This window comes from Hemibagrus wyckioides, linkage group LG27 (genome assembly GCF_019097595.1).
Source record: "Hemibagrus wyckioides isolate EC202008001 linkage group LG27, SWU_Hwy_1.0, whole genome shotgun sequence".
In the NCBI taxonomy this organism is placed as follows: domain Eukaryota; kingdom Metazoa; phylum Chordata; class Actinopteri; order Siluriformes; family Bagridae; genus Hemibagrus; species Hemibagrus wyckioides.
In genome coordinates this window covers 10439783-10511871 of record NC_080736.1, presented here as the reverse complement: position 1 = coordinate 10511871, position 72089 = coordinate 10439783, and the positions used below count along the sequence as shown (strand labels likewise).

The window sequence follows — 72089 nt, the reverse complement described above, 5'->3', positions numbered from 1 at the left end:
TATTAGTCTCTAAGAGAGCTATTTACTGATTAAAAAAGAAAGTATTCTCTGCAGCTGCTGGAATAAAAAAAAATTGTTATGATTGCGTGTAATGACCAATTTCAGCTTGTTTCTTTAAAAGGTGCCAATACTTCTATTTTGGTCTCTGTTGAAGCTAATGGAGGGATCTAGTACTAGTGTTTTGAGATTGTATCACAGGTGATGAGCTACAGAGGCTTTCTGCTGATGGGCTTGTCACAAACGTTTAGCCATCAGTGCAGAAAGAACTTGGTTTCATCTTGTGAAATCAACACCCTGGACGGCTTCATGAATAAATACACCTGCATAATGGGAAAACGAATCTCAAAGCAGTCGCCGTTCTCACACATCTTCAATCATATGCCGGTTAGCCTGCCAACTATCATGTCTTTGTATTTTAATATCAAGGAAATGTGTTTCTGTGGTTTCCCCCCCTTTTTTTGTGCTCTTTTCATCTCTAGATTGCTGACAAAGGAAATCTTCAGTATTGTTTGGGTAAAAGATGAGATTCTACAGGATGAGTGATAAGGGACATTATGATCAGAGGTGTCAGTACTGAACAGGAAATTAGGCAGTGAAGCTTTTCAGATCGCTATCTTTGTCTTTCCAAAAATGATAGAGCATTATCTGGAATGAGATGGGTGGTGGGAGATAGGAGCTGGTGGGAGGAGGAACTTTGGGGTACATGCTCAGCATTATTATGACACTCTATCTCAGAAAACAGCAACAGCTATAGCACAGGAGCTGCAGTGTGCAATATGTATTAATTAAACACTCAATTGCAAAGAGAATAAAACACAGGATGCTATGCAATCAAAAATCAATAACTGCATCAAAAAAGCATTTTATTCCACTTATATCTATTATTACCATAGCAAATTGCCAATGATTACATCTTTTTTTAATTTATTTATCATGGTTTCCCCCTTTTGTTTTACCTGAGTGTGGTCACCTTTACTGTGTTAGTGCTTGATTTGTCAGTCCAGTATACTGTAGACTCTTTTATGTTAATTTTTTGTTGTTTAAGCCTTTCCAAATTTCATTGTACTTCCCGATTTTGAACCTCACCTGTTACCCCTTTTGCTTGAATACGGATAAGGCTTGTGTAATGTGTTCTGAACCGGGTTATGGACAATAATTCTGATTTGCTGGAGGTGCCCTAATAAACCACATACAGCGTTTATGCACTGCATCCGGCCTCCCACAGCATGTTGTGATTTTATTTATTTATTAATTTTTTTACAGAATGATTCAGAACCTTTATATGGATATAAAAATGATAGCTTATTATGAAACTATAGTTACTTATGAACGCTACAGCGGCTTCATTTGGTTTCTTTGTGTAGAAAAAGCTAGATTTAAAATTCTAGATTTTAATTTAATTTAATTTTATTCATGCTCCCCCTGCATACAGTTAATAAGGAGTGAATAAATAAATAAATAAATAAATAAATAAATAAATAAATAAATAAATAAATATACACTGTCCATCTACTTTAATAGATTTACACCTGCTCATTTATGCAGTTATTGAATCAGCCAGTCATGTTAGAGCAACACATAGAATCTTGCAGGTCAAGAGCTTCAGTTCAAGTTCACAACGAGCATCATATTGAAGAAAAAGTGTGATCTCTGCAGTTTTAACCGTAGCATGGCTGGATTGTTTGTTTCAGAAACTGCTGATCTCATGGGATTTTCACTTACAACAGTCTCTAGAGTTTACAGAGACTGGTGTGAGAAACAAAACATTGAGTGAAGGACAGTCCTTTGGGTGGAAATGCTTTAGGTCTACAGTATAAGAGAGGTCAGAGAGAAATACTCAGATAGGTTTTAGATGCCTGGAAGGAAAGAGTAACTCAAATAATTACTCTATACTACTGTGGTGAGCAGAAAAGCATCAATTAAACCTTGATGTGAATGAGCTACAACTGGAGAAGACACATCAGGCTGCAATCCTGTCAGCAAAGAACAGGAATCTGAGGCTATCATGAAACTGGGCAGTCAGAGATAAAAAAGAAAATGATCTTTTTCCAGTCTTTAACTGTCCTGTATCATAGAGTCTATGCCCATGATAGCCTTAGATTCCTGTTCTTGGCTGACAGGAGAGCAACCTGATGTGGTCTTCTTATGCTATTAATGTGGATGGTGAGTGTAGCTTGTCATGAAGCCTGAAGACTCAGAACTGTAGTATAACACAGGTTAATTTTCATAGTGTGCTAAAATTCAAAGTTCTCCAAAAAATTACCCCTCAATCTTTAGGTTGTCATTCATTAACATTGTGAATATGATGTGCTATTTGTCTACTCAGGCCATTTACTTTTGCCTGGCACTTCTGTTCTCTCTATTACAGGAAGCAATACAGCTCTTTGTTTCCGTTGTCACATGCAGTGACCAAAATGTTCTAATGCTGTAATATGAAATGTAAATGTGACATTCTCCGTTATTGAAAATACGCAGAAGGCTCATTGTTTGGTTCTTTCCAAAGTTCTTCCTTCCCATTGCAATGGTTCAACGCCAGGGCACTCGCTCCTCTTTTTCATTAGCTTCCTTTATTATGCACCAGGTTTGCCAGTTGACACGGTATTCTGTGTGTAATGAAATCACAAGACCTCTCATGATTAGTTTCCTCACACCCCTGGGGAAGTAGCAAAACAGGAAATACATTAATCTACATGCGTAAACACTGATGAAGTACCTCTCTTTACAACTAGCAGAGCACATTTCACACTGAGGTAATCTGAGCTCTAATCACCATTGGATGGAAAAAGCGTTTGTCTGCTTAGAATTCAGTGTGACTGCGGGGGAGCTTGTCAAGCTCCATCTGAGTAAAAATGCATATGGAAATAAATACAGCGAACTCTACTATTTCTTTGTGGATGCAACATTTCTTTTCATATGAATATATACTTCACTTCAGGAAGCGTTACTCTGAACAACTTTACCTCTGAGGTTGTGAGTAGAATATTATTATTATGGGGAAATGACTGACAGAGAAAAGGTCTCACCATAGAGGTATCCTGGGTTATCCATCTTCAAATTACTGCTGTTAGGTTCAGATAATGTCATTTCACGTCTAATCAGCTAATGGAGCCCAAATCCTTTTTTTTTCTGTCTCTTTCAGTCTCAAACAAACAAACAGACACAGACACAAATCACTTACATTAACTTAATGGCAGTATAGATGATTAATAATATGACATGGTTTATCTCACCCAGCAAGTCTGAAACAAAAATCTAGGTCAAAAAGTGAAGCAGCAGAAGTTTGTAGTTTCAGCCTCAAAGACAAAGAAAAAGTGTTTGTCCGCTCTGTTTTTTGACAAGTGACGTGTTTGAAGTAAGGCATAAAGCAGGACAGGGTGCCTGAATTTTTTTTCCCTAACACAACAACCCAAAGTGTTTTATTCCTTTTATACTTCAGTGTTTTGCCAGTGATTAAAAAAAATTATTTTAGTAATGAACATGTCACTTTTTATATTAACCTTTTGTGTATGATATGTCCACAAGTTCATGTACACTTGTGCTCACTTTAATAGGAACACCTGTACACCTGCTCATTGATCCAATCAGCCTAACAAGTGGCAGCAGCACAGTGCAGAAAATCATGCAGATACAGGTCACGAGCTGCAGTTAATATTCACATCAGAATGGGGAAAATGTGATTTCTGTCACTTTAACTGTGGCATTTGTTGGTGCCAAGATAGGTTGGTTTCAGAAACTGCTGATCTCCTGGGATTTTCACACACAGCAGTCTCTAGAGTTTACACAGTCTGGTGTGAAAAACAAAAAACATCACTTGAGCAGAGGAGCGGCAGGCTGAAAGACGACTTGATAAGAGATCAGAGGAGAATGAGCAGACAGGTCTGAGCTGACAGGAAGGATATAGTAACTCAATAAGCACTCTTTACAAGCGTAGTGAGCAGAAAAGCATCTCAATGCATCAGACCTTAAAGTGAATAAGCTACTTGAGAAGACCACATTAGGTTCCTGTTAGTTAAGAACAAGAATTGGAGATTATCATTGGCACAGACTCACCCAAACTTGACAGGTGAAGACTGGAAAAAGCTCAGGTAATTTTTGAAATAATATATATATATATATATATATATTATTACTCTTCAGTCTGTGTCCATAATAGCCTCTAGTTCCTGTTCTTGGCTGACAAGAGTGGAACCCAATGTAGTGTTTAGCTGTTGTAGCTCATCCACCTTAATGTTTTGTGTATGCTTAGATGCTTTCCTACTCACCACAGTTTATATAAGAAGAATAATTATATGAGTTCCTGCATATTTCCTGGCAAGTAAAATCTGTCCGTTTTCCTCTGAATGATTTTTGTTTTTTGCACAGTTCTGTGTAAGCTCCAGAGATGCACCAACAACCATACCATGGAATAAGCCACAGAGCTCATGTTAACTGAAGCTCTTGACCTGTAGCTGCATGATTTTATGCACCGTGCTTGGCTGATTGGATAAATGCTTAAATGAGTGGGTGTACAGGGATTCTAGTTAAACTGGTATTTATCTGTCATACACAGCCATTTCCTCACCAGCCTCTCCTTCTTGAAATTATCTTTCTGTCTCTTAAAATGCACACACACACACAGACACACACACACTCTCTCTCACACACAAACAAACAAACAAACAAACAAACAAACAAATAAATAAATAAATAAACAAACAAACAAATAATCCCAGTTTGTCATGTTCCCGAGAAATTGGAAAGTGCAAGCTTCTCTGTCCATCAGACTCTCCCTTGGTGGCAAACCCATGTTAAATACCAATACATTTGTAATCTGTGTATTATTAGCCTTACACTATGTGGTGTGTCTGCCATACAAATCCCTGTGAATGTTGTTACTATAGAAATGATACCACATTAGAATAAACACATTACTACAGTATATACACCTGTCGTTTCCATGGCAGCCAGTTCTGATCTGTCAGTGCTGCTGGTATAGAAACTGAATCAACCTGACCGAGATTCAAGAATTTAACAACATTGAGGTATTATAATAATCATTCAGTGAAAGAAAAGGACAAACTGTTTCTTGATTTAAATCGGATTACCTTATAGGATCACATGGAATATGTTTATCTTCACTGTAGATCGTTCCCAGATGCAGGGGATTCAGCCGATGGAACACTGCATGCTGTTATAGAACATGCAGAACACAGTGACAGTTCTTGCCACAAGCCTGTAAAGCGTAATTAACCTTATCAATGTTAACAAAAATGAAGATCCAAGAATAGGCTGGTGACTAAAGTGCTTAATAATAGCAGGAATGCAGGCGAATGGCAGCACAGGGAAGCTTTTGTGAGTCCAGATGCTTAATTCCCACTGGTTTTCCCTCCTGTCACATAGGGTTAGAGAAGGAGAAAAATACGCAACCAGTAAGCCTATTAAAATGATATCTTTCATACAGTTGTTTTCAAAATATCCTAAGATACTTCTGCTTTCCTAAGATTTCATGCCGTTTGATCAGATCAACCAGTGTGACTGGATATGACACACTTTGGCTAAGGTTGCATTTGCATGTTCCACATGAACAGGAATATGACAGGAGGCTAATAAACAAAGCTAAAAGTCACTTTTGGCACCCAATTGTTCATGATGAAGCTGCTCCCTTCAGATAGCACTAATCATGCCCTTTAGGTGAAAATATCTCTTCCGGTATGTTCCTGCAGTTTGGCTGATTTGAATTGTAAATTGACGATCGCTGCTGCTTTGGGCAGCTCGAGTTTGAACTGCTTGGTAATTTCTGCTTTCTGTTTTGTTGGATATGTGAGAAAATGTTGGTCATTTCAGCCCTGAACACTTCATTGAACACACGGTGCATTATTTTGTATTTTTTGAAATAAAATGCAAAGCGTGTAGTTTCACTTGTGTATGCAAAGCATGCTAATACACCTTGTCAACAGTTTCCCAACGACGTCTATTGAGCTACAGTGACCTTTGACTAGGCCTTATCTAACATGCAGATCCAGCAACTCCAAACACATGTAATACTTAGTGCAGTATTTGTACAGAATTTAATAATATTCCGGTAAAAAGGTGTGTGCTTGGCACAGCGTATGTGTGTTTTTTTCACCTTCCTTCTCATCCTTTCTGATAAAAAAAAAAAAAAAAACTTCAGCAATGGCTCAAGTGTTCTGTCCTGAGCTGCCTCTGCGTCTGCTGGATTCGGTCCAGGCATCTTTTTTTCTTAGTCATCTCATTTAGCAGAGCAGGTGCCAAACACTTTTAGCTAATAGCTAAGCCCTGAACTGGGTGTATCTCCTAATCCACCTCATAAGTGAGCATATCTTTACAACAGTGCTTATCTCTTCTTATCATACTATAAATTATATATTCGACAAAAATGGATTCAGAGGGAAGAATGTGTAAAAATGAATTATTAAGACACAAGTGAACCGTTAAGATTAACTTCTCTTATCTTATTCACCACTTTTGAGAGAGGGCTAAAAGAATTATACTTAGCACGGATAATCTTCTTATAAAACCTGAAGAAAAGTGACTCTGATTGTGATCAAGACATTTTATTTGCTATTGGCAAAGTGAATTTTGTAATACTGCTTTTAAGGCACAGAAGAAATGGGACAGCGCATTATTTAAAGAGCGTTTAGTTGGATTAGCAGATATTCCTCCATGCCCTCCTTGCCTGGCTTGCTCCTCAAATGAAGTGCTAGGCTGAACTCCTTTTCTGCTAAGGCGACAAGATAATCGAATGCATAGCAGGTAATTTAGTGACCAAATGACCTTTCTCTGGCCCTGATAATTAGAGTGGCAGATAAGGAAAGTGAGAGAGCGTGCAAAGCTGAATAACATTACTATGCATGAAATGGGCCACATCACAACGGCCTGTTGGAGGTTCACTTTTCGGCCTGGAGTCTCTTTGCTTCTCTGTGGGCACGTAAGGTGACAGGAACGGAGCCCAAAATGACTGACTCGGACACGGATCCTGACAGCTATTTGAAATGCACGAGCAGAACCGAGCAATAATGATGCTTTTTTTGTAGCTCCAACTTTTCACAGCCTAAACCTCCCACTTCTTTTATAGAGATATGAATCTCTAATGAATGGCCTCGTATTGTAAAAAAAAATATCACTTTCTCTCATATTTATGCAAATGAGGAGTAGCAAGTACCATTATTTGCTACGTTTGCTAGTTTATTGCTTCATTTGCCTTCACGTGTGTAGTAGTTGTTCGGAGAACGGAATATAAATATTCTAGCAGAAATTAAAATGTGGATGTCAAAAGTCTGTAGGAACGCAGGATAATTCAATCAAAAAAAGCAGGAAAAATAGATATGGAGGCTTAAAATGGCATTATGCAAGCATCAGCTCATTACACTAGCGTTATGCACCAAATTACTGTCAGTGTCAGTTATGTAATTAGGCTGTATCATGCACTCCTTAGAACGCCTCTATCTCCGCAATCATTTTAGTTTACTTTATAAGAGCACTCGTGCCAAATCAGGATTTGCCATCACTGAATATTTATTTCACACTCCCTCTCATGCATCCTGACAGCCCTGCTATTCACTGTTTATCAACTTAAAGTCACACCCCTAAGGTGAAAATCACATCTGACTCAAATTACCGAAAGCCTGACTGTGCGAGTCTTCAGCGCTTATTGATGCTGATGCTGAGCTGCTTTCAGCTTGGAAATAGGATGAGGCTCTTTTTCATGCAATCGCTATCAGTGCATGCTTTGCAGTTGTAAATTCTGTAGCTCGCTTGAAGAAATCTGCCTGTTGCAGTATTGATTCGACTTGTGTTTTAATTTAAAGCCTATTTGGCTCAGAACTAGATTGTGTTAAGGCTGTGGAGCATTACCAAGCCGAAAAAGCTTGGTGAAATGAAAAACATTAGTGTTGTTCATCCTTGAGCCATTGCACTGGTAGTCATTTTTAATCCATTTCCGTTTTGGAGTAACACAATAAGCATCTGACTGATGTTTGAGTTTAAATGAATATAAAAGGACAGCATAATGTTAATTAATTTAATGTGTCTTATTAAAAAAAAAATGCACTGAATCCCTTTTTCATGCGAATTTGCTCTATCTTAAAATGGCAGAAACCTCACCAGAGACTCGGAAATGCCCTATAACAATTTCACAGCTCTATTTTATCTGTACTACCTTGCAAACTGTAAATCCCCTGGCCTGCTACAGATTAATGGCTTGGCATAATAGACTACTGGATGCAAAACCAGACCCCAAATGGATATTCTGCAATATGTCGTTATCACCATGACAATGAATCAAGCTTTGTGTCATGTCAGATTACAACCCAAACACGCTGAATCTGTTTCTACATGTATCGTAGGCTAAAATGTTTTCATCCTATTAAGCAGCAGTAGTAAAATCCCGAGAACAAGTTAGATCTGGATGAGACGCTCAGTGTGGAGCCTATAACCATCACAGTGCTTCACAACCATGACTGCAGATCTGACTCGAGTGCTTTCTAGTTTTGTTAACACGCCAAAAGCTGGGCCCACACACACACACACACACACTCTTGAGTGGATGCCAGCTCTTCAACCACCCACCCATCTACTTTTACCCTAACATCTCGACTCCACTCTTGTTCTCAACTCCAGCCATATCTGATCTCTCTCTCTCTCTCTCTCTCTCTCTCTCTCTCTCTCTCTCTCTCTCTCTCTCTCTGTTACTCCTGATTCCTCTCTCATCCTTGACTATTAGCCAGAAATCCTTTCACTCTTTAACATCACAGTTGTAATCCTTTTATATCCATTGCTGTGAGCGTAGCATTGCTCCTGAAGCTGTATATCATTTTTTTTTTTTTTTTTTGTGCAAGCGCGTGAGAGTGCGTTTGCTTTCTCTCAGTGAAGTTACATTGTACGCCCCGCGAGCGAGATGAAAATTATGTTTCTATGGCAACAAGTGCAGGAATTTTTGGAGGTCAGAGACAAATACAAGGAGGACAGACATTAGGGTATTAAAAAAGAATGACAAAAAGGCAGGTTTGCTCATGAATAACACATGAGCCATTATGAAATCACTCAGTAGGTATTCTTTTAATTTGTTATAACTAATTTAAAATATCTGGTATGTATTTAAGCTGGGAGGCAGACACACACAAAAAACAGCAAAGCGATTTCTGGTCATCTGCAGCTCCACAGAGAGATTTTCCTGACTGTAGTGTCTGGGATGATTGATGCCATGCTGGGCCTATAATCACACATTTTGTTATCAGACATATCTCTATCTCTGTATAAGTGTGTGTGTAAAGCAGTAGCTATTAGCCCCGGTCTGCTCAGCTTTATTCCTAGACCCAATGGAGGTTGCACCAGCTACATCAATATCAATGCTGAGCAGTGGCAATAACAAAAGCTCTTTTGACACCGGCATTAGTCTTCCAAATCACCCGTCCTGCCCCTCAGCATAAGGGTGTAATGTTTGTTATTTTACGACAGCACAATTTAACACCCACAGTTCACGCAAGGCCACTGCCCACAGGACCGAACACGGCCGAGCGACCTCCCTGAGCCATTAATGTATTGAGAAAAGAAGTGAAAAATGAATTTGATTTAAAAAGAAATTAGGTAGTCCACACAGGAAAAAAAAAGAAAAGAAAACAGCGAGTCCAGGCCAGAGCCTAATAATCATCTGATGGGACTGGAATACATTTTTTAAAGCTGGTGCATAATTTATCTCATTGAAAAAGCCAAAGCTTCTGTTAGAATCAGATTTTGTCTTCATGTTATTTCGAAGAAGAGTGTTTAAGAGGCAGGATATTATCTGACTATCTGTAACCTCACAGCTGCTGATTGCTACAATTCAGCATTTGGAGGGAGCCTCCTACCACCATCTGAGATGAATCAACATGGAACGATAAATCGCTCATCTTCTGCACGTCACACCAAATGCGTTGATTTGAGCTCAGTAACACCTGTTGTATTTTCGATCAGAGGCGGAGATAGCGCAGAACCTGACGCACTGTTTGCTGTCTTCTGCTCTGCTGTAAATATATACAACCCACATATAATTACTGCAAAGTTCCTGGGCTGAGCAGCCATTTGTGCTCAGCTGATATCACGTTTCCAAATATAGCTGTAAAGTACAAGACATTTCAATCCTTCACCACAATCTATATTCATATTTTGAAATAAAATAAAACCAGTACTTTCCAGTAAAAGAACATGAATAATCTTACATTAATACCTGAATTAATACTTACTGTAATATGAACTAATGATGGCTGAAGGCATGAACTAACCATGAACATATGAAGACTAACTAAGAAGTGAGTTATGGATTTATATGTAAATAACAACCACCTTATGTACATTTTAGTGTGTGTTTGCCAGATAATGGATTAATTAACACATAGGGCTAAACTAAATCAAGCATGATATATAAGAAAGGATACGAATTAAACGCCCCATTTCAAATTGCTAATATAATTTGCCATATGCTGTACAGCTGCATCATTGCATCATTGGATGGTGCTGGATTACTTTCATAATTTACACTGATCTCCTTTTCATACATAGAAAGACTCACTAATAATAAACACAGATCATTTCATCGCAACCTGTTTTGTGTCATTCTCCATCCATTTCGCTTCATATCCCACTCAGGCCTGGGGCTCTGCTCCTTTACTCAGCAAAGTGAAATTAATACAGTAACATTTATTCATTTAGCAGACGCTATTATCTGTTAACATTTAAAACCCGTGTTATGTAAGATTTATTTCTGGTGCTGTAGTCATAGATAGAGCTTGTTTGATTGAGATGAACCCCTACATGTTAATTAATTAACCCTTTAACTCCCAAATATGTACTAACATGTCCTTAACATGGTCGTTATTCATGCATAAATTCTCACGTCGTAGTTAAGGTTATAGCTTCATGAGTTTGTGATTAGTACTGGCCTTAACTCATCATTAGTTCATAATTAAGTAAACATTAATCAGAGCATGATTACTCAAGTTCTGGTATTGTAGTGTTACCATAAATCCCCGGAATGCTGAGACAACAGCATTTTTGCTTCTCCCAGGCAGCCATAACTCCACTGTTCATAAACCTTAAAGACTACTACACTTAAAATATATCAACAATCTGTGAAAATTTGTGATTCACTCAACCCACTTGTCTGAACAAGTTCACCTCAATGAAATATTTCAAATATTACACAACAATCCATGAGTTCAACGGGAAGTTGCATCAATGAAATATTCTGAAGATCATGAGAAAAAGAACACGAACAAGAATGAACAAATAAATAAATAAATAAAAATCAGTGAGGAAACCTTGAAGAAAAAATACTGTCATCTTAGATGAGTTAAAACATGTTCAGATGGTTAAATGAATAAAAGGTTACATGGCTCCCTAATTGTAAAATGTATACCTGTATGCAGTTTAATGTATAACAAAGCTCTAATACCTCAAATTTTACCAATTTATATTGCAAATTGAAATAGTTTCTCCTCAGTGGAATCTCAATTGAACAAAATAAATAGCCAACAGCCATTATATAGGACATTGGATAAAGAGAATTCAGCAGCATACAAAAACACAAAATGCTTTATCCAGAAAGGTCTATAATTGTTAACCTCTTAAAATCCCTAAACCCATCATCAGGTCTGGACTTACATTTGTTGTTTTCATTATGTCATACCTTATGCTTTAAAATTTGCCCTTATTTCTCATCCACTCTACAGTATATCCCTAGTTGTGCGCATCAGGATGTATAACATGATGAAGCGTAAAGTGTAAAGGATTAAAACTCATGAAGCTGATAAACATTTGCTGGTTTGCTCATCTCTACAGTAAAGGGCATTTAGATGTCAGTTTGGTCAATATGTCTTTATGCCGTTGAGGGAAGCCATGAGTAACAGCTTATGGAAAGAAAAGAGAAGACATTTCAGTGCCACTGTTGGCATGATAGGAAGGAGACCCATTTTTATTCTTGGCACTGCCCATGGACTATTTTAAGTAGGGCATTAAATGCCATCATATGCTAAGTAGATATTTTATTTTTGTATATGTCTTGAGCTATATGTCTTGTGCAAAGTCACAGTCTCTAGTACTAATATAATAAATAAATATGCTTACAAGTACACTTTATATGAGTGCAGATTTTGCCATTTATTTTTTTCACAAATTACATGAGATGTCATGCTCCCTGAGACCTGTTTGGGTTCAATTTCCATGTCGGCTCTTTGCCTAGTCAGGATCAGTGCGTGTCCTCTGTGCCTGGCTTCATCACACTGGTAACAGGGTGGAGGGAGGCGGTTACTGTGATACCCCAGGGTTTGCTTTGCTCATCTCTGCTCACAATTGCTGTCCCTTCAGCATGTCACCTCACACCATTCTATTAAACTGTCACATCTTTCCAAATGACTTTCCTTCATCCACAGAAAAGAGCCTCTTTTCACCCAGAAAGGTGCCTGAGCTGGAAACAGGGTGGATTCAACAAGCCAAGGGATTAGCACAATTGGGGTAGAAATGGGGTGGAGGCCCATTACTGTAGAAGGAAAAATAAGGGGATATGCAAATGGGCTGCACTTTGTGTTCCCTTTTTTGCATCACTTGCTGTGTTATAAATGGGCTCCTGCCAGCATTGTTTCAGCCTTTTATTAGAAACGCAGGGGCGTCCTTGTTGTAGCAGGTTGGAGTGCAGTCAACCCAGAGTGTAGAGCTTCAAAACAATGGAGGAGCACTATCAGAAAGATGCCAGGGTGACGAGGCTGCAGGAATCCCATTCTTCCTTCTCTGCTTGTCCTTCAAGCCAAGAATAATTAGACCCTTTCATCATAGCACTGGGTACCGCTCGTCGCCTGCCTGAAAGCAGTTATTTTGAGAGGAACAATCAGATCATGGTCAGCTGTGTTGAACAAAGACGTTGCTCATTCCTTTGCGTGCATTTTACACCTAAAGCTGTCGCTCAAAATCCACTGGCATTTAGGAACCTCGTTGATAGTTATCACACCTGGAGATGACGAGAAAATAATCAGGTAGTGTGATGTAGCCTGAACCGAAATGGTGCTCTTACCACACTGAAGATTATTTTTCCAGTCATGAGTTCAAATTTTCGTTCTCTTATACCACTGCAATTTATTTTTAGAGTATTTTCTTGTCATTATTAACCATTTAAACTATTTATTGTTACATTTAATGCTATAAAGTGTACGCATGACAATGAGTTCCTGTTATCACTTACCTTACCGCAATGAACTCCTTTCTCTTATAAACCCCTCTTCTCTGTTCACATCACCATTTTACCACAGACTCAGTAGCCAAACTATGTTCACGTTTCCTCATTTATTATGCAGAAGATGACCACTGTCAGTGTCCTGACACCAAGCCAGCAGGGGTCACTATACCACAGAGCACACAGGGCAGAAAAAGAGCTCATGTGGTGTGTCCTGAGAACAAAGACATGCACATGAAGATTTTATGTCAGTAAAAGGTGATAGCGTTAAACACCTCCAGCTGATATGCACCAACCAGACCTGAGTCCATTTCACCTGGAGACTAAAGCCGTCCAATTGGTGAATGGGTGATTTATTATAACATGGCTGGTTTGCTAACTGATAAAAAGTATGGAATTCCATTTATGGATGTCATTACCATGCTAAATGTGCGGACTAATCTGAAATAGACCATTGACTACTCACATAAAATACCTTATTACACATTTCGGCAGGAGGCCCACAAGAATGTAAGCCACTGCGATATAATTTATGTGCACTCTCAAGGCAAGGTTATTATAAGTTTAAAAAAACTTAAAAAGTGAAATATGAAAGAGTTTTCTTAGTTATTGCGCCCTGATGGGGCATCCAATTTCTATTTATTTGTGAGTTTTCTGGTTCTGGTTCTATTTTACTCATCATACTGGTCACTGAGATTCATTTTAGATACCTGTGTCAAAAATTAGACCATTTTTCTTTCTTACAAAAAAAAGCAAAAAACAGTGGCTTAGTGGTTAGCACATTTGCTCACATCTCTGGGGTTTGATTCCCGCCTTGGTCCTGTGTGTGTGGAGCTTGCATCTTCTCCCTATGCTTCAGGAGTTTCCTCTGGGAATTCTGTCTAAAGATGTGGACTGAAGGCTGAATGGCATCTCTAGATTGTCTGTGAATGAAAAGTGTGTGAGTGATTGTGCCCATCCATGGTGTCCCCTGTCTGGGATAAGCTCCACGATCCCCATGACCCTGTGTAGGATAAGCGGATGGATGGATGGATGGATGGATGGATGGAAATTCCTCTCTAGGGGATTTCAGCCTGAGTGTATTAATATATCTTCCATAACAAGCATGCAAAATGTCTTGTGGCTGTATTAATTCATAAATAACCCCAAAGACTATTTCCTCATGGGGATTTCCCCTAATCGTTTCATTCCCCTCTGACATTTAATCTTTCCAGGATAATAAAAATTCTCAGTTTTCCATGTGCATTCCATGTGCACTGCATCAGAGGAGTGTATTCACAGAGATAGCCAAATAGTCAATTTGCCTGTGAGCTCAAATCACACAGTAATGTCATTTTATAGAGTTCAGGTCTCTTTTTGATGCTTTAAAGGGCTCCATTGAAATATTAAAGACTTTTCCTGTGGGTGGAAAAGCCTTGGCTGTGCCCTGTATACCAAAGGTTCAGATAATTGTGTTAGAAATATTTTTTTTTTCCAGCTTGAATGCTGAGAGTGTAAAGTGTAAACTAAATTCCTTTGCAGAAATATGATTTTTATTGATGACAATAGGTGACCTGGATTTTCTGCTGACACTGATAAACTAAAAAAAAAAAAAAGAAAAAAAGAAAAAGAAAAAGGGAAGCCTCTTCTACTAGGCTTCAGCTTCAACTCTAAGATAACATTATATGATGGTGCTTTACTTATTTAATATTAAGATTAAGATGAATATTTATGTTCATAGAAAGACGGATTTTTTCAAATAAACACCAATGCTTGATTAAATTTGCCCTTTAATAGAGGATCTATGAACAGAGAATTTGCAGGGAAGGAAAATAAAAGCAATCTGATGCGTGTTGTATCTGCATTCCTTGTCAGACTGGACCAGTAAGTGAATTGAACTTATGCTGCGTTATTCATAAACTGATTTTGAATCACCCAGCACCTTCTGAGCACCGTCTTCGCTTGTTCATTTATTCTGATAGTACACAGTTCATATAACCAGGGAGTGATGAGAAGGCAGAAATTCAGAATTGGGGTATCCATTTCAAATGACAATATGGGACGCTCTGCAGGACACTTTAATTTCTCCCTTGCCTCTGAAAGCTGGTGGAGAGAGAAAATGATTAACATGCTTTGCTCAGCCAGTACTTTTGCACTCGGATGCTGCACTTTTGTTTTTTGCTGTTCTATGGATGAACATTTCATTAACATTTTTTCCCCATTTTCTCTCTCCCACCTACAATTCCCAACTAGAAGCTAACTCTCCCCATTACCCAGTCATGATATCTAACATCCTGGGAGGCTGGGGCAAACACGTGCTTCCTTATAGAGGAACATTTCTGACCTAATGGGTGTTATGTAGTCATTACACATCTTATGACAGTACTGTAAGAGCTGAGGATAATACACAAATGGAGCAATGAAACACGGGATATTTTGTTGAAATGTTTATATATATGTGTGTTAATTAATTAATCCGATAATGATGTGAGTTTGACTCACATCCAGCATATGCCTATGTATTTTATTCAGGTATGAGACAGGAGAGGGGGTGTGGCCTCTTTAAAGAGGGAAGGGACATGCGTCTACTGAATTTAAGAATTTTAAAATATCTGGTATGTTTTAACGTTTTGTTTACTTTTTTAACTGAGTTTGTGTACAACCTTTGGATGGTGCAGATTGTTAGCTCAATTCCAAAGAGATGCAGAGAAAGTGTAATCTTTTGTACAAAGGAGTTAATGTCGTCAGTTTAGTCAAAATTTAGTCATTGTCAAATTTCCTGTTTATTTCTAGTCTTCCATAGAATCTGAATAAATACAGTATATTGTGCATCTAGACTGGATTTCTAAGAAATCATGAAGCTTCTAACTTCAGTCTGGTTCTTTTGTAATCTTTTTGAACCTAGGGATTTTGCAGCTAGAAAAGTCCCATTGCTAAAAAAAAAGACTTCACTGCGAGAAGAAAGACAGAAAGAATAAAAGGGCAGTTTTGAAATGTAATTGATGTCTTAGAATAGCAGATGATTCACTGCAAGCGTTAGTTATTAAGAGATTGAAAGTGCATAAATAAACAGACGTTTATTTGTACATGCTGCTCCTGGCTCTCCTGGGCCTCATCATTCAGATGAAATATTATAGACATCACATTAATATTCTGTTTTAATGATGTTTTTCTCTCCATCGCTTTTCCTTCAAATGAAAATCAAAGAATCAATGACATCTCTTGACATGTCAGGCATGACAGGCAGTGTGTGGCACAGCCAGCTACCCACTGATTTCCCCTGTGTTGATGCTACTTTCTCTAACTGTGCCACCTCCATATGTCCAACAAGCTGCCTGCTTAACAAAGCCTCAGTAACTTGGCTTTCTATGAGGATGTTTATACATCAATGGCAGAAGCTTCAGAGGCGGGCTACAGGCACTTGCTCAAAAGGTGCAAAGGTGTTGCTGTGACTGAAATGTCTCTTTATCTACATAGAGGACACCAGTTCTGAGCATTTCATCATCCCAAATACTTTCAAAGAGACGCTACTAGGACTTCATTTGGATGTCCAACCAAACCATTTACCCTTTACCGTGTGAATGATAATTACGGACAGTTTAATAAATAACAAATCAGGCGTTTCTATAGTTAATGCTCATATGATGCTAAGTTCTAACACAATTATTATTATTATTATTATTATTATTATTATTATTATTATTATTAGTAGTAGTAGTAGTAGTAGTATTGTTATTATTATTATTATTATTATTATTATTATTATTATTATTATTATTATTATTATTTTATGATTTTATTTTTTATTTAACATTTTAACATTTAACCATCTGTTGAGATAGTAGAATTAAATACTCAGGGATTTAAGTAAACATAACTAAACCTTAAGTATATATGACAGACAAGGCTTTCCTCTTCTAGGCTTTTGCTCAGGGTTATGGCACTTGTAGTTAGCTAAGCTAGCTAATGTTAGCTAATTAGCTAATGCCCCAGTCTGATCTTTAGGAAATTTTGCTGGTTTGTTCCATGTATACTAATCTGGTGTTCGGTAGTTAACCCAATATAACAGTTACTGTTAGAACCAAGTATTTTAATTCCTCCACTGAAACACTGAAGCAATCCAGAGTTTATATTCATGTTGTTGCAGCAATGTGACAAGTCTTCTTCTTTCTAAGTACTTTATGATTTCAAATTAAATGTATAATTAAATGTAATAATTTGGTCCAGAACACACACACACACACACAAAAGCATTTTATGACACTCTATAGTGTTTGCCACTTTACCTTGAAATTTACTCATTCAATTTTTTTTGTTCGCATTAATACGTGAATATCCATTTAACATCTAACACATTAAAACATCCTTTCCATAAAAAAATAAAAATACAATTTTTTTTAGTGTCTCGCAACGTTCAGTCCTGAACACAATCCCTATTAACATTTTTAGAATAAATTTCTGAGGGGAAATAAAAGAATTAAGTATATTATTAATCAAATAAATAAAATGAGTATTATTCATGTTCTCATGCCTTTAACGCGGATGCTCTTTAACCACAAATTTGCGTATTTGCTAATTCCTTGGTAACACAGTGATGTTAATCATTTAAGAGCAAAATATAATCATTGTCAGTGAGGAAATAATCACATAATAAGATATGGCAACACATTGCTGAATGGTTAAATGCATGCGGTCTTACATTCACTGTGCTTCGTTTAAATGTAAATCATTTATATCAGTGTTTACCTAAGAAATTAGATATTCATGAAAATTCCATAAACCTTTGTATCCTACTTGTACTCTCGTGTACATTCTAACACACACTATGGAAAGTAAACCTCGACCTGATTGACTTCAGATCATATAATTTGCATGGATTTTTATGTCTGGAATATACTGCCGAGGTTAAATCGTTTGTTATGTTTATAGCATCTAGCAGATGCTCTTATCTAGAGTGACTTACTGAAGTGTTTTGGAGTCTCTGTAAAAATCCCATCCTCATGCTAGTTCATTGGGTCAGGGTCTAGAAGTACTCTCAAGAACCTTTTGTGAAAACCAGGTGTTTTATGTTACTAGATAAAATAAAGGAGCGAACACAAACCCATACATTAAGACAAATAAAAATAACCAATAAATTATGACATTAAAATTGTACACATGTATTTTAAAAGTTTTTATTACTATTGGAGTGAGTCAAAATAGCTTCCACTGCCTTTCTACTTTTACTCCTTACTGTTATTTCAAGTCACAAGTCTGTCTTTCAACTTTGCACTTGACAGATCAATATATGCATGAAAGTATCAGTGTTTCCAAATATTTTGCAAATCCTACTGAAATTTTTAGTTTGGTTTGACACACAACCTAGTTGTGCCCAGTGGTGATAAAAGAATGAAAAACCTCAAGGTTTGATATGTCTTGACTTCCTGACACATTCAGCTAGTTTGGATCTTCTCCTCTGACCTCTCCAATCAACAAGGCCTTTCCCACACAGAGCTGCCTCTTAATGGATTTGTTTGGTTTGGTTTTTGCACCTTTCTTCACACCACACTAGAGATTGCTGTCTGTGAATCAAGGTTCCAGGTTCAAGGCTCTTTATTTGTCCCATACATATTACATATGTGTGGAGTATGTGGAGTTACTCATCCCACAGTGCAACAATGAAAAAAAAAAAGAATATAGTAATATATACAAGATAGAAGGTAGAAACTTCTCCTGAGTCTCTCTGTGCTGGACGTCAGGATTCAGCAGAGCTTCCTTGATGGTGAAATTCTTTGACAATTCTCCTGGTCCTGGTCCTGCATCACTGGTTGGAGATTTTGGTGAAACATGGGAGAGAAGTTCTGATGGCGTTCTCTGCAGTCCTCACCGCTCTGGACAGCAGATTTCGGTCCAAACTAGTAACTGAGATCTAATTTTCGATGTGAATATTAAATGAAGTTTGATGTGAATATGAAATAAAGCTCTTGACCTGTGTCTGCATGATGGTGCTGCTCCTACATATTGGCTGATTGGATAATTGCATTAACGAGCAATTTAATTTGTAAGTGGATCTTGGGTGTATTTCATCTAATTTATTACTTGAAGCAGTTTTGCCTGGTAAAGCTGTTTTGTTTGATATCTAACAAATATTACACAGTCATTGTGTCATACTTTAAATCTAATGCACTAAAATATTGCAGTTGTTTTTAATATAACTGGAAGAAAATTAAACTGCAAACTAATTTCAGTCTTTGCAGAAATTCTTGTTGAGATTTCTAATAAGAAACGAAAACACACATTGATGATGATTTAAATGATGATGATTATTTCTTAAATGTTCCTAATTAAATTTTTTTCCCCATGTCCCTCAGCTTAATCAGAAATTAAGACTAGCCTGAACAGCCTTAAAATAAGGGTAAAAGTAACCATTATGAACCAATTTTGGATAATTAACGCACACCAGCAGGTTGAGTTCTACAAGTGATTCAACAGTGTGTGCTCAAATTAACCCAGTATGTGTACTGTTATATAGTGACCCAGTGCTGAGTATTTAAAAAAACCCCAAAACTCAATTTGTTTTACATTTAATTGAGCCTTTTTAATTTAGATAAAGACATTTTTAATGCCATAGATATCCATTGGTGAATACAGTATATATAGTGCGCAAGAGACCATGTTAAAGGTGTAAACAGAATCAACATTTTCTGCCCTGTCTGTACTCTAACACTGGTTAGAATCCCTTTTTTCCCAATAAGTCTGTTTTCTGGAGAAAATCTGTATCAAAACGGTGTAATGAGACCTTTGAGGGAGGCAGTGCGTTCCCATTATCCCATGCTGTATCTGAGACACTGCATACCTCTAATGATCTACCAGCCCTCATTCCCCTCGATTTAATCATCACAGTTCTACTACAGAAAGAAAAAAAGCCAGCTTAAGCGATTGAGTGCAGCCCAGCAACCATGCCCAGGCTTTAAAGGTCTGATTTGATAAGTGTGTGTCCCCCATTTAGAAATGCTGCTGCACCCTAATTTGTCAGCGCACTCAGGTCGTATTTTGCTCAAGTCAAGAAGCTGGAACAAAACAAATGATTAGTGTTTAGTATCACAGGAATTAACATACAACCGGTAATAAAAAAATCTAATCGACCTATTGATGTGATCAGGATTGAAATCCATTTAATTTGATGCTTCTACTAACCCACTGTATTGCACGTGTGCCACGCATGTCATGAAACAGCTAACTGATTCAGTACAGGTGGCTAGATTTCAAGGATTAATTTTACCGTGTGTGTGTGTGTGTGCCCAGCTGGGAGCCACTGTATGCAGGTGCATTGCTGGAGCACTTGATCTACTGACTGTATGATAGAAATGAGTTTGGAAATGGTGAGAAAATGGTGTTACCTTTGCACCTATATATATATATATATATATATATATATATATATATATATATATATATATATATATATATATATATATATATATATATATGAACCACTTATAACCAGCATACTATTGTTAAAGGCTCAGGGCTGCTTATCAGAGTGTCATGGCTTCAAGCCCTGGCATAGTCAGGCTGACAAAATTGGGCTCTTGACCAAAGCTCTTATCCCTCACTGCCTCAGGGGTGCTGCATCATGGCTGACCCTACTCTCTGACCCCGGCTTCCTAACAAGCTGGGACATTTCACTCTACTGTACTAGAGATTTTTTTCTTTTTCTATCTTGCAAGGTTTCTATTATTTATAGATTGGATTTTTGTATGCATTCTGTTTTGTTTCACAGTGTTTTTGCTTCCCAGATATTCCTTTGCTGGTTTGGGATGTATTATCAGTATTAGATTGCTCAAATCATTCACTGTATTCTTTAACAGTACACTACTGGTACATCTAGTACCTGGATTCCTGTAGGAGAGAGACATCTAAAATCCAGGCGTAAGCGGTGTCCCATATATATACAGTACACTTTCAAGTAACATTTGGAATAATTGCACTTATAAGAATAGTTTTAGTTTTACTACCACATTTCATTTGGTAAGTTACATTTGTAAACATTATAAAATGCACACACACTTTGAAATAAAGACTGAATCTGAAACAAATGCTTTGTTTAGGTGTAATTAAAATCAATTTTACAGACACTGGTCACTCTTACTCTATCATAATGCTGTTTTGAGGGTTTTTTTTTTGTTATCTCAGTTTGTTTTATTTAAAGTTGTTTCATTTTAATCAAGTTATCACTCCTCAGGAGCTTCTCACAGCTTGCTCTGAAATGGAAATGAATTCTAACTGTTAGTAACATACTACTCTAATAGTTTACTTACCAGATACTGTCTCATCCTTAGTCATATTTGCATTTAGATGACTATTAAGACTTACTATTTTTTAAGTAATTGAGTAAGATAGAAGCTCTACACACAATTTGCAGAAAATAGAACTGCACACAGAAAAAAACTTCCACTGGATATATTAATATAGAATATATAAAAGAATGTAATTTATAATTAGAATTATAATAATATTATATGATTAGTTTAGAGCTCCTAATATATATCCACTTTTTTTTTTATTTTTATTAATCTGTAGTGTAGCCTTCTTGCATTTCCCTAATTTCAAAAATTGTACAGCAAATGGCCGTGAGTGATTGATTCAGTGCTTTATAAAGCTTTTTGAACATCATCTGGGTTATGAATGGGTCACTGCATCCAGTTTGGACACCTTATACTCACAATCATTGACTAATGCGGGTTAGTAAGTATTCTATGAGCTTTGAGTCCTCAGACCCTGCGGATGCGGGTGGAGTCATTCTGGTAGAGACCACTCCCAACATAATAAAAATTAAAGGTGATCAGTCAGATGAACCTTGTATCGAGTTACACAGATGCCTTCATGTAATTGGAAAAGTGAACACAGCAGCAACGTCCGTGGGCATAACAGAGCCACTGGACTCTCCGGTGCCCTTTGTGAAGCTTTGGTATAATTCAGCGCTGGTTTCCTTGGTTTCTGTTGCCATGTCATAAAACACACTGAGTGCTGCACTTTGAATTTTTCTAAAAGCTCGACACGTTGAGTGAAATAATAGCTACACCACGAGAAAAGATTTTTTGGATCAAAATGTTTTTAAATGTACGAAATTTTAGGATTTGTTTCCACATGGCATTGTCCTGTGAAAATCCATTTTCAGTCTTATGCCACAGCGCTGTTGAAATCTGATTGGTCAGAAAGTGTCGATTCATTATTTTTAATAACAGCAGTTCTGTTTCAACAGTAGTGGTCAGATATAATTAAAATCATGTTTTACACTGATGTACTTGTTCAGACATGTTCTTGTTTTTTGTAGTAACTTCTCATTCAGAGAGATACTGATGGCAGATGCTCATTTAACCCGCAATGACTGGATTCAAACGTGTTGTCATTCACCAAAGATAAACATAATCATAGATACAGTGAAGCTTCCTGTAACAGTCAGTGTTCAATATTTGATGCTTTGAGAGTCTTCAGAGGAATTTATGCTTTTTGATTCATCCCATTATCCACAAGAGAGTGAAAAAAAAGTCAGTTTTCGTTTCAGATACTTTTTAATCATGTCATCACTGATTGCTTTCCTATTACAGCATGCTTTGTCATGTTTTATTCCCTATCTAACACATGGTTTATGACTCGTCCATCGTTTCTCTACTTACTAGTTCATTCTTTTTGTTGTGATCATAGCTTTCCTTTTCATAGAAAGCTTTTGTGTTGAAATTTCCTCATGATGTTTTCAGTATTGTCTGCTTCTGACATCAGCCTGTCTTTGTAGCCCATGAGAAACTTGACCGTGATTTCTAGATAAGCCAGAATAAAGGCTGCACTTCCAGGCGTCTCTGGCTCTCATTACACGACCTTAACCCTGTTCTATTGTGCACACTCTTCTGGATTTGTGACAAACAGGAAATATAACTGACATTTCTTTCTGTTTAGCTTGGGTATGTTATTTGTATTACACAGTAGGAACCACTCTGATTATCCCACTATTTGGCAGGGGTTGGGCGATTTTTTATTTTTTATTTTTTGATGAGACCTCGGTAAGAAGTGCTTGCTGGATCCAATGCATAATTAACTTATTATCATTGCCGATTGGTGTCTGTCCACTGGGAACATGAACATTTCAGCATGCAATATTTAGTAATAGAAAGGCCCGGCCCATGTGTCTTATTTAAAAGCTACCTTGTAAAGCTGTGCAAATTGCTCTCAATTTTATCAAATTGTTCATGCTGTTTCGAAGTGCTATTTGGTTTAAAAGGCAGCAATAAATGGACATCGCTTGAACAAAAAAAGTAACATACATGTCTCGGTTGTACTGTATTCTCTATTCCTCTGGGTCCTACTATATGTGCAACAAAATATTTAATACTGGAAGCATAATTATATGATTAGGTAATCTGGACCACTGTGGATGTAAAGATGGCACATATATTTCACGAGTTCAGTTTTATCAGTGATTCATCATGACACTCAACATAAATCTAAATACCAGAAGCAGGTGCCAGTGTCTTGGTGCGGCTGAAAATGTGTGCTTTGTTGTTTTTACAGAGATTAATGACATGCAGTGTGTGATATCCTCTGCAATCTGTTAGCTTGCATACTGCATGGACAAGCACAGGTGACAAATGCTGCAGACGCAGCCCTCCATTACTCACTCCCATATCACATATCCATCTCTTGTAGCGTGGACTCTCACCCGGAGAAATGTCAGCGTGACAGCACCCTCATTGTATTCGTGTCCGACACGTCCCTTTGAACTGAGCCAGAGTGCTAAGGTGGACCTGTCCCACACGTCTGGGGCTCAAATTGGATTTTTCCCATCCCCCAACTTCTGTCCTATTAGAGCTATGTGGGTTGTCAGGCGTTAGGATTGCAAGCGAAATGATGTCTGTGCCACTGTAGGTCTTTCTGCTTGTCATCCGTGATATGGATTTATTGTGAAATTGGATGCTAATTTGGTGTCGTTGGTAGAACCGACCAGTTTCTTATCAGCCTCTGTTTCTGCTCGGCTCCTCAAAGGCTGTTGTGCCAGGCTACGGGCTGGTGGAGTATTTGATGTGGCATATTATTTCAGTCCCTTATTTGCAAAGCTCTTATGCAAAATGCATTTTAAAAGGATGAATGCATAAATAAGTGACAATAAATGAAAACAGAATTACCATGCCAAACCATCACAATGCTCACTCAGTTTTTTTTTTTGTATAAACCAATTAAAATTCAAAGCAACATCATTATGTTTTTGTTGCAGTGATGAGCTCTGGAAATATGTTACAATGGCAGTTTGGTGGGAAGGTGACTTTATAATTACGACGGACGCTCTAAACAAACATCTACGGATAAAATGACGCATTCAACACAAAATTGGCTTAATATGGATTTGTTCGAATGAATGTCAGGTCTGGTTTTAGACACTTAGGCTGAAAAGGACAAGCTTTCGTCGCCTTAGATGTAGAGGTTGGATTCAAGTGTCTCTGAAGGAGAATGTGCTAGCCTTCATCTACCCTGGCAGCTAGCTGTCGTGGGATGGAGAGAGTTATCTTGTGGGCTGTAAGTTGGGAAGAAAATGAGGGGAACAATATGACATTATATGGTCACCAATAGCCCAAGTGTGCGAGCCAGAGCCTGAGCTTTTGACAATAGCCACAGAGCCAGACAATTTCCATGGTGACGAGGATCAGCTGGATTGAGATTTTCTCTATATTTCTTTCTTTGCTCAGACAGAAAAAGACTCTGATGCACATAAATGACAATATGCTATGTAAAAAAGCATTGTGTAAATACATCTTAATAAGAGTTAAAATAGGAATTAATAGATATCTTAGCAGCAGTTGAAAGGCAATGAATATTCAGAGCCTCTATTTATACAGTACTATATCTTGGTAAGAGTATTAAGCTGCTGTAGTTTTATACTTTTATTGAAAAATATGCATCATATACTTCCCAACCTCCCGCTACCCAAACCTCCTCCCCAAAAAAATGTTTCTAATAAAATGTGTTTATTAAAGAGATCATTTCATTTCAGTAGCTTTCCAAGTGGCTCATTTTGGTATTAAAAGATTCTGTTTCAGCAGTCTGTTAGCTGTTACTGTCTTGGTGCATAGTGTAAATAGAGCAGAACTCATTAGCTAGAAAATCAATTGAAAGTTGGTTATAATTGTATTTGGATTTTATATTTAAATACCTACTAGTTCCAACAGGTTTTTAGTTAGCTATAAACAAGAGAATATACACTCTAAAATAAAAGAATAAAAGCCTCTTTTGCTTCAGTTCTGGTTATACAGATTTTTAACAGACACATTGATGAAAGCTTAGGTTGTTTCTCGTTTGTTTCTAAATACTGAAGCTAATTCATATGTAGAACCTTATTCCTGATTCAATGCATGTTTTAAAGAAATTCCAATTAAATTTTTTCCCAAATAAAAAGTTTTCATTCTGTGCTTAAGAATGAAATATTTATTTGTAATTATGTTATGTTATTGTAAGTTAGAAATACAAAATAATGGATAAGTTTAGGTAATAAGACTGCAACACTGCCTGCTTATTATTATTATTATTATTATTATTATTATTATTATTATTATTAATAATAATTATTTTTATTTTTATTTTATTTTTGTTATGTCTCTTTTCTTATTTAATAAATATACATATAGCAGCTTGATGGAAACTACACAGTCTATAGGGCTTTTCACACTGTGCTGAACCCCAGGTTATCATCATCCTAAACCCTGCATTTAAATTAGACCTCGTGTTCAGGAACATTTCACACTTGTAATTTAGAAGCAGGTTTAGCACAGATTTTTATCCGGGGTTATGAAACTTTGCCCTAAAGCAGGCTTAGCAGCAGATTTGCAGTGTTAACCCTGCTTTGTGGTGCCAAAGGTGTACAGTGTGAAACAATGTGGTGTTTAAATGTTAAGTATAGTTGCTAAGCAACAGACATCCAATCAGAATGTGCAAACCAGGATGTAGCAACTCTTAACCAAAAACTGCTTGTTAGTGTTGTTGAATATCAAAGAAGTGTGTTGTAGTGAAGGTGAAATGCGTGACACTGAAAGACGACAAACATGACATGTAAAAGGGCCAAAAAAAAGATTAGAAATCTGTGAAAGTCAACAATACATGTTTAGGTACAGAACGACAGACCTGTTCATTTGTTTCCGCTGTGATGTGAAAGCGTGAGACGAGAAAATATTTAAAGTCACGGTCATGTGCTGTATTTATCCAGTCATAGCCAGAGATATGCAAATAAGAATTTTAACTCGGGGTTCAGTAACGTGTGTGTATTCAGTAAAGTGTCAAACATTAGACCATGAATAGCCAGGATCAGTCGTTAACCCTGAGTAAATTCTATGTATATTCTGTGTGAAAAATGAAACAACATAAACCCAGGATTTCCCAGAGTTTACAATAACCCAGGATTTAATATTTTAAGTGTGAAAAGCCCTAATCTTGTCGTACATGATGTAGCAAAGCTAGTCACATTCACTGTTTTATCCCCGAGTTTTAAATAATTAATTATACTGTGTGTTTCACTGTGTTTTACAATAAAGTCTAAATAGCTATGCAGGAAATTCTGCTATATTATGACAGACATGTTGAAAAAAGTTTATGGTTGAAGCTTTTTTTTTTTTTAATTTGTTTCTAAATAGTGAAGCTAATGCATTTGCAGAACTCCTAATGTATGAAATGAATGTATGTAGAATCAATACATACAAGATGTTAAGAGAGTGAAATGCTTCATTTGGAATAATGTAAGTAATTTGAAATATATAATAGTTTTCATGCATTAAAAAGTTTTTTTTTTTTGCCATTGCTAATTCAATACATGTTATTCCACAGTGTTAATGCCTTCTTTATTTATTATATAAATAGCAGTGGTGGGCCGTGCATTTTACACCAAAGCCTTCACCGGTATCCTTCCTGAATCAATCCACCTCTCTACCATCACTATGACGCCACGGCAATAGATACTAATCAACCGTTAAATAGCAAAGTAAAAAAGAAATTAGGCGACAGTATTTCACAAGAAATAGTCAATTTTTATTACAGTCTGCCTTGAAAATGCATTTGTAAGGATGTCTGTGACCAAATCGATTTCTTCTCCCGTGTCAGCCATTGTGAGTTAAAATATATATATATTTTATTAAGTTTATCCAATAAAAGGATGGGAAATTGCTGATGTAATCGTATGCCTGCTAGATGGCCCCAGTGACGCCAATTCGAAATCTGATTGGTTAATGTAACAATTTCATTGCCATTTATTTTAAGCTACGGCGCCTGCACTATTGATTCTGAAGGCCTTAAGGCAGATTTCTTTCACCCTGGCAACACATGATATTAGCCACTGGCTGAAATATGATTGGATAAATACTCTTATCATAAATATACACTACTGGAAGCAGTGCAACCGAGAGAAAAGCTATGAAATGTAGAGAATAGACTATTGGGAATAATTTAATACACATTCATGGAAAAATATATTAAATATATCAAAATGCAAGTCAGTGATTCAGATCACTGCTGTTTAGGCCAGCAGAGAAGGCCTTGCTGGCCCTGATGGCCCACCACTGATAAATAGTAAAAAGATGTAAAGAAAAAATAAAGGAAAACTTTCTTTAGATATACAGCATGTTTCCAATTTTTTGACTGATAGTTTACTTTAATAAAATATAATCTACTGCACGTAGTAGTCACTGTAAATATTTAGACAGGTTTATATACTGCACTTATATATGATGCAGGAGATCCTTGGGGTCAGTTTGACCCCATTCAATGTTAAATTGCTTCATATTTAATGACTTTTCCTAATTAAATGGGGACAACCAGGTAAACATAAAATTATTATGATAATATGTTTTCAGTGTCCTGTACACTGTTTTGTGGCATCAGTGTTCCTTGGGGCAAGTTTGACCCCAGGCTGTTTTAGCTGTATAAAACAAACAAAAAATTCATCTGCTTTGGTTGTTTTGGATAATATTGAGGTCACTATAAGAATCAATTTTATAATCTTCAGGAACATCCCTCTGCTTTAGGGCCCTAACAGAAACGTACCTGTAGTATTGCGAGCACCATTGAGAGTTCACACGAAATGGTGGAGGGGAACATATAGTTTAGAATAGAAATAGAAATTCTGGGTGTTCAGGAGAATGCTGTGGTGGGGTGGGTTGGGGTTATATTTTATTTAAAAAGCTATTCAGGTAGTCAACAAAAAACATCAATTACCTGACAAAGAACCTTGGTAAAAATTATATTCTGGAGGTTTAAATTGCTGGCATCAAATTGACCCCAAGGGAAAAATATATTTGTAAATTTGACGATAACAGAAGGGTTAACTTTAACTTTCGCAACCATTCATTGGTTCCAGTTGTATTTGGTAGGAAAGAAATAAAATAAAGGTTTCACTGGTTTCATCTTGTTCTGAGTTTTAGTGAATGCTGTTGAGTTGATGGGTTTGACAGAGTTATTCATGAGACTAATGATCGATGGAAACTACATTAGCAACTAGTTCAAATTATAAAGTGATTCAAATAAATCAAACTAAAGCATAACTAAACGGAGAATAGTGGGGTGAGGTTTTCTGCATAATGGGCAGAAACAGAAATAATGATGTTATTCCAATGGTAGTGACTAAATTACGGCTTGTGGATTTTACAGTGTATGCCTGCAAATTCGTAGCAGTGGGCTGAATAATAGAAAAGGCTATTGTTTTTGACTATTTGAAAACGTATGATTTTATGATCGTTTAAATAAGAAAGAACACAATGTAAAAATGGAAATGCTTTCAAAAGAGGCAATTATACTTTATGTCACTGCATTCGGCAACATTAATTTTTACCTACAGCATGCCGTGTATTTCTGATTCTTCTTCATCCATAACTCTACTCATGTCAGCAGCTTGTACTCGTTATAGTGGCACAAATCAGTGCTATAAATTTTTCTTAGAATTTCTGCTATAACTTTGATTGCAGTGAATGACTGATTCATTATATTATTTTATACAGGAAGTGGTACATGCTGTACGATCCAGTTTAGCAGGGACGGCCATGAACAACTCTGGATGTGCTGCATTTTCACGGTCTGAACATTGACCACGAAGCAAGCAGAAAAAAAAAAAAGTGTTGTCTTCGGAGACTTTACAAATATACATAATGCAAAACGTCTTCTGTATTATACAGAGCAGGTGTTTCTACTCTACAGATGGCAAACACCCACCTGTTTCTCTTTCCTTGGCAAGACAAAAAAAAATAAATATAAAACACACTCCCTGAACACACCAATTTAGGTGCCAGCACATCATCAGGAAATAAAACCGCCTCTCATTGTGTGGCTTTAATTTAAAGCAACGTGGTTGCATCACCCTCATTTCAGCTAGCTACCCTGAAGTTCCAGAGCGAATTTGTTGCAAAATTATTTGCATCAATCCTACCTGACTGCTAGGTAGCCGATCTGTTCATGGGGGGATTCACACACACAAACTGAACTGTGGCTTGATGCTGTTGTTTGCCATCTGTGACAGGGGAAAAGTAATTAAAATGTGATTAGAGTAGTGAAACAAACAAGGACACAAAGGTCTGTGCAGGATGTGCAGCTGGAAAATAGCAGAACTGCCAAATCAAACATCGGCAGAGAGAGAGAACCACGTCGCTCATGTGGCATCCGTAAAATAAATACAAAAGCTCTCTTGGCTCAGATCATAGGAAAGCAGCTATGGCCATATGCAGCACCAGGATGCTTAGTTCAAATTGGGTGATCTGGCTTGGCAGGAGAGGAGATTCAAATGGAAGGAGCTTTGTGAACTGAGTTGAGGGAGGATGAATAGCACATTGGATCTGCATGAACACATTTAATGAGAAGTGCAAAGGCCTCTCTCGGTTCGGACAACTCGACAGGCTGCGCGGTGAAAACAGCATACAAGTGAAAGTTCTGTTCAAAGTCCAATCTGGAGATAGGGAAACGGGAATGTGGGCATTTTGCAGCCTTTCTTAAGTCTCTACAGTATAGGTTTGTTTCTGGATGAGCTTAATGGTTTCCTTTGACGATCGAGCGACGTTGTTGTTTTCGGGGTTGATTTTAACACACGTGTCCCTGAGGGTTTTCAGTAAATTAGCAAGCGGAGAAAGGGCAACTCTGGAGGATATCTTGCCAGGAAGCTCTAAAGGATATTACATAAGCCAGTCCAGATGTATTAGTGCTAATACTGTTGCGGGCCGACGTCCTCGTCCTGACACGACAGATTCCCGTATGGCCAAGAGGATAAATATATTTTAGTTCTGGTTCATTTCCCCAAATGGCTTAAAAGCCTTAAGATCTTCAAAATGCTTTATGAAAGTATACTGAGTGGTTCTCTTTCTACCATCTTGATGATCATTTCAGTGCTTTGACGCTTTTATGCATAAAGCAGCTCGATATGACTCTTCATTTCCATGAATAGGGGTGGTACTGCCAATTACCTCAGTTTGTACCCAAACTGGTAAACCTGAAAGGAATGTTGAATGTTTAGTAGATTTTTTTTTTATTGGGAGCTCTTGAGAACACTATAGTATCAAAACTGAACAAACTGCTCTCATCGTACTTTTTTCAGACGGCTGAGTGAGGAATGCTAATTGCTCTGAACGCCCCCTTGGAGTAATGGGACTTGTAATTACAGTTTAGCAGCAGACAGACTCCTCATGCTCGCTGTTAATTATTCTTTGCCAAAGATGAAGAGACTTAAGATAAGCATTACAATCACAGCTGCCATTTGCAGGGGGATGCGACAACTTCAGAGTGCACGGAACATCAGTTCCCCAAAATGGCTACCCCCTGGGTGGAAGAGCAATCTCTATGGATGTTTCAGGGTGACCCCTGCCTTCAAAGCACAAACACCCGAGCAGACGAACTCGGCATGGGGCCCGCACAAATTAGCCATATCAAATTGCGGTCGCAAATTGCCAGCCACTTACTCAAAGGCAGGATAAGCAGGTCTTTGATTTCACACAACCACAATGCTAAAAGCTGTTTTTTGTTGTTTCGCAGCTGATTTTTTCTGAACTGGTTAAATCACAAAATCTGCATGTTTACGTCGGAAGTAAATAGTCGTTTAAAACTGGGGCGACTAGAGCTATCAGGTTATAAGATGAGACCGTAAGGAAGAAAAATCGTGGACTCTTTTTAGACTAAGCGTCCTCTTGCAGATGTATGCAAATGAAGAAAAATGATGTAAATGGAATATATGAATATTGATCTTGACTTTGAGATGCACATATATTTTTACACTGATAATCGAATGCATTTATTTGATACTGGTAAGCAGCAGTGCAGGCTGCACTTGGCAGGCTACTCCTCTCTCAGAGGAGGACGAGGATTAATTAATTTGACACCTAAATGCTTCAGCTGGGAGTGAAGTGTACGCACTTACTGGCAGCATCGGCTCGCTGTATTTCATCTTCCCCATGCCAAAGCGTAATGTACAATTATAACTCATCGCTATTTGGAAAATAACCATGTTAATAAAACAATGAGATTCTGTCCTACAATTGATCTTTCTCACTTCCATTCATTTCGGTGACAGATAGATAGATAGACAGATAGATAGTGCTACTTCTAAATGCGTTGGTTGCCGGTGCCAGCTTGTGCCAACTGCTGATTACATTCATTATATCTGGTGAGTGTGAGTGCTGGGATAGGCAGACAATCTGATGGCACATGCCTGCAATCCCCCACCTCCTCTCGGTGCCTGGTGTGGCTAATGGCATTGTCCAGGCAAAATTAATTAACTGATGTACTTCCGTCTGTCAGCGCCCCCGCACAATTAATCACACAGGGAATGAGACAATGTGGGGTGCCTATAAATTCTATTCACAAGTGTCTGGTTTCACCGAGACTTCAGCTTAAGCCCTATGGATTAGATGTCAAGCATCTCATAACTCAACAGGAGGTGCTGTAAAATCAAGTCCATCTTAAGCCAAGATGTGTCGGCTCATGTCTAGAGGTCACTCGTCTCTCAGTTCGCTTTGGTGCGGTGGGGTGCCAAAATGAATGATGAGGGTATGTATGTGTGAGAAGAACATTTTTCCTCCATCTAGGTGAAATAAAGCCTTGTGATGACTTGTTTTTGTCATCGAAAGAGAAGCTGACTCATGGAATTGATGATGCACTTGAAGCCGCACCAATTCTTTATTACACCCAAGAAACGACTACGGCTATTCTTCCTATATTTTTCCACTAACACACCTGTGTTGCCTCTTCCTTTTTACTCAACAAATGCATTAGCTGTATGTAATAAAAGCGGGGCACATATGTCGGGTTTATAATTAATAGATGCACTTTGATGCCCTTCCCAAAGCCATTTCCGACTTGTCAAGGTCTTCTGGGGGTTTTAATTCACTCTAGCTGCCATTCTTCAAGACTCGCAGGCTAAATTGAGCCCACACGGACAATCAGGGAACAGATGCTGAATTGCTTGTATGCGTGGGATTAACTGCTTCCTGGTATTACTGCTGATTCACATAGACATGAGTCATGTTTCTATTTGCTTCATAAGGTATATAATGTGTATCTCTTTGTGAACTGTCTCTTACTCTGATTGCGCCAGCTAACTGGTTTAAATGAATCACTGAATCAGCGAGAACGATGAATAAATGGAATCAATCAGTCATGAATCAGCGATTATACATCTTGTTTTGGATAAAATATTTATAAAGTTATGCAATAATTTGTGTAGAATGATTTTTTACATAACAGATCAGTTTGTGAGAAGTTTGATTTTATTTAATATAAATCATTTAGTTGCAAGAAAATGTTTGAACATTAACCCCACCCCTAACCCTAATGTTACCCTTTATATCTTTTAATATAATTTAAATTATGCGGATTGTTAAGAATTTGAGAGTGAGAGACCGTGTTATATGTAAAAATATACTGTATGATGCTGCCACCGTCATAAACACGGCTCTCACATACAGTACAGGTAAGATGAGGTCTAACACATGCTTCATCCCAGATGTGAAACCAGTTACCACATCTGTTTAAACCCTGCGCAGGATAACACACTCTGAGGAAAGCCTTCTATCTGCCCTCTTCTGCATATAGTACATGAGCTCACAGATGCCCATGACTGGCTAGTGTTACTGTGACTGACAGGGAAGTGAGAGTATGCTATCCATCCCACCCCGAGATGATAGACTTAATGCTATGAGTGTCTTTCAACTTCAAATCCATTTACAAAACTATCCAGCAATAATAAGCTAAATAATCGAGTATTTGCACTGTTACGGCAATATTATAGAACATTTAATTTAAAAAAAAAAAAAGTTGAGTAAATGCTATGAGGTAGAAAAAATCATACATTAAAAAAAACATGAAAAAGTTCCACTTTGTATCTGAAATAAATGAATGAATTTACATGTAGTGCTCCAGCATGGTTCACCTCTTCAGGATTCCCTGAGAGACTTTATACAAAATATTACTGTGGCTCTGGAGGAGTTTATTACAGGCAGTGTACAGTTCAAGGTGGAGTGAGTTAAGCATCCAAGACCTGCTCAGATGAGCTAATAGGCAAGATTCACAGCATCTGCAGTCTTTTCTTTTTTTAAGCTGAAAGTTCTGAGCAGTTTGTACATATTTATGTCTAACCATGATATGACCCTAAGAGACATTTATCTTAATAAGTACCAAAAAGTCAGACATAGATTAATAAACAAAACAAATACTTTCTCAGGATTAATAATTCCAAGACCCAACACTTAAAAAAACATTTTATTTACATTTACAGCATGTACTGTATGAACTACAATCTCTGGTATTAATAAATGTCTGTTTTCTTTCTTTCTTTCTTTCTTTCTTTCTTTCTTTTTTTTTATATATGGTTAACCCTCAAATAAGCGTATCCCAATAATATCATCGACTGATCCGTACGTGTAATGTTGGATTTAGAGATGTTGCTGTTAATGCTTAAACAGTCCGTATAGAAATCTTCTTCTGGAGAAGCATATATTCTCTCACTCAAAAAGAGATAAAATACCAGGATTCTTCACTTCAATTCATCATAGAAATCTAAAATGAGTTACCAATAACAAACAAATCACAACAAGAAAAACAGAACGAAAAAGAATTCTGCTTAATGCCATAGATACACGGTGAGAGTCACGTATGCCAGGGAGGTTCAGACTCGATAGCTGTAGTAGCTGGTCATGTGAGCAGATTGAGGAAAGTCATTTTTTTGTCACTCAAGCACACACAGTCACTCTTTTTAATGGCCAAAGTGTAGTTCTTTTCTGTACACACTGACTGTAAGTCCTATTCAAGATTATCTGGAAAAAAAAGGTTGGACTGGAAGGTAAGCAATGGGTTCTGTTTTGTTTTCCACATATCAACATATATGAATTCTTATAAGCCCTGCAAAGAATTTAGACTCCAATGGAACTAAGAGTAAAAGCCATGAACAAACAGGTACAGTATATACTGTAAATAAGTATAGGACTCAATATATATAGTACACATGAGAAATTCAGGAAATCTTTAGCTCTTCTCTGAATCTCTGAATCTATATCTCTTTTCTGAAGCGTTTCCGAACACCAGTGGCAGTAAATGGTTTAAAACAAAGGTCAAATATTTCATACAAAACAGTACTAATAAAATAAAATCAGGAATAAAAATCGTATTACCCTCATCTGTTTATGGCCTGCTTAAATGTTTGTTATGGCAAACTCCTGAAGACCTTTAAAAAAAAAAAACTGTTTTATTATTGGATTGATTCCTTTTTTGTTAAATCGTTGATTTAACGTTTAAAAATCCTGAAAAATCCTCAAAAGCTCAAGCTGGCAAACTGAATGCTTTCTTTTTTAATCCCTAAATCAGCATTCTTAGTCACATTTTGAAATGACAATGATAATGAGGTGAATATTTAATTTCACTTCTGCATAATGTTGAGACTAACATCTCATTTTCACAATTATAAAAGATGTAAAATAGTGAAAATAAATTTCGGAACCCATGCGCACGCACACTCACACACACAAACACGCTTATATTATCACTCAGTTCAATCATTCAGGCAAAAGGAAAATGTGATGAGCAGCAGAGCATATACGAATAAGATAGTGCTTGCTAATTGAAAGTGCTGTTAATTAAATGACAATTAATATTTTTAAATGATAGTAATTACATTGCATACACACATACACGAACCACAATAAACTCCTTTCTTAGGCAATGTAACAGCACTGGTAATATAGTGTAAGATCCTTAACCAGCACTGGGCAGTAACCCAATATTCTACCTGCAAGGTAAGGAGTTTCCATAGAATTGGAAATGAGCTACATGCAAGATTAAACAAAGAATTGTGCTTTCTCTTGCAAAGTATGACACTGCTGTTTATCACAGCAGCTAAGCTTTATTCGTGGGTGAGTTTCCATTGTCATGATCTGAGCTTTCACGAGATTTATAACGACTTGACCAAGGACAAATGATGAAAAGCAAGTTTAGGGTGAGATGTAGTGGTTAAAGGCTTCAATCTGATTTCAAAATGGATTTTAAAATTAAAGCCGTACCTGTAACCCATATGAAAGGGCTATATTTAATGCACATAATTACACATCTTTATACCCTTGTCCAATTATTGCACTCGTATGTTGTATGCTCTGGGAATTCAGTAGCTCAGAAATGAACAGAGACCATCATCTGCACCATGTAATCTAGACCATTGTATTGAAGGCTTTTCTTTTCTGCTGCTGCACAATATATGACCATATTGTGGGGAATAGAAACAATTGATTTTCTTCTCTGAATTTTCTGCATCCACCAGATAGGTTTATCACATCTACTTACACTACATTATTTACAGTCTTAAGTCCTTAGTGGCCATCTTTTGCACTCATTTCACTAAAATGTGAAAAGATGAAGTGAAATGCTGCAGCATGCCCACAGATACAACAAATATGTCATTATTATGAATGTAATACCTTGTGGTTTGTTCGCAGGAGGCTGCCAAAAGCATCATTTTACCTTGAATTCGCAAGTGCATTGTTTCTCCGCAGACCATTCATCCATTAAATCCCAAATTCAAACGAAAATTAGGAGGAGGAAAATGATATGAACACTTTTTTTTGATACAGCCACTAGACATATCTTTAAATAAATAATCTTTGCTTGTAAACACATTTGTTGAAATAATACATACATCCTCAGTGACATCCCCATCTTCATCATCAGGACATGTCTGCCACCGAAGCCAATAACATTGTTAGTACAGATCAACTTTTCCTGTTCAAAGCGAGGAAATTCAAATTTGTGTCTCTTGCACATTATCTTTTGAGCTGGCTTGGATTAGTAAAGGTTCATGCACAGAGCTGTGCAGCGAGCCGAGTGTCGAAGCATGGTTGTAAGCTCTCTTGTAGGAGTTGTAGTGGTTGTAGTGCTCATGCTCCAGTGAAGGAAGAGTGAGGTGGCTCTCCATCGCAGGAACCCCATCATCGACACTGATGATCTCGACTGTGCGGGCCGGCCCATTGTGATCTTGCTGGTGGTGCTGCTTTCTCATCTTGTAGAATATGATGAGCATGACGGCAGCCATGAGTGTGATGGCCACGAAGCAGCCGATGATGATCTTGGTGGTCTTCATTACCTCCTCCAAACCATTGAGAGCTCCCTCAATGTCCGTCACAGGGATGGTGTAGGCTTTCTCTGTGGAAATCGGCGTTGCTCTTGTAGTAGATGATGCCACCCAGCCAAAGGAAGGCTGCTCAGGGGTCCTACTCAGCCCATCGATTGGGGACTCGATGGTCTCAACAGTGACTGTGGTGAAGTACGTGAAACCACTGTTGTCTATGGAGGTCACGTTGAGGATTGCAGAAGCTGAAATGTTTCCCAGCATGTTGCTGACCATGCAGGTGTAGTTCCCCGTGTCGTGCAATGTAACACTGGTGAAATTCAGTGTTCCATCATTTTGCACTATGACACGTGCCTGGGATGCCCCATGTGTCATAATGGAGCCATTTGGTGTTAGCCAACTGACTGAGGTCAGAGAATTTGTCCGACATTTAAGCTCCACTGCTATTCCCTCAGTAACATTGAGGTCTGCAGGAGGCTCAACAATGACAGGTGCATAACACTGAAAGTAGCTCTGGTCCAGCTCACCAATGTAGCGCCCCTTGAGGCTTGGAGGAGAGTTACAGCGAGCACAGCAGCTGGTGTTAGTTGGTACGGTTTCCCTTAGCCACCAGCTTAACCACAGGATGTCACAGTTGCAATTCCACGGATTATGGTGTAGGTGAACTCTCTGCAAATGGCGCAAAGGAGTGAAAAGGTCATGGGGCACAAATGTGAGGTTATTATGAGCCAGGTTGAGCTCACTTAATGACTGAAGGTCATCAAAAGAGTTCCTTTCAATTGTTTGGATCTGGGAATGCATCATCCACAGCTTCTGGAGGTGGATAAGACCTTTGAACGAACCAGGCTGGATCACCGTCAGCTGGTTCCCTGACATCTCGAGCTCGTCCAAGCGAACTAAGGGCCTAATGTTGGGGACCTCCTTGAGGTTACACATTCCCATGTTCAGGTAGCGCAAGTTGCTTAAGCCCTCAAATGCTCCATCTGAGATATAGGAGAGACGCTTGAGCTCCCCCAAGTCCAGCCTCCTTAAGGAGGGTAAACGGTTAAAAGCATAGGATGGTATGCTCTCAATTGGGTTATTCCTAAGCCACAGTTCTTTGAGCTTAGAAAGATACTCAAAAGCTCCATTTGGGATGGTTGTGAGGCGATTGTCAAAGAGCTCCAGGGTGTTAAGGCTGGTTAGCCCATTGAAGGCGCCAATCTCAATGTTGCGGATATGATTTTTGCTAAGTTGGAGGATCTCTAAATGGCGTAGATGCTTGAAACTGTCTACTTTGATGACCTGTATAAGATTGTCCTGAAGGTTCAGGTAGCGTGTGTTGGTGGAGATGCCATCAGGGACTTCCCTGAGTCCTCTGCGTGTGCAGATGACCTTGCTAAATTGGTTGCTGCAGGAACACACAGAGGGGCAAGTCTGGGCCCTCACTAATCCTGCCACTGCAAGCAACTGCAGAGCCAAGAGCAGGAGGAATAAAGGGTCGAACCAAGCCCCTTTCCATCTAGGACCTCTCATCATCTGGTGCTGATGGTAAGAGGTCATCTTGTTCAACATTCATAATTTATCGTCTGCTGGTTCCATCTCCCCAAATGAAGCAGCCTGAAAAAGAGAAAAATAATTACTTTGTTAGTGATGTCATGTCTGAGGTTCTGATGATTTGTGATGTTTTGAAACACTATACCACTTCTCGGACACCACCTCTGGGACACTGGGTTTCTCTTGGAATAAAGGGTTCAAAGCACATATTATATATTTATGAACTCTTGACGAATACCTTTTCAAAGAGTGGATCCTATATTATGATTATGAACCTTATGAACCTTATAAATCATAGTCCATGCTTGTAGATGTTAAAGTACTCCTTTAAATATGAGATTTTTCAATCTGGTTTGTGTAATTTCTAGATCTCTGTATGTGAAATATTTAGTACGATGACCACCAAAATTATTACATAAAGGATTATTATTATTTATATATTTTTTTTTTATTATTTTAGCCAATGGAAAAATATTTTAGTACAGTCTTTCAGTCTGCTTGAAATAATAATCAGCATATGGAAATCTTGAAACAACAGACTGCCAGATAAGTAGAGAAAGCATACAGGCCCCTGAGGATTGTGTTCCACTTCTGGGTTTCTCTGCACAGGATAGTACTGGCCTAAAGCATCATTCAAACCTACTAGAAATATGCCAGTAGTGGAGAACAGAAAAATGATTTTCTATGAGTGTTCTCATAAAAAAATCTGATTATTACCTGCCATGTTTATAAGTATGTGCTAACATCACTCAAAATTATATTGATCGGGTGTGTTCGAGTGTGTATATGTGTGAAAACAAGAGACAGAGACAAACGGACTGGAGGAAAATGAGAGCGAGTTGGATGAAAACATTATGAGATCTGGCACACCGGTCACTAACCCAAACTCACTTGGCAGAGTTAAACACAACCTCTGTGTGAGTAGAGTGTGCTCTTAATTACAGGTTTAGATCAAACACCAAAAATGGTGTTATTTGCACCACACGGTGCAATTCACTGAATTTACACCTTTTAAATCGAGTGGGCTTTCTCAATATTGCAACATTTCAACATTTAGATAAACCTGTGACAATGTCTATTACATTCATGTCTGTTTTATTCTAACAAATATTATTATAAATGGGTTTGCTTCACTTAGGTTCGAGACTTCATCATGCTTTCTTCCAGCTGCATTTGAGAAGCATGGCAGTAGTATATATCATTTTCAGGAACTGCAAAAATGCAGAAATGTGATTGAATTAACTGTGTGGAGACGTAGATGATTAATGTCTGCATTCAGCAGCGAGTGTTAGTTAGCAGCAGCGTAATTGACACAGCACTGTGAGATGCTGAGAGGTCTTCCAGGGGACATACTCTTAATGGGATGCACGATGTAATCAGGCCACATCCTAGCAGGCGCTCACGTATTTAAACCAAAAATAACCAATGAACATACGAGAGAACTTAAATGTTCTCAGACTGTCTGCTAAATCAGAGCCAATATCCAAAAACAACAATGATTGTACCCCGGATTCATTGTTTGTATTCGATTCTCACATTTGTTAGATGCTGAAAACAAAACTGGACTAATAGTCCATAAATAGAGATTAAGGCACACTAAGTTCCTGTCTACCCACACAAGCCTAATATAGACTGTGTGAGACATCTCCTGCTGCTCCTACTTATATGTATCTCAAGGAAAGCTAAGAAAATATTGATCTAAGAATCAACACTGCGCTGCTTATGTAACGTAAAGACTAGTATTAAAAAGAACTAGACCACATTTCTACGTGGCATGCCAACACCAGGGCTTTTAACTACACGGTTTGAGTTTACGTGCAATTTAATTCTTCAGTACAATAGAATAATTATTCCTGTAAAATCACAAGCAGTGTTTATTCCAGCTGTCAGCCTTTCTCATTCACTTCACCTCAATGGAACCAGTAGAATCTAAGCACTTAATGAAGCACACTGTTATAACTTAGAACTTTTTTAATATATTTCATGTTCAAGATAAGTTTTTTGTCATTCCTCAGCTGGTTCAAGTTACAGGTGATAAAAACAAAACATCTCCCTACAGCATCATCAGCAAAAAAAAAAAAAAAGTAATTAAAGGAAGAGAGGTGAATGGCAGTTTGAGCTGATAAACTCGGGCCAAGGGGAAAGAAATAAAGCAGAGCCTGGAGTATTTTGAAGCAATAAACTCAACCTTTTAATCAAATGCTTTTGATATAACAAAATCCATTATATATTCATTAAATAATTTCATGTGTAATTTAGTGAAATAAAATTTTGGGAATGGTACGTCAGGATGGTTGCATATGCATAACGTATATATGAATACAAATTATAATATACACTAATAATAATAATAATAATAATAATAATAATAATAACAATAATTACTACTACCATTATTATTATTATTATTATTATTATTATTATTCAGAAATTTTTAACAATTATATGATTTTTCTGTCCATTGAACAAGGCATGCCATGACTCTCCCCACGGACCTGCTGTCTGCTTCTGAAGTCAGACCGGTTCATTCATTCATTCAATTACCCAAGAATGTCTGACAGTAAAAAGCCCTATTGATCTGCAGGAGTGGCTGCAGAGGACAGCATCTCTGATAGAATGGCTATAATGCTATATCAATCATCCACCACATTTTACTTCACAATCGATGCCTGACATGGTCTTTACAATGCACTCTTGGACGTTAGAAAAAGTGTCATTTTGATCGGGAGGCAAAAAGTCCACAAGAAGACGCTGGCAGGAACCTTTACCTTACGGCCCTTTAGATTGCTATTCAATATCCGTTGTCTTATCAGGTGTTATACGGTTAACTTATAGGACTATTAATCCCTTCACAAATTTTTCTTATGGTTAAGTTGTGACCACCTGGATTGTAAAAATATATCCATCAATGGTATGTTGCATTTTTAATGGTATCCTTTCTGTCGTGGTTTATTTTCTTGTAATTTGATGCTCTATTCTTGAGCAATTTGTAATTAAACAGGTGATTTTCTTTTTCACTGGTTTCTGTAGAGGACAAAAAGACCAATTTGCAACCACTACATGCGATATAATTACAACGTGATAAGTCACAGAATTCAAGGTCATAACTAATGTCACAACGTGTGACTATATTACTCACAATTTCGAGGATAATTAGCCTTCAACAACAATCTTGTATCTAATTGAAGCTTTATTTATTTATTTATTTATTTATTTATTTATTTATTTATTACTCAAGTCAACGTTAAACAATCTACTTCTCACAATAATGTATTATTTCATGGTCAGTTATTTATCCTCCTTTCATGCAAGCTCTTCAAAATTTAATTGCTGTTCAGATGCACAGCACAAAATCTCATAAGCTGATATTACCTCAAGTTAATCACTCAGTTGCAATTTTGGAAGGCACTCAGCTTTGTTTGCCCTACAACTATAAAAGGACAAACACCACACAAAAGGAAAGTTCTCAGGAGACGCTGTGTTCGGGGGGAACCGATACACGCTTACACAGAGGTTTGGCTGACAGGCTGCATGCCAAGGTCTTTATTGAAATTGGGAGAGTGTGCAGCAGTCAAAGGAGAGGCTTTACCCAAAAGCAAGTTCTCAGTAGAATTTACAAAGACTGAACTGTAAGTGTAAGTGCATTCTGTTTGCTTTGAGTAGACGATGATGTTAATAACCGTAAAAGACGGATTTGGGCAGAAACATATACCTACGTACACATGATAGTCACTATTTCAAGTGCTTAGCCTGATTTCTTTTCCTAAAGCGTCATTATCCATAGGGAGCTTTTATTCCAATGTAAAAAAAAAAAAAAAAATGTGAATGGTGTTTAATTACAATTCGTTTCGAATCTAGTTTGATGGTCAGGTCATTCCATTCTATCCGATTGAATTTAAATAGAGAATTATGCACCAAATACATGGATGAACATTACATAACCCTGCCACTCAGCGCTGAGGACTGAGTACCTCTTTTGCTGTTGTGCTGAAACATGTAAAAATCAATACTTTACTTGCCTTTTAGAAGTGCTCTTCAAGCTGTTTATTTAGAGAAAATTGGTACAAGTCGTAGAAGTAATGCACAGTCCCAATCCTCTGGAGCCATGATCGTGCACGTCCAGTAGGACTACAGTTCTGCAGACTAGTTCAGTGTGAAGCCCAATCCCTCTGAGCCCGGAGCCAGGAATAATCCGTATAATCATCAGATTGTGCTAAACTAACTTGTGCTACCTCCATTATCATAATGACACATGAATAATCAGACAAAATGGCCACAATCAGGCTTTTTTCCCCTTCCAGGCTGTGGTCGTGTCAGGTGGCGTGGGTGGATTAGTCTGCAGGGAACGCCCGTCTCACGCTCCTAATGTTCCTACTGATTACCTCCTATTGCCTGGCCTTCTCTACATGCTGGAACCGTACAGAGTTCTGCAGAGCCTCAGGTGAGCGTGTAACCCAAACGCAGAATACAGTCATTATGCTAGGTGTCAACACAAATGGGAGACAGTCCCAGACCATGGGCTCACAGGAATCTGGCTAGGATTTGATAGCAGCAGGAACTGAAGTTGAATGTGAAGCACAAATAGATCATTTTAATATGTTGTGGTTTTTGTTCATAGATTTTGTTCACAGAGGCTTGTGAGTGTGATACAGTTCAACGCTACAGGAAATTCAGAAACACAAACGAAATTTCCTTATTGAACATCACGTGTTCGTTTCTGATAGGTAATAGTATGCATCAGTATGAAAGGGCATACATATGGTGTAGACTCAGATATGCTGTTAACGACATTAAAATAAGCCTGCGTGTGTCGAAAACTTGCCTAAAGCCTTTTCATTCAGTAGAAAGAATTACTCCTAACAACATAAGTTACTCTACATTAAACTGTTTTTACTAGACTAATGAGTGAAAACCTTGCTTGTAATATATTTATCCCGTGTCCAATCAGCAACTAACATATGAGGCTTGATAACTCTTTTTTCCAGAGGCTAAAATATGGAATTTGCACCTGTTTTGTTGTGTCCAGGTTCCGCATCGAATTTGTCAATCGCCACAATGGAGAGTAATGGCTCATATGAAAATAGACAGTTAGATCTTTAAGACCAGCGGCATGGTGGCTTAGTGGTTAGCATGTTTGCTTCACACCTCCAGCTTCCTGGGTTTGAGTCTTGCTCCTGCTCACTGTGTGTGTGTGGAGTTTGCATGTGCTCCCCGTGCTTGGTGGGTTTCCTCCCACAGTCCAAAGACATACTTCTAGGCTGATTGGAGTCTCTAAATTGCCTGTAGTGAAAGAGTGTATGGGTTGGCACTCTGTCCAGGGTGTATCCTGCCTTGATGCCCAATGATGCAAAGGCTACCCGTAACCCGAGTATAGATTGGATAAGTGGTACAGACAATGAAATGAAATCTTTAAGAATCTGTAGTTTGCCATACTAGAGACAATATATTCATAGACAAGTTCCAAAAAAAATCAACAACCCTAAAACTGATTTTTCTCTCACAAATGTTCCTTCAAAGTAAATGGTGATATCGAACCCATTTCTGCTCTCTGAGATCCCCCGAGTGCTTGTTCATAAGCGTTTCAAATTTGAAGGTGTTATCTTCAACTACTAAAATTCCGTGTAAGGTTATCCTGACAGAGGGAAAAACAAACATCTCACACTGAAAGCCATCTCCATTCACTAAATTTCACTTCTTTTTAATAACTGAAAAAGTCGATTTCACCAGTGTACCGGTTAAAAGGGTTTTTTTGCATTACTGTAATCTTGACATTTTCCTGAATTTGTTTTTTTTTTTTCTGATGTTGTTGTTGAAATTTTGTACAAATTCCACACTTTCTTTCTCTGGTTCTTGACCCATTCAAAAAACTAAATGCATCATTTTAAATTTGACATCTTAAAAACATGCCTTCATGGACATTGTCACAAAGCAGCTTTATAGAAATATATCAATTCAGGATATATATTATACATGTAAATGTATCCCTAAGGAGCATGTCAGAGGCGATGGTGAAGAGGGAAATACTTCCTGAGATGACATGAGGAAGAAATCTTGAGAGGAGCCAAACTCAAAGGGGACCTTCATCTGGGTGACACCGGGGAGTGAGATTATAAATCATATCCCTTCTATAACTGTGTGCCGTATGATCAAAAAGTACAATTCTGTAACCAGGACATTCATTGTAGCTTTAACAAGAAATCTGTTTCGTTGAAGTTGACGGATTCTTGAGTGCACCATGATAGACACCATTAGGTAAAAAAGGTGTTTTAGAAATTCTCCATTTCATGCTCATCATGTTATACCTGATCTAGTGTTTATTATTTACTGTTAGCTACCAAGACAATAATGTTTAATATTTATGTGTGCTACTGTAGTATCCACTGTAATTTAGCTCTTAATTATATTCTGACTGCATGTTTATTGAATCTCTATCTCATCTTCATTAGCTCAGCTTCTCTGCTTATTTCATCACAGAGTGGCTTTCGGGCTCGGAAATAAAACACAAAGCTTGTATATCTTTATAATGAATTGATCATTTAGTTTATTAAATTAAGCATATAAAGTTAGTAGCACTCACAGAACCTACGGCTAATGAATGAAGTCCTTTAATAATCAGGACAGAGAAGAAGCCATGGCTTCAGAACGCAATTACATTATATACATGTATTTTATGACACCACAAAATACATAAAATCGCAGCAGTGATTGACTATTTAGCTGGAGCAGTCTAGATCAACCAGAACAAATCGTCTTTGATGAAATCTTTCATGCAGATTGTGGCGGGTTTACAGACTGAGAATGGCTTTAGATATAGACATCAGTCACTGAGTCCTGACACTGTGCAACATGCAGAGATCTTCTGCAGGAGCTGCTCAGTCAAGCGCAAGTGTAGGATGTGGAGCAGGCAGCTGTGCCACTGCATTCACCATGTGCTCGTCTCAGACTCACACCGCTCACACCGCTGGGAAAAAAAACAGGAGCTATGCATGAGGATAATTTATTGCCCATGGGTTGGTGTGCCCTCATGTTTCGGAACTGTGTGAAACCCTTGTTAGTGAAAATACTGGTTCACTTTTAAACTGTCAGGATCAGTGCCAAAACTGCAGCCCACAGCACTGCAGGTGAGGATAAAAAGTGGATTAGTGAGCAATCAATCACGGGCTCGCCGCTCTGTCCTGTACATCCCGAGCTGCAGCTGTAATGCCGTTGGGAGCAAAATTAAAACGTGCGCACGTATAGCAATATGAAGCTGGTAAACACAGCCGCCGAAAGCCTCGCTCCTACAAATTAATGTCGGCCCTCTAGACGTGCATTGGAATTTCCGTCAGGTTATTCTGAGCACAGAGTTGAGCACAAGACCCCATCAGATTTGCAGCTTGTGTAATGCTATTAGTCATCTTCGCAACAATGGACCTTAACACCATTGTAGCAGATAATCTGTCCATGGGGAAGTGTTCGTGTGCTGCTCTTCTACCACATCCCACAGAGAAAATCTATAACATAATGGGGAAAGAGCTTGAGGAGGAATACAATTACTAGACAAAAGCTCTTCAGTCGCTGCTTTGGCAGCCGCTCTTCCTGCTGGAAATACACAGCTCGCAAGAAGGCAATCTTGCATGTTCTTATTGTTGACTGACGGAATTTTTAGCAAGGCATTCTCACCCTCTGTTATTTCGCTGTGCGAGCTGACACAAAAGAGCCGAAAAACATTATTCCGCACCACAACAAATCACTTCAGCCGAGCAAAGTGGCAACAACCAGGCACATATTGTAAAAACACTTTCTCTTCTTTTTCTCTGCCTTCCGGAAACAGTCACAAAGCCGAGACGCATCTAATCTATGGGAGCACCCAGGCGAGATAGGCTCTTCATCAAGATGATCTGAGTAAAGAGTGATCACGCTGGTCTAGACCCTTCAGTTCATTCCTCTATTCGGATGGAGAAGGACAGCAGCAGAATGCTGACTGGACGAAAGCACGACAGATCGACGCGGTCATCCTAAAACTCGCCACTGATCCAGACAGTGTCATATACAACTAACCTGACATCAAAGGATTAAAATGTAGAACATTTTATATTTGAAATTAAATGATATTTCGAAAAATCTGAAGGCTACATAATCCTGTAGCAAAAGCGTGACGATTCTCTGCATGCTTCAAACGGCATACAGGGAATCCTTACAGTTTATGAATGCTTTATCTCTGCAGGTTTCCTACAGCATGCAGAGACACACCACTGAGAAATGTTTATTAAGTCTGAACCGAGGGCATTTATATTCTAAAGCTGATGTCTGAGTTCGAAACTATACCTGGATCATTGATCAGCAGGTTCATAACGTCCATTTTATTCTCAATCCTTAGAGAACTACAGCGAGGGGGCAAAAACCTTTTCTTAATGACAGAGCAGCACATATGTTTTTAGCGGTTTTTAAACCCAACACCTGCTCGGTACCCTCTGGATAAGACGGTGAGGGATGCCTCAGTGTAAGTCCAGCCTAAATATTATGGTCCTCTTAAAAACTGTGCTGTGAGATGCTGCTGGGAGGCCTTTGCCTTTCAGGTTGCTGTGTTTCTAATTCAGAGAACGGACCTCACATTGTGTCCAGACTGTTGCACAGCGGTGGTGACTCAGTGCTCTATATACATGTGTTACACCCCTACCATTTCTCTCTCTCTCTTTCTGTCTCTCTCTCTCTCTCTCACACACACACACACACACACTGTCTGCTTAGGAATAATTCATGCTTTTGCATTAGAGTCACTTTTAAACACTTGCAGTAGCAAATGGATACAGCATTTATAGTGTCAGTATCTGTTTTAGAATAGCAACAAACCACAGAGTCTAATTCCTCTTTAATTTACAAGACGGTGCCTCTTTTAGAAACTCCACAGACAGCCAATCATAGGTTGCTCTAGCAACTGCACGATAGCATTATAGTGCACATGGAACAAGAACCCTTTCTCTGTACATTGAGAAAGAAGAGAGCGTTTCATTGTGCAAAGCTCACAAAGCTGCATTCTTTAATATCCACACTCTCTGAGCTGCTTGTGTCCATGTGACAGCTTTCTCCCCTCACACACTCACACACACACACTACAGATATAACCCATTTGGCCATCTGACCTCCTATCGCTTGGCAATTGCTTCTCGAGGTCAAACTCGGCTGAGCTCTTGTTCCCGAGCTTCTCTTCGCACTCCGTCTAACATTTTAAACCATTATTTCCTTGTGATAATATGAAAACATTGACTCGGTTATACCTAGGAGGTATATTTAACTCAGGATGCCATGGAAAGTGCACGGTGTAGAGATGAAACGAAGAGTCTGAGCACTGCATTAAAAGTCTGAGCACATCGAGCATGGAGTCACATTCATTATTCATTAACTAAGTCACCGTGCATTGTAATTAAACACAAAATCTAAAACAGAGATTGCTTTTGTCGACAATTCCTCGTAGAACTTCAGACAGAGATAGGCTCCCTCATTATTCTCAAACAAGATAGAACATTTTTGCACAGGCTGTTGACTTTCACAATGTCTGCACTGGGAGACAAAAATACCTACAATAAAAAAAAAGAATTCTAAAAAAATCTGTCCATAAGCAGCTCAGGGCAAGTTAAGGGTTGCTATGAAAACTTCGTGTTGTGACATGCGGTTTTGTCTGAGATAATGAAGAGCGCACTGCTAGCAGGCAGGAGGAGAATAGGGAGGAAAAGCGGGGAAGAGAGGGATGGAGTGACCCTCCTGCATTGGGCACAAATGAGGGAGCCACAGCTTGCACGGCACTCATCCCCTGCATACAGATTGCATTACACAGCCAATCCTCTGAAAGAGCCTTTGCTGCTCAAACGCACTGACATGCTTCACTGTGTGCAGGTAGCCTGCCTCATATTCAGCCAAGTAACCTCTTAAGGGCAATTAATACAAGGGACATTACTTTATTCATCAGCCACCATGCTCGATATAATACACAACATGTTAGCAAGACTATTCGCTGTCATTATCGCACTTACTAATAGCTGGTGTTTTCACTGGTGGTGTTGTCCTGTGGAGAGGACGATACCGGATCTGACGCTCTGCATACTGACTCTCCGTTCATGATTTTAAACCAGAAGGCTCCCTGGTGATGCCAATCTATCTGATTGAGTGATGCACCCAATGGAGCGACGTATTGTATAAAATGCCCTCCTGTTGGCCCGTGGATTATCTGCCTGGACATTTCTTGACTTTCACATTATACAGTTCTTTCTTGAGATATCAGGCATCAAGTTTTGACATAGCAGCTGGACGTGTAATAGGTTTGTAATATGGTAGTACACCTCAATTGTGCCTTAAAATGCTGAGACATTTAGAAAGTCAATTTATGGCCAGGTGTCATATAAGACTTTATCATTCCGTAGGGCTGAATAGTGGCTGGTTTTATAAGGTTCTGTCTGCGTATTTTTGATTAAAGGTCCCTCAGGGTCAATAGGTAGATTTAAAACTTTGCAGTCCCTACATATCTACAACACTACATATCATTTTACTTTGTAGATGAAACATTACTCCTTCACCATCATAAATTAGCAAGACAGTTAGTCCTTACTTTGGCATTTTGGGTAAAAATAAACATGTAATGAAGGCTGTTTTTTTAGCTCTTTGGTTGGCGAATCTCTGAACAGTTTTTTTTAAAAATATTTTTAAAACACTTTTTAAGTGCAGTGATTGCTTTTTGTTTTGTCTTACACATCTTGTAAATTTAGCAATTATAAATAATAATTTTTTTTTTCTCCATCTGTGTTCCACAACCAAAACATACAGTAGGTTTTAAATCTCATCTACCAGATAATTTAGTGCCTGAATTTAGTTTAAGATTGGTTTCAGTCTAAATAATTAATGACTTTTTATTACTTGTAAATATAGGCAAGGCACTTCAAAATGAATGATGGTGATGAGTCATTATTCAATAGAAACGAAGATAATCAATGATTGGGTATAGGGAAACGGTAGTATTCACTGACTGGCCATTAGAAACAAGAGTGATCAGTCATTGGTCACTGGGAAGCAGCAGTAATCATTGATTTGATAGGCTTACACAAACAGAATGCAGTTAAGCTTTACACTCAGGTGGCGAATCAACCAAACCTGTGATCTCAGCTCTCAGATTACCAGCAGCTGTGTGAATTGGAGCATCGTACCAAGTGTAAGACAGTTGCTAATTCTACCTCAAAAAGTCACTTGATCTAAACTAAGGTTCCTAAACGGGGTCTAAAAAAATCTAAAGTGACAAAGTATAAATTGATCTGTGTGTAGAATTGCTATAACTTGGTTTGATCAGTTAGCTCCTCCCCTTCTGCCATGTTTTCAGGAATTATGATAGCATTTTGATCTTGATACTAAACTACATCAGGTTTTCTCGCTGATCTCTATAATTTCCCTAAAATTAGCTGGTATATTATGGAAATTCAAGAAGGAACAAATTTACTGCTCCTCTGTTACAGGGTGGATTTTGAGTATCCCTCTTCATCCATCACCTAGCCATACTGGACCCTGATTGCTCAACTGTGAATCTTAACCCAAACAAGCGTATCACTAAACCAGAATGAAATATGTTCTAATGAAGTTAACATGCTGACTATATTTTCCAGCAAAATGCCATACAGAACCTCATAACACTAAGATTACGATGCGTGGAGAAGAGATGCTGCTGAAGTGCTGTCTCAGCTGGTCTATCCATCACGCCTGGTGTTCAACATGCAAAAAAAAAAAAGAAGCATGAATTATAACACAAGCCACACCAGGGCGTTCTACTAAGCACGGAGCATTTACATTCATGCACAAGTGATGCACTAAAGGAGCCTGATATCATCTTGCTTCACTGGTCTGGTGAACAAAACAGCGTAAATGCATTCTGCTCGGTTTCCCTTGTCACCACCGCGCTGCATCTATTCATCCCGAAGCCGATATTTTCCACACCTACATGTTGCTACAGGCTGCCTGTATTTTCCACAATTCAAAACAAATACATCTGAGTAGTCATTAGCCTTAATGACTGTATAATACAGACAATGCAGCAAGGAGATGAAAAGGGGCAGACCATGGTAACCATTACTTTCCTTGCCTGAGATGACAATAGAAGGGGTTGGGGCCTCAAAGCTATAATCTTACTGTGGCCATATAGTCTCCTCAGTCATTAGTATTGACTCGGTATGAAGCCAGGCCAATTGAAACACTCAGCGGCTTGCACGCTGCACATATAAATTTTGTGTGTTCTAGGCCTCAACGGGGTTTTCTGTGCATCATATCTATTCATCCTGCTCACTTACACTCTGTATGTGCTACAATACTGGATTTTTTTTTATACTCTGCCCGCAGCTTTCAAGACTAAGTGGTGCAGAAATAGTTATTCTAATTGCAGAGCAAAAGACACAACAACAAGTCAATAACAATTTCAGTGAATAAACACAAACATATAAGACAGTAACTGCTTAAAACACTTGCCATATTAGCCAAAGCTTGGTCAGGCTTACGACTGATTTTAGACCTTACGATTTCAGCAGCCTTTTAAAATTACAGCCCGTGACACTAGATGCTCTGGATAAAAGTCTTGACTCAATTCTATTACAGACTGTGCAATAATGTTAGATATGATGAAGATACTCTAACGCTAGACTTGTGACTAAAGGAAATGTTCTGCTAAAGTCATCAATCGTTGCAGAAAATTGTGCTGCATAAATAGAGTAATAGGAATATATTTTCCTGTCCATTTGCATATTTTATTTTAGATTATTTATCATTTGCATATGTTTTGTCGTTGACACTACTTGTAGCTGTCCTGTGAGTTTTGCCTCATCCTATGCTCTCGTGCAATTGATGGCTTTTAGGTGAGCAATGTAGCAGAGCTCACACTGATATTTTATTCACAAACTCTCTTGGATTGTACGTGAACATTTTTCATTCTAAGACCTGTTGTTTTTTTTCAATACTATGCACTGAATTTGACTGTGATGGCCAAATCGGGCCAAAAAAATGTACAAACACTGCTTTCGTCTATCACATGAGAAAAGACATGTTTCACATATTTGCTCGCATTTCTCAGACGCTGAATGCCGCATATCAGCCACCATCCTTTGTTGTGGAACAAATTCAACTCTGATTGTCTACAACAGCATGGACTCCATGCACCCTGTGGTACATGGGCCTCTAAAACACGGTTCCCTTTGACACCCTTCTGTTTCAGAATCCATGCCAACTGACCTGAGATGCTTGAAAAAGCCACCTGCCCTCCGGTTTCTCTCCAATCTCAGAAATGTGCTGAGGGAGAAGGAAAGGACGTCCATGGGGGAAGATGTGAGAGAGGTGTTTCCAAAATAATGAACAACCCAGATTTGTCAGGGAATCACTATGCTTACAAAAATACACATGCACACATGGCAAAACGATAGTCCACAAGCAGCTCCTGGTCTGCTTTCGAAATCTAATCTTTGTGATTATAACAATTTACCCAGTTGGAGCATTAATGGGATATAAGTGTTTATTGAAGTTTCCTATATTAACATTCAACATCCAGCCTGTCATTTCACTCACTGGATAATATCGACTGGAGCTCTGATTAAATTGCAAAGGCAGTGTTTCCAAAAAACCACCAATATATTTATTACAGTCGGCATGGCTAGAGGCAGCAAAGCATCCAATGTCCATTTATTGTTTAAATGAGTCATTTGCTTAATAAGCTTCTCTCAGGGTGTGCGTCTAAATTCAGAAGCCTTTTAAACAGATGAACTTTAACCTCTGTGTGCCTGTACGTCTGTGTGTCTGCAGAATGCTCTGGACTTCCTCCTGAGTGCCATATGCCCCTCAGACAGGGTTTTCCAAAGCATCCACGCATGGAATCTGACATCTGCTCTGGGATTTAAACTTCTGTGGCCTGTTCAGCCTTTCACTCATCTGCTATAGTTTTGGTGGCATCTGATTACTCCAAAGTCACTGTTTGATTTGTGTAGGTCACTGTTCGGTTAATATACTGTACATGAGGTCAAATGACACCCAAATCTGGAGCTTTGTTTTATTAATCATTAATACTGTTACTTCAAATAATCCAGGAAGATGTTTAGTGAAGCACCAGCCAATAATGTAGGGCTGATTTCCTGATTAAGGTGTCATCTATTTGTAGTAACTCGACATTTAAACTTTTATTCATCATGTTTTAGCAGTGAGTCTAAGAAAACATGCTTTGAACCATTTCATAACCGTCTCAGGCAACAATATCTGATTTTACAAGATTTATTTGCTGAAAAAGGCTGCATTTTGCTTTTGAGTAACGGGGTCGGGCTTTTGTACACAAAGTACGGTTTACTAGCATCCGTGCTAATAGTTTAATGATATCCTGATGATCTACCTGCTTTTTTATACCAATAATTTACTTTAATTCTATATTTTATGTGACAGGTCATCCGTCAAAAATCATTAATAACATGATGAGAGATGTGTACAGATATGTTTATTTCTTCTTCCCATGACCTCCTGTTGAACATGTGACTCGGAATATTTCGAATATTTCATAGGAGTGAATGTGTACAGGTAAGAGTGTTCAGCGAATGAGTGAAGTCATGCAAATGGAAGTTTCAGACATGGAATGTTAAATGTACAGACATTCATGCATAAAATGAAAAAAAAAAAAATTGAATAATTTTAATGCTAATATTTGGATGTAACTTTGCTTGACAGGTATACTAGGCAGAATCAGGCAAAAATGCTTTATTTCTCTGTGCTGTACACATTTTATTAACGGTTTAAGCACTTTATCTGAAACATATTAAGAAAGACAATTTATGTTTACAATTTAAAATGAATTTTCTTCTCAAATTTTGAATCATCCTTAGGGCATATACACACACAAATTGATATATATCTACTATCTACTCAGTACATAAGCTAGACCCAAACATTATCAGTGTTAAATAGTGTTCAGATTAAAAGCATGGATTTGTTACACTGACCCGTGACAGAAAAAGGTAAATACAGTCATTGTGGTCACCAAACTACTACCATTTAGACAATTGAACACCAACCAAACCTTCCATATAATGCTTTATTATATGTGAGAGTGACATGCAAAGCACTGTGAGCCATTTATACTGTAGAAGGGCAGGTGGTTTGGTGATTGGTTCATTGCTTCTTCCTGGGCTGCTGGTCAGAGTTAAAGATGACTGAGCTTCACACACACGCCAAAATCAGCAAGTCGTATCCTGCTGAGTTTCTTCAGTAAAGAATCCTGGCAAATATCAGCTATTAGAGTGACACATTTGGCTGAGCGGCTCTTTTAATGTGTACAGGGTTATTTTATATTTAGCCTGATGCTTCCTGAGGCTTTTGTACTCAATGCTTTTTTATTAAAGATGACTACAGTAACAACAAATTCTAAATTAGTGTTTCTTTTTCATTCATAATCTGTGTAACAGTAATAGCTGTCGTATTAGTAGTATTAGTTATAATATTAGTAACTACTACTAATTGGCATAAGTAGAGTATAGATTTTTCAAAATTGTTATTAACAGCCAGAAATATAATAGTGCAGTAAAGCAAAATGGGAGAACGTCAAACGGATCAATAGGCACAACAGAACAGAATAAAAAAAAAAGAAAAAAAAGAAGCCATTTACACTTCACAAAGGCTGCCATAACCATGTCAGCATCCAAGAAGGTTTTGAGCCTACACTCCATATAAAGCAAACATTTTCACCTAGAGACGAACACAGTTGCTTTCGATTCAATTCAGTTGAATTTTATTTGCATAGAGCTTTTAACAATTTGAGATTGTGGCAAAGAGGTGTTACAGAATGCTGGATGATGATTTCACTGCAAGCAAAGAGGCAACAGTGGCAAGAAACCTTGAGATGAATCAGATTTATAAAACAACACCAGCACTATGACAACACCCGTTCTCATCTGGGTGACATTTGGATTCTAAATGATTACATTTCCCACACATCGAGGGTGAACAGTGCAAAGTGTGATGAAAGAATGTGTAGTATTATGATTAGAGTCTTCATGATTTCAGCAGCAGCTGTTAAATTCTACAGTATACAGATAAGATTATTCAGCGAAGAAAGGTTAGGGATCTTTAGGGTATTCGTGTGGGACCAGCCACAACAGCACATGGAAGTACATCTCAATCGTGCTAATTAAAATTCCACTGGCGTGCTGTTGTTGTTTTATATTCTGGGGGGACAGATGAATATGGAAACTAACTACATGATTAATAAAAGACCACAAGTTTTTTTAATGACTAGAACAGAGAGCACAGCTGGGTGACTGGCAGGGCCTTGTCTCTATTACCTTCGCTACAGTTTAGGATTCAGCTGAATGTGAGAAATGTTTAGCCTTGAATGGATCTGCACCAGTGCATCATTTTGAAAGGAAACTGCCTTTAATGAATTGTTCACTATTCCTCTGACCTCTCTTTGCATTTTAAAAGAAGTCATTGCACGCAATCACTGCTAGGTCTCGTTATTTAACTTTTTTAAATGTCTTTTCATGGTATGAGTTGAACTACCTACCTGACCCCACAATAGACAGGGCTTTATTTTTTTTTTGCCATAGAAACAAAGAGTGTCACTGTTTCAGTTTCATTTAAATGGCATGGATTATCAAAAAAAACCTTTCCATACATGTTCTTATTTCAAGACGTTGCTATGGATGGAAGCAACTGGTATTTGGCCTTGTTTTCGCCTTAGCTGACACATTCAACACATTAACACTCATCCTTGCTGTGGACTTTCAGTCCCAGGACTGCACACTAAACCTTGTTTCTCTGAGCCGCCTGTGAGGATACACCATCAATCAAAGCTGCACTTTAGGGCTTTGTAATGTGCAGCCCGTGAGTCAGGGCTAAATTCAGGTCATCACCCTGAGAAAAAAAGAGCAGTGATCTCTGTCTCTACCTTGTGTAAATTAACCAAATCTCAATAACATTTATTGTGAAATGTTAACAGCAATTTGGCATCTATCTCGTATGTTAAGCCTGCAGAATTGAGTGGTATTGAATAATGATTTTGTTTTATTTTATCCACGTCTTGGATCTAAGTATGATGGCTATATATTGATTGGAGATGTCACCATTAAACCATGACTTACACAGATTTCGGGAATTCATTTCAGAAATCGTTTATGAAAGACCATAGCATATACATATGTATTACCAAATTTGAAGATATGAAATGACCAAGGCTGACAGGTTATTTTATTTCATGCATAGCTTTATGCACAAAGCACAACTAGCACAGGCCTCATCATACAGCACAACAAACATGACTCTCAGGAAAATTTGTACAGCACAACAAACATGGCTCTAAGGAAAATACCAAGCTGAAAATGAACACCCACACCTCAATCTGTTCCATAGCATTTTATACTAGAGTGTAATTTAAATCATTGAAGCCCATGGCAAAGTGGCAAGCACCAAACTGATCTGAGTCAGTAACATTATCATCTAAATGTGATTATGCTTTTAATTTTTAGCAGATTGATTTGGTCTCATCTGCGTTGGGATTTTGCTCCATTTATTTAAGCTGGATAAGATGATTATGGAGCAGAATGCACTGAACTAAATAGAGCAGCTGTCAAGCATGTTCTATGAAAGCCATTATGATGTTTTTTTGCAGCATTTGCAGTTGAAAATGGATAATAACCAACAATTATTTTTTGCAATCTTGATAATTAAAAATGTTTAGACTGCAAAGTATTTCTGCACATGCAGACATAAATCACATATCAGATATCACATATCCACTGTTTGTAATGTAGATACCCAACATTTGCTGTCCTACTTGGTCTTGAGATTCATGAGAGCAAATCAAAAGTTCTATCTTAAAGATAAACATGGGCCCTTTTCATATTTTCAAGCAGTGACTAAAGCATTCTGTGTTTAATTCATCAAAGGCGTGCCACTTGAAATTTACTGCAGACAGTTTTATCAACTTCTTTTAAGTGTACATGAACTGCACTGTAGCTTCCAGATCATGAAAGAACAGATCTTACTGGCAGACTGTGGGAGATGACATTTATAATTAGTGCATCATTTCAGGAGCTGAAATAGATAGAGCAGTGCCAGTTAAAAGCAATTATCTCAGATGACTGCTTTTGCTTGATGTCCTTACAAGCAGGCACTGAAACAATGCGCCGTAGCTGCGTCTTCCTAAATCCAGAAGGTACAAGTGGAACGAATCAGTCTGCTACTTTAGGATATTTACCTACACAAATGTCTTATCCAGCATCTGAAAATAAAATGCAGAAGCATCCATGCTTTCCAGCATTTTTTTATTATTATTATCACCAGGGAAGACGGAAGCTCCTGTCAAACATTTCATGCGCAAAAAAAAAAGTATCAGGGAAGCAACAACCCACGGCCATGAATCATACACAGAAAATACGCAATCTTCCGGTACAACCCAGAATCTCACCCAGCATGTCAGGAACATAATGCCTACCTTCAACCGGCTGTGGTCTAACCAAGAGGGTTAATTGTTGAAGAACCACGGTACAGCCCTGTGTGTGAGCTGCCACCCTCGTCTCTGCTTTTCAGAATTACCATCCAAATAAAGAAAAAAAAAAAAACTGTAGGAGACGGCATAACGCATCCTAGGATGTGACCCAGCATGCAGTTAGATAAGTAACAAGCTGAACACAGGAGGTACTCAGGATGCCTTTCACCTCATTTACTTATCAAATGCAGCAAAGTGAAGATGGGAACAATCAGACACACGGCGTCTCTTTTCCTCCTGCGTCTTTGCAAAAGCCTGCACATGTGAACGGAATATGAATGACCCAACGCCATATTCTAGCAAAAGTAACGCTAAGTGGAGCAACAGAAGGGGGGATGGTGGGGGAGGGAGGTGGTGGGATCCAAATTCTACCAGCTTATTCTGGCACCAGCCTTCAATCATGTAGCCAATGACAAGATAGAGAGATTTAGAGATGGGAAGACAGACAGACTGTCTATCCATCTGTCTATCCATCTGAATACATAGATAGATAGATAGATAGATAGATAGATAGATAGATAGATAGATAGATAGATAGATAACATAAGATGTAATACGTAGATGGATCACATTTAGTATGCAAATGTATAAAATGCATGCACTGGCATGGAACTTCGAAGTAAATCTATAGCAGTTTCCCGTCACCTACTTACACATTTTGCTTTTCTGTTTCAAATATGTGGTGTGTCAAGGATAGCAGAATGGACGGATGATCCTCTGCAGCCTCAGCCTCAAGTTAATGTGAAATCCATGCAGGTTTTTTTTTTTTTTAGTGAGATGTGAGCGCACGAGCCGGGGAGCCTTTAGCAAGCAATGCAGAAAAAAATTAAGACGGGAAAAAAAAATTGAAAAGAATAAATCTATCACCTTCTTGGTGCAAACGCAGGGCAGCTCTGATAAATTCCACATCCACAGTGTGCGTTCTCAGCAGGCTTTATTCCGATGGGGGGGGAAAAATCCCAAATCCAGCATTTATTAGAAGGGTCCCGGTGTATCAGAGACGGAGATAACGACCCGCGCGCGATCCATAGCTTAAACACGTAACATGCTGACTTGGCTGATGCTTTAATGTCTCTCTCTCTCTCTCTCTCTCTCTCTCTCTCTCTCATACACACATACACACACTTCCTTCCCAAACTGCAGCCTGTGGACGGGTTTGTCTCTGCGGTTAATGCGGATTATTGGCTTCGGATTAATTAATCAGCCTTTCGCTTCCGATCATCGCGCGTGCTTCTTCGTTGAGCCATAACGTAGACTCGACTTGAACTTCCTCCTGAATCTTATTCACTCGTCTCCAGTCCTCAGCAAGGTGCACTTTCTGTCTCTCCTCTCCCGAGGATAAACAGTATATGTATAGATGTCTTCTTCTTTCTCAAAGCCGTGAAAGAGAAATGAAGATGAAATCAGGCAAAAGCACACTGCAGCCGCCTACAGTGATGAGCATTAAGAGCTGCAGCAGCTCCTCACTGCTCCTACAGGGTTGCCAGATTGGAGTGGGCTCACCAACATATCAGGTCCTTAGCATAAACAGTCATCAATAATAATAATACTAATTTTAAAAAAATTGTACGTTTTGTAATATTACATCCGACACTGTCGCACAGAAGGTAGCATTGCTATCTCACAGCTCCAAGGTCCTGAGGTCCTGAATCCTATGCTTTCAGTATGTAGTTTTGCATGCTCTTACCATGTTCATATGGGTAAGGTTCATAGGTTTCCTCCCACTGTATGAAAACAAGCAACAAGCTACTACCTAGGTGTGAAAGAATGTGCGAGTGTGTACAAGCATAGTGCCCCTGTATTGAACTTTCACCCCATCCACCAGGGTGAATTTGCCCACACTGCACTCAGAGTACCTGGGATCAGCTCCTTACTCACTGCTACCCTGACCAGGATTAAGCGGCTACTGAACACGAATGAATAAATTTCCATCACACCAAGTTCTTTTTACAATTGTTAAGGGATTTTAAAACCTGTAACTGGCAACCCGGGTATAAGTAGTCTCTCAATCAGAGTGCAGAGATGTTTTGCGCCTTGGCTGAATCAACTAGAGAAGGCCAAAGAACTGTGTACAGAGAGCCTTTTGTGAGCTGTATGAATTGCATACATTTAATCTACTTCATTAATGACTCTCTCTCTCTCTCTCTCTCTCTCTCTCTCTTTTGTGTGTTTGTGTGTGTGTGTGTTGGGGGGGGGGACTTCATGGGGGCTTCATTTGGCTGGTCCCCATAAAGAAACTGTTTTTATATGGGGACAAAAAGACCTGAAACTGAAACTTTTGTATTAAAAAAAAATAGACAAAAGGTTCTTTGTGATTATTGAGCTTGAGATTAGATTTAGATTTAAATGCAGGTGCAGCATTAATTAGCTGCATTTATTATTATATCAGTGAAAAGTCCTCACAAGGATAATAAGACAAAAGTGTGTGTGTGTGTGTGTGTGTGTGTCTTTCTCTCTCTCTCTGTATGTGTGTGTGTGTTTTGATAAGACTGACACAATGATGTAGGATTGCCACCTACCGACATCGCCTCAGTTATTCGGCTTTCTGCTCAGTGAAAACCTGAATCATCACTGTATGTGGTTTCTTTTGACATAAAAGCACTGCAGACGTTTAGTTTTTTTTTTTTTTTTGTAATATTACATTTCATTTACTCCTTTCTACATCAAAAGAAGACAGCAACAAGGTGTGATTTTTTTTTCTCCATCTTTGTTGCTAGGTTGTCTTCACATCACTCACGTTTGAAAGCAAAGCTAAGCGCGGACTTAAATCAGTCGCTTGGCTAACTCAGCGAAGTTAGGAGATAATGAATTTTATATTATGTGCATTTCATTGTTAGCTCTAGTTGCCTGACTCTTTGAGGGAATATATCCCTGATGTACACCAAAGGATTTTTCTGCATGTATTTTTGTGTTCAGTGGGATTCCTGCTTTATCACAGTGTCCTTCATTGTGCGGTCCAAAGCCACTAGCGGCTCCTAGAAGGCAAGCTGGCACCCTTTGAGTGAAATCCTCTGTCATGCTGTGGAAAAAATTTGTGGTCTATTGCAACACAAATTCTTCACAAAATAGGACATTTTCTTGGCTTAATATTGAGATCGCGAATCTCACTCCAGATTCGTTAACCAACATTTTCAAGAAACAATATGTATTTTTTATTAAATTCTTAAAATTCTATCATCAGCAGATCATAGACGCTTCGTGGATGTTTGTGAAAGAAATAGAAGAGAGATAACTGCGGTTTAGTGTAAATAGCTTATTAGGGTACCAAGAGCAAGGTGTGGAACGCAATAATATTAACAGATGGTTAAATAATTAGTCATAGCAATGTTTTTGTTCTTCTGCTGATATCAACATGTGGCTTATGGAGCTACTTGTGGATGAATAAACATGCTCTATGGGCAATGCATCAGTGCCACGGTGTTGAGTAAGACAGCATGCGTAGCTATGACTCACTGACCCCATTCATGCGTTTCATATATCTAGACATTTTTTTTACTCCTTTAGAAATAATGAATTTAATTTTCTCTATATTATATTTAAGGAGATGTTTATGCCATTCAACCCACAACTTTCTGACATTGTGTTTTTTCTCTACAGATCCGTCATGCTCGAGGTGCATTCATTAGGTCATGTGATACAATGCGTATAGTTAGTGGTCACAAAAAATGGAGGATTAGCGGCGCTTTCTTTTTATGTAATGGCTACCTGAGTGCAAATGCCTATACAGTGCTGGACTTCAATTGAATTGCTTTGAGAAATGAATCAAGATAATTATGGAAAAAATGTAGCCAGCCCTAATTGGCACTAGAATAGTCTAATAATGTTTCTCTCTCTCTCTCTCTCTCTCTCTCTCTCTCTGGAACAAGTCATTATACAAACAAGTAAAAATTTAAACTGCAGAGTCGAAGCCACTTTGCATACAAGCTGTGACAGAAAGATTCCATCATGTTTTGTTAGTACCTACAATTGCGAAGCCACATTTTTAAACAATAAATATTGTAAAAATGGCTGATTGCTACTTACTCATAACATTATGAGAATAAATTTAAAACCGCTGCGCTAGTCAGTAACTGCATTTTTTCCACTAAGACCAAAAAGACAGAAAGTTTACGTCTCAGTGACTGCTTCTGTGGTAACATTTGAAACATTAGCTAGTTCATCACAGTGGCATGTCTGCTTTGTCATATTTATACAGCGCAGGCTTTTAGACTGTAATGATATCACCATAAATATATTATGTAAAAGGAAGACTCAAGTTGATATATCCTTCTCACTGCACTCAAATAGACTTTCTGCCCCCCCCATTGTACTTTTTTCTTTGTAGTACACATGCTAGTTTGTTTATGTCAGTATTTTTCATGTTGATCTTTTATCGTTATTGTGAAGTAGGTTTATCACTTACAGTAAGTTCAAGTTTTATTTTATTTAATAGCATAAATGAGCAAGTGGTCAGATATGATGCTTAAGGGGACAACTAAAGAGAATGTAAACATTAATTGCTATGCGATGCGGTTACAAGCTTTATTCAGTCATCCTTGGTAACTGCCTGGTCTGGGTTGTAGTAGTTTAAACAAGGCTACTCATGCTTATATTTTTTTTGGGGAAAAAAATCAATTAGAAAATACTGTGGGACGAAAAATAATAACTGTACGGGTAGGAAAAAAACAGTTTCAATCAGATCACTATTTGCAACCAAGTCAAGTGTTTTAGGAGGCAGGGTTCAGAAGGTTTATAGGGTTTGTATTTAACTCACAGCCACTTCTGGCTTAATTCACTTCTGAATACAAATCCTGAAAAGCAGATTTAGACATGAACATTTGAACCACTAAACAAATCCAGATTGAGTATTCCTCACAGGCGCAGAAAAATGGCAATATTAAACACATACAGTGAAAAACATCAGCTTTTAACCTGCAGTTTTCAAATAACATTTACTCCAGAAAACTGTTCTAGCATCATTCTGTAATGGACATGCCTTTATAAAACTATATCATGTACAGTTATATCATAGCACAGACGAAATGTTGTAAACAAGCCATGTGCTTTAGTCCATATAATCCCTATAAATACTGCTTTCCAGCTTGGTCCTTTCCCTTTCCTGGTTTTTGTCTTATAAAAAGGTGTCATGTACTGTGTAGTACCTGCAGTTTGTCAGGAGAGCTCCTAAGAGGCAGATTTTTTCAACCTATTCAATGAAAATGAATGTCTTCTCTTAGTAATAGAGTGGAGTTGTATGCTGCCGAGTGTGTTTCTTTTGTCTCCGCTGATGCTCTGCTTGCCTGAAAGCAGCCATACATGAAGTATTTACACAACAACAAAGTAACCCTGTTATGTCACTTCAAACCTCTTCTCCCTAACATTTCAGAAATAGGGGCTCATATCCTTCTCGCTTCCTTATTCCCTCTGTTTTAAGACTGGTGGCGTTATACTAAGTCATAAACACACTGTACATTTCATTACACTGCGTTTATTTCTGCGTTAAGACTGAAAATCAAGGGTCTCTTTGGTTATGAACTAATCTCCTGAAAGATTCTTAACTATTCTACCTAATGTGATATATAGGTACCGGTGCTGTCAGAACACATGCCTTACAAGAGCTCATTTAAGTGTTCATGTTTTACACAGTTGCATGTATTACAAAGCTGCAGATGTAACACAGGGGCAGAAATTAGAAGGGTGCTGGTGTTACACAGGTATAAGTATTAAAAAATATCCAGGGGTTACACAGACACAGATGTCTAGCAAGTGCAGGTGCAAGAGAGGCAGGTGTTACACCCCTGTGGGTGTTACCAAGCTGCAGGTGTTATATAGATTCAGTAGGTGCACAAATGCTGATGGTACAGAGCTGCTGGTTGTTATACAGATAAAGATCTTACACACAGGCTGGTGACAAAGGTGCTCTAGTGTTACACAGGTGCAGTTAGTATTCATGCAATCTTGTGCATGTGCACATATTAAAGTATTCATATTACACAGGTGCAGTGTTATACATTGGCTAGTGTTACAGAGGTGACACTGGTACAGGTGTTACACAAGTGCAGGTGTTACAAAAATGCTGAATGTTAAACATTGACTGGTGTTACACAGGTGACAGGTGTAGGTGTTACAAAAGTGCAGATGCCATGCAAATGCTGGATGCTATACAATGGCTAGTGTTACACAGGTGACACAAGTGCAGGTCTTACACTAATGCTGGATGTTATACATTGGTTGGTGTTACACAGGTGACATGGGTGCAGATGTCACACAAATGCTGAATGTTATACATTGGCTGGTGTCACACAGGTGGAGGAGTTACACACCTGCAAGTGTTACACAACTGCTGTTGTCCCACAAATGCTGGATGCTATACAATGGTTGGTGTCACACAAGTGCAGATGTTATGGTAGATGTTATACACTGGCTGGTGTTACACATGTGCAGGTGTTACACTGGTGCTGATGAAATGCAGGTGCAGGTAGTACACAGGTACCTGTGCTGTACTGATGGCCATTTTAATGATATGCTAATGTTACGCAGATGCGAGTGGTACATAGGTAAAGGTGTTAGCCAGGTACTGTTACACAGAGGTGTAACCCACTAACATAGATACATGAGTTATCTGGTAAGTTGCTGGTGTTACACATGTGCTACCTGTTTGTTGCAGTTTGTTTAAAATTTTACGTTATCACACTTGCATGAAATTTTTAAGAATTTATACAAAGCATCTCCTTTGAAAGACTGAACAGTCTGAATTAGCACGAGGGGTGGTGAGGTTATAGCTTTTCTAACCATTTCATTCAGATGAAATCCAACAAAATCACTAGAATCCCTACACACTTCCAGTGACGCCAAGTTTATTGCTACCTAGCTATGTGGATTGGATGCAATCAGATTTCATTTCTCCACTATCAGAGGAAAACTGCAGCTGATCTGTAGTGCACCTCTGAGGATTTCTGGAGTCACGACTAGACATTCAGCAGCATTAATGGTTTCAATCTCAAACATAAGTAGAGCAGAGACCAATAAAAAGTTTCTCGCAAAGAGGGAAATGATCAGTGTGGGTAATGGTTATATAACTCTTAAGCGAATACACTTTTATCTTTACGCCCTGGCGATGTATTTTGACAAATTTGCTACGCTCAGCAGTTAGCATATGCTTTGACAAATGAATGAATAAATGTAAAGTACCTTTTGTTTTGTTGAATTGAAAATAAAGTGAATGACAAAAAGTCATGCTGGATAGATGGATGGCTTGGTGCATTACTGGCTTGATGGATGGATGGATGGATAGATGGATAGTGAAGTTATTTGTGTCTGGATTTGTTAGAAGAAGTAACTGTGTGGGATGTGATATGACCTGCTTGCGTAGGTTCTGTGTAAATGTGATGCTACACCTTTTCAGATGTATCCTAATTCATAACACATTTCACCTGCAGCTTGCCGACTTTGGTAAAAATGAAATCCATGAAGTTTCTTGAATAAACTTGAAGAGGTGATAAGGCAAAGCCCAGTCTTTCTAGCTGCTAAGACTGACACTGAATTATTAACACAGCTGTCCCACTGCTCTTGTCTTTTCCCTGTATACTTAATTATTGAATGCCTCTCCTTAAAGAAGTAAGTCCATACGATCAGGCCCATGCGGAGAGAAACGGATGAGTTGCCTTATCTGAACTCTTCGAACCCAAACCCAGAGAGAATATTATGCTTTTCAGCAACGCTTGAAGTGCAAGGAATCTGTTGGGTGTATGGTAAGTCACATGTGTCCTATGGCGGTCTGCTTAATCAGCCATGGAATGAACCAAGAAATGTCTGGATTAAGAAAGATACTCTTCTTTACGCTTTCGCATCACATATACGACGGAGCATATGTGGAGAATGTTCCTTTAGGAAATAGGAGAGAAAGCATGGTCAGCGTTTCATATTTCAGGGAACATCTTTGCTAGCTGTTCAACAGCATGTCCTACTTTTTGCTGAATGAACCGGTGCACATTCAACATAATGTGTTTTTTGCTGAACATTGGTTCAGTTGTGTAAGAACGCTGAGATACTTTGTGCGTTTGCTGCTGTCTGCTTCCCACGCTGTGATTTGTCAAACATGTGCTTGGAGAAAAAAAAAGGAACGGTAAATGCCACTGTGGTGTATGTTATATTCATGTGTTTTTCATTTTGAAATAAAATGGGAAAACAAGGAAACTGATTTTTAATTGATAATATATTTTTTATATAAAAAAAGAGAGAGAGTGTATGCCTCTGTATGTGTGTGTGTGTGCCCACTGTGCCTCTCTACATCCTCAATCTTTCAGTAAAACAAAGACAAACCTAAACATTTTAAAATACTGCAGTTTGTTCATTATTATTATCTCGGGTGAAGATAATCAAGTGTTCAGAAGGGACAGGATCATAACTTTCATAAGGAGAAAATCAGACAGCTTTAGCTGGGGATTGTCAGTCTTATGCATATATCTGGGAAGAGGAGTCCCTGCCATGCTAAGTGCCTGTCTGAAGTTATTTCCATCTGAAGTGGAAATGCTTAGAATTAATTATATTCTCTCACAAGCACTGAATGAATTTTCAGCGTAAAGGAAACCCTCTTTCTGATCCAGCTTCATGTTCCTCTTGGCTATGATGATTTTCGTTTATGATCGCTATTTGTACATGCATTCTAGCATGACATTTGATAACGAATAACATCAGAACATTTTTCTGTAACATTCGTGAATGTTAGGGGAAAGCCTTCAACTAGGAACTGCCATATTTTAATATAATAAGATCAGCGGTGTGACGAACATAACATCAAGTGCAACACATTCAACATTAAAACAGAACATCAAATCTGATAAGATACTATAACTTAAATAACAGTTTGCAGAGTGCTAGATAGTTAGCCCAGTAGCTAGCTCATTGTTATGACACATTTTTTAATGTACATATTAATTCTAAACAATACTGATTATTTACTGTATGTGCAATTATTTATATAATTATCCTAATTATATTTGCTATAATAATTTGAGTCTTAACTAGAGTTCACAACTAAAAAAAAATGACTCAAGCTGACATTTTGTTGAAGACTGATGCGGTCAAAGCCCAGAGTTAAGCCCCACCCACTTCCACGTTGCAGCACTTCCTAGCACTCAGTTCCCCCACGTAAGAAACGGGGTAAAGAAAACAAACACTGAAACACATTAAAACAGTGCCTGCATCCAGCAGATTAGCAGTGAGGCATTCAGTAATTCAGAAGAGCCAAACAATTCATCTATAATTCATTTTAAGGGAGAACATATCATCCTCAGGAAGTTCAGGAAAAACTTTGATGCTGGGGGGAAATATGATGCCTTGTGGATCTGGTGGAACATTGCAAATATTTAACAGGCTGATTAAACAGTAAAAGAGCAGTCAAAGCGAAATCAGTATGGAATATTTAATAGAAAGCAACTTCCTGTAAACATGTCCTCATGGTATAGAAGATGTAAAAAACAAAAACCAACAGTGGACCCTAGAGGGCCTTCCTCTGAAAGTTGCTCAATTTGCTGAACTGATGTCTTTAAACTTTTGCATATTTATTTCATGTTCTGCATAAACAATACTGTAGTCTTGTGATGTTTTATAAAATTCCCCTTCACATTTTGTAAGACATTGGTTATGTAGATAAATAATTTACACCATAATGTGAGTATGAATTCATTTGGAGTTGGACTTATACATACAATACAATATTCTCAAATATTAAGCAACAGTACTTCATTTACAGCTAATACTTATTATGAGATATAATCACTGATGCTACTAATTGACCCTGTAATGGATTGTAATTTTATTATGCCCGTAACTGCTACATAAATTTTACCAGTTACCTAAAGCTAGCTGTTTTGCAATTGAAATTTAAACAAACACAGCTGCTCCATTCAGTGTTCCCTCCAAAGATCCAAAACCCAAGGGCATGTACTGCCTAGACTACAACACCTGAATGCTAGCACAGAATGATTTCCGAACGAGTACTGACAGGCAACATGGCTGATAACAAACAAAAAAAGCCTCATTCTCTGTCCCTATTGATTAGATGTTGGTGGGCTGCATAATTTTTTCTTTCTTTCGAATTTACATAGCCCGGAGCAGCACATGGACCAGTTTTTTGTGGGGAAAAAAAGTTTGCCTGAGCAAAGTTACCCTCACCTCTCACCTAGGCCATCATTTATATAAAAAGTTTTTATCTTTTCACATTTTCACCTAGTTTCACCTAGTTGCCAATTCATCCGAAGGTTGGAATCATATATTTGTTGGCAGAGCAACTGAACATGCTTGGAGGAGAGCACTATCTGCCCTATTCGGTTTTTGGTAACCAACACAAATGCTCCCTAGGCTAGGTTCACATTATCAGGTTGAAGTGACCCAAATCCAATTTTCTACCTTAATCTGATTTTTTTATTCACAAATCTGACACAAATCTGATTTTTTTTTTTATGACTTTGTGGATCCAGTGCTTTTAAAATCCAATCTTTTCACATCGGACCTGGGGCACTTTTGTATGTGGTCCTAGATTGGATCACATATGTGACCATGCCACATGAATGAAAACATTTAGCTTGGAATTCATGTGACCTTTCCCTAAATTGGATATACATACAGTTGTTGTCATCATGTGTCATGACAAAACCAATCAAGATCCAAGGCTATTATCATATGGACAGGAAACAGTCAGTTACACAATACAATTAAAATCTTACTCCGCGACTCCTCCAGCATGCTCTGACACCATTTAAACTGGACATACAGAAGACATAAATACCTTAAAATACAAACAGTGCAAGGAAAAAAATAATTAGTTATATACTGAAACAATTGCCCAAGATTTTGTTTTGCACATGTGTGCTGTTTCAGTTAACAGGTTCATTCAGTTTAAAGGCAGATATCACTTGCAGTTATGACTATGAAATTTCAAGAAAGACATATCCAGTTTAAGAAAAGAGATCTGAATTTTCCTAAGATGCTTGAAATGAGAATAGAGGAAAATAGACAGTCATTCCTATACATAGAACAAGACAATTTTTGGATAGCCAATTGCACCACTTTGCAAACCATATCATGTCTTATTTTCCCATTTCCCTCTAACCTCTAATGGTAAACGAATGAATGTAAGTTCAAAACCTAGAACCGTCAGAAATTGACATACCAGTACCACTGTTCTGTCCTATCAAGGTTTGAGTAACCCCCAATGCCTCTAGTTGCATCCATGAAGCTAAACAAATGTACTAGATTCTATGCAGAGTGTAGCTTCGAAGGTCCTTGATTTGATAGTGAACTGCCAACTACAGAGAACTGTGATACGGTCTACCAACTGCAAGACCACTGAACAGAATACAAATGATGAGACGCATGCAGTGGAAGGGTAAACTATGGCCCCACTGTTGGTTTTGTGCTGAGACGGACAGCATTTAGACAGGTTTCAATCATACCTGACACTTCCAGAGGCTTCGACCCTCAGTGGCCTCATGAGATCTTTCTTGGGCTGGTCATATCTGTCAGCTTTCATTGCAACAGCCTAGCCCTCTGACCTTTCCCATGTGGCACGAGGGACGCAAAAATAGAGGACAAATGAAATCAAGAGCAACCCATGAAAGTCAATGTGTTCACTCACTTGGTGTACCTTCTTTTCTCCTGAGACTGCAAATTTCATTTTCAGCTTTGTGAAAAGTGAGATCATAAAAATGTAAAGTGAAACCAGCTCCTGTGTTAGAACATGTGAATATTAGAGTTGTTCAGTTTGGTTAGAGGAATGGGGTATGACAAGTGCAAGAGCTCCTCTGCTAAAGCAACTAGGCGTCATGTATGAAGAATCTGGACCTGATGAGCTATGCTCTGTGATGCTGTGGTCTTGCTCAGATGAGCAAATAAAATAAAGTGGCTGCATACTGTTTCTCAGCACGCCTATCATCAGCTGAAATGTGCTTTATCTATTTCTCATAATTCAGCATTTTCTTATTAAAGCTCAAAACAAAAATGGTTTAGCCTCCAGCTCTCCACACTTTTTGATCCCCCCTCATGTTAGATCAAGTGCTGGTGCTGTTAGTGGCCCACTCTAATTACCAACCAGCTTAGAAGCTGATGAGTTGATTAGCTTGATTATGGCATTCATTCTGTATTGAGTCATTCTGATGAAGGTGAATGCCCCTGAAGATTGGATTTTCAGGCGCTTAGACAGACCTCATTATGTCAACCAGAAGAACTATTTCATCAGTTTGCAATTAGCAGTTATTTCAAGCATCTGAATGATGATCTGTATCTTCTGCTAATGTCTATATCCCTTAATATCAATCAGATGAAAATTAAAGATAGCAAACAGGAACAAGAGACGCTACAATCCGCTTCCCAAGTCACATGCACTAATAATCATTTACATGCAAATAAATGTGCATACATTTGCATAAACACATTTGTGTGTGCATTTCCTTTACTTGTCACAATATGCCATTTTAGATATCATCTAAGAAAAGTATATTAAGACTAAATGCCTGTGTAGAATAACAAAGGGCTGGTTGAGGATCATTGATTCATTAATTATTTTTTATTAATTCATTAATTCATTCAGGCATTCATCCTCTTAAGCTTTTACTTCAGTCAGATTCATGGGACACACTGAGCACAAGGCAGGAATACACTCTGGATGGGAAGCCAGTCCATTGCTGGGCGTCTTTCACACATCTGGGGGCAATTTAGGGCAGCCATTCCAACTACCAGCATGTTTCTGGGACATGGAGCTGGAGGAACCCAGAGGAAATGGACACAAATTCAGAAAGAAAAGGAAAGCTCCACACAAACAATAACTGAATCTCTGCATCCAGACCCTGGAGCTATAAAGCAAGAACACTACCTTCAGTGCTCCAGGCTACCTTTGGTTGCAACTTTCTTGCCATAAATTTATAATTCTGGTTATCATATTTTGAACATCATAAAAGAGGCTTTTCTAACATTGGTTCTATTGCTAGTAATATGCTTTATGTTATTATCAAGGTACAGTTAGTAACCCAGGCTGCGTATCATCTATAAGATGCCCTTATTATCAGTCTTTTAGTTGCATTACTTTGATTGGTTCCACTCTAAAAACGAGTCTTGGCTATGATCTAATACTGTTGGTGTAACCTGTGCCAGAAGCAACAATACTGTAGTCTCACCCTTTGATATCTAGCCAGACCTTGATCTCAGTTCGATATCTTCTTCAGAATCTTGAAGGTTGTAATCTGATTGGCCTTCTGTAGTCTTGTGTTCATACAAATCCAAGCACCAGTTTCTACAAGTTGCAATTCTCTTTAATGATGCAAAGCCTTCCTAAGAAAGATATAATTGGACTTAAAAAGTTAACATGATGCCCTCATTAAAAGATATGAAAGAGTTTTGTTTGAAGCAGTCAAGTAAATCTTTTTAATCATGATTATCTTGAGTGTTTGTCAAAAGGCTAGTAAAAAAAGTGGTTGGTCAGAAACTGTGTCATGGTGTTTATCCTGGGTGCAAAGCAAGATACTTCTAGGTCATGACCTTGTTTACTGATGAAGTGTATCAGACTCTGGTACCAGGCCAGGCAAATGAGGCTTGTGAAAGTAAGAATAAAGAAATCCAGTGTTGCCACTGAATCTGCATGAGATTTGTTGTAAGTAGATCCTAAATCTTATGCAATGATGATCACAGAGAGAGAACGTGTAGCAGGTGGGGGGGCGTGGTTTAGTGTCATTCTGTAGTGAGAGGAGGTGCTTTGTGGGGGCATATAATCCATGTGAATGAAATGAATGACTCCAGATGAACACATACCCTGGAGATATGATATTTTCTGGGATCCAAACAACCAATTTGTTATAGAATGCGCTTATTAATTAGAATATACTTGATACCATGAAAAATCTGCCCTTAAATTAGGCAGATGATCATTATACAGAAATGTTTTTATTTTTATTTTTTTTAATTTAGCTACTGTCACTTGAACATGATAATCAACCAACCCTTTACTGTCATGTCTTATCTTTCACTGGAATAATAATAGAGTCATCTTGATTTAGCATAAGGCACAGCAGAGACTGTACCACCACTGGCTCTCCCTCATCTAACAACAGAGATGCAGCTTGTACTCCTTAATTCTAATACATTAATTTGCTGAGTTTGATTTGATGCTTATAGGGGCCAAACAATCAATGAAATAAAAGCTAAAAAAAACACACCATAAAACAGCATGAGTCTCACTTCAAAAACATTAGCGCGACCCCAAAAATCCCCATCAACCCTATTTCCCCCTCTAAAAAAATCCTGAGAAAATATTGTAATATGTTGTGCTATAAATCATTAAAATCCTTACTTCAGGGCATGGATCATTCTCCCGACAATTCTCTCTCTTTGTTTTTTTTCTCTTTCTCTCTCACAACAATCCAGGTACAGTAGCCCATGAAACTTTCATTTGCGATGCTCTGCCTTTTATCAGTCGTATCCCCAGGCAGTGACGGCATACCAGATGTCTGCTAGAATCAAACAATGTTTCTCCCAAAATGCAGTCCTCTAGTGACTCAGCTTTACAACTGGAGATAACAAGAACTCCTGTCACTGAGACTCACACATGTCCTCACATATTCCCTGTTTGGGCTTAAGGAGAAAAACAGGAGTAAAATGAAGAGGAAAATAAATAAAATAAAGTGGATGCTGTAGTCCCCGAATTTGATCTGCTGTGTAAAGCATGGCATAGTCCTCTTGTTTGGCTGATGCACCTGAGGAACACACTACTAAAGGATATCATTGTTGTCAGTGTACTGTGTAGCATCTTCGATAAATAACACAGTGCTGCACTGGATTCTGTTGTGTCCCACATCCTGTGCCTCCTCTCCTCACATCTACCCACCATCTCTCTCTCCCTCCCTCCCTCCCTCTCTGTCTCACCCTCCCTCTCTCTATGTCCCTCTCTCCAGCACACATGCAGGGACTGGAGGAGAGTCTCGACTACAAATCAGCTCCGCAGCTCATATCTCTTAAAGACACAACACTTTACGCTTCTCAGACTGGACACCAGAACATATATGAAGCAGTAGGTGATTGCTTTAGGAATAAGAATATATCTGAACATAGTTGACTGACTGTAGCTGTAATCCTTCAGTGCTTCAGTTTATCGCCTGATATATAAAGAAATTTCAACAGTGGTTTAAGATGTGTCTCCTTCAGAATAGGGGAATTTCTGTTTTAGATGCTCTTCCTTGAACATTTCCTGCATGTTACCATATATACACTGACTTCCTGAATTATACCAGGATGCTAAAAAA

The 72089-nt window shown here is 38.3% G+C and overlaps 1 protein-coding gene across 5 annotated transcripts; it reads right to left on the bottom strand.

Moving 5' to 3' along the window:
• Positions 1-33589: 33589 nt before the first annotated feature.
• On the bottom strand, positions 33590-71586 carry lrrc4cb (leucine rich repeat containing 4C, genome duplicate b). 5 transcript variants are annotated; one of them, XM_058381303.1, is made up of 3 exons: positions 57688-58316; positions 49946-50021; positions 33590-38366 (listed from the first exon to the last, which is right to left on the bottom strand). In XM_058381303.1, exon 3 carries the CDS (start codon positions 38319-38321, stop codon positions 36441-36443), a length of 1881 nt encoding a protein of 626 aa, XP_058237286.1. In that variant the 5' UTR covers positions 38322-38366; positions 49946-50021; positions 57688-58316; the 3' UTR covers positions 33590-36440. The 5 variants fall into 5 exon arrangements, with proteins under 5 accessions (XP_058237286.1, XP_058237288.1, XP_058237285.1 ...); XM_058381305.1 differs by lacking the exons at positions 49946-50021; positions 57688-58316 and adding an exon at positions 71141-71586; XM_058381302.1 differs by lacking the exon at positions 49946-50021 and having other exon boundaries at positions 57474-58316.
• Between the last annotated feature and the right edge of the window lie 503 nt (positions 71587-72089).

What these genes read in the sequence shown, in the direction of transcription:
- lrrc4cb (XM_058381305.1), bottom strand. Translation starts at nt 38,321, where the DNA reads ATGTTGAACAAGATGACCTCTTACCATCAGCACCAGATGATGAGAGGT.